The 72,089-nt window shown below is 39.5% G+C and overlaps 1 protein-coding gene across 1 annotated transcript; it reads left to right on the forward strand.

The window, feature by feature from the left end:
• The first annotated feature begins 14,484 nt into the window (after positions 1–14,484).
• Positions 14,485–52,942, forward strand: HPGD (15-hydroxyprostaglandin dehydrogenase). The gene is made up of 7 exons (XM_043487034.1): positions 14,485–16,177; positions 16,455–16,578; positions 19,124–19,230; positions 30,468–30,564; positions 45,036–45,112; positions 48,253–48,416; positions 51,219–52,942. The coding sequence occupies exons 1-7, from the start codon at positions 16,085–16,087 to the stop codon at positions 51,355–51,357; spliced, it is 801 nt and encodes a 266-aa protein (XP_043342969.1). The 5' UTR covers positions 14,485–16,084; the 3' UTR covers positions 51,358–52,942.
• The last annotated feature ends 19,147 nt before the right edge of the window (positions 52,943–72,089 follow it).

Here is a 72,089-nt window from a genome sequence, read left to right on the forward strand (position 1 = left end):
TAAAGTTGACCAATAAACATACAAAAAATACCCAACTACACTAGCAATCAAGTTTTTGCTCAAATTTAGCAAAGATTTAAAAGGGTGACAGCATTAGCTAATAGGAAAATGGTCACTTTTATACTAGTTGGTGGGAGTATACATTGATTGGTATCACAGTTTTGGAAATTTGGTATATCCTAACTCAGAACTTTTACGTTTTGGAATTTAACTTAAGGAAATAATTAGAAAGGGTTTTTTAAAGTAAAAATGCAAATAATTGAAATATCCAGCAAGATATTTCCTTCCATGGAGTAATATGTGTCAGTTAAAACAATGCTGTTAAATAAAGAAGATGGGTACATATATACAATGAAATATTACTCAGTCATTAAAAGAACGAGATAATGCATTTGCAGTAACATGAATGGACCTAGAGACTGGCATACTGGGTGAAGTAAGTCAGACAGAGAAGGAGAAATAGTGTATGGCATCCCTTGTATGCAAAATATAGAAAGAAATCATACAGGTGAACTTATTTACAAAACAGAAACAAACTCACAGATTTAGAAAATTAACTTGCAGTTGCCAGGGCTAAGGATGGGAGAAGGGTGATTAGGGAGTTTGGGATCGACAGGTACACACTGCTGTATTTAAAATGGATAACTAACAAGGTCCTACTGTATAGCACAGGGAAATCTGCTGAGTGTTATGTGGCAACCGGGATGAGAAGGGAGTCTGGGGGAGAATGGCTACATGTATATGTGTGGCTGAGTCCCTTTGCTGTCCACCTGAAACTATCACAAGTTGGTTAATTGGCTATACTCCAATATAAAATTAAAAGTTTAAAAAAATTATATAATGCTGTTAATAGGATAGCAAATGCATTTTAATTCATGTGCGAAGTCTAAAATATGACTTTTCTTTATGGATCACATCATTATGTAAATATAAGTAACACTGATTTATTTGTGTGTTTAAATGTTGACATTTTGTTCGTAAAGTCATACATGTGTTGGAAATAGTGTGTCCATGGCAGTATAATTCAAGCAATCAATATTCAGTTAATATATGCTTTGTAGAGCACATGAGTTTAGTACAACAGAAAGACATTTGAAATGTATAATGTTCACAAAAATATAATAAAAAAGAATTATAAATATATATGTACAGAAACATTTATAAAATGATTATTGTTAACAACAATAACAACAACAATAAAGATAATATAGTATTTGCAGAGGGGAGTAACAAGAAAGCATTGTCTGACATTATTCTATAACTTACCCATTATATCATTCAGCTTAACTTTTAAATATAATGCTTATTCTATACTTATGTAGGATAATGTTCTTGTTTATACCCAAAATGTTATGGGGTTACAGGAAAATGTGTTGACAACTTATTCTCAGGTGGTAGTAGGAAATAAGTTCCTTTATTATATTTTGGATATTTTTCCAAGTTTGAGATTTTTCCAAAATAAACACTAATTTAAAAATCTTACCAAGTGAATTCATTCATAAGTCACATGTGTAGCATTATGACTCACTAACACACCAGACAGACAACACCTCTGTACATAATTTTATTTATCATTGATTGATGTGTATTATTTAATTCCACATCTTGACGGGATATTTTCACTTTCAAAGCATAAATAAACTCAGTGCTTCATAGGGTCATATACTGTTTTACCAGATGTAGATATAGTCACATATTCATTATAAATAGATTTATCCTGTCTTTTAGTCTTCAAAGGCAAATTTGGAATTTGTTAGTTTATTACAGAGCAAAAATGGGTATTTTATTTACTGAAAACACTTTGCCGTTTACCTTATGCATTTTATTTGGAATGTAAATCACTAAAATGAAAGACAGTGAGGGAGAGATTAATAGCAAAATTATATGCTATGTTACTACCGGCAAATAAAATTACCATTTCTAATGTAGCTAACACAATTTTTGAAAATAAAGGAAATTTGAAAATTTTGCAAAATAACTTTAAAAAAGAAAGCTATTAAACCACACTTTTTCCTCATATGCCTTTCTCAAATCTAGAATTGTTTTGCCTACTGAACTGTTGGGTGGAAATTATATTGGGTTAGTTTGACATGAGGAATTCTTATGGAACCCAGGCTGGCTCCTAGTGCTAACCATCCCAACTCCCTGAGAGCTTAAAAAACATTGATTCATGTTAGAGCATAAAAGTGTGCTGGAGATGGATATCAAAGTCATCCCACTACAACTTTTGGAATGTTCCTATGCTAACTTCTCCCCGCAACTTGCTTCCCTGTCCTCATTTTGACTTGTCCTTTGAAAACATAGCCATTTGTGCATTTCTGGTCATCTGACACCCGGCACAGTCCCCTCCAAGAATCTTCTCAGCAGATCTTCAACCATAAAAGAAAATACTTAGACGTTGAAGAATGTCATTTGTTTGGATTAACAAGTAACTCATTTTAAAACTAGACTTTTCAATCTTCTAAAGTTCTTGTGATCTTCAGAACACATTTCTTTTGTTCTGTTTAGTGTAAATAATGCACTCAAAGATGGCTACAAATAAATAGCATCACTACAGTGTTATGGATATTCAAGTGTTCAAGATCGTTTGTTACGTCAGCCTCTCTGTAAGCTCCTCTCCGTGTATTTGTGTACATCTCTGCTGTGTGTGCTCAGCTGCTCCAGTCGTGTCCAGCTCTTTTCAACCCCATGGACTGTAGCCCACCAGGCTCCTCTGTCCAGAGCATTTCCCAGACAAGAATACTGGAGTGGGTTGCCATTTCTTTCTCCAGGGGATCTTCCCAACCCAGGAATCGAACCCACCTCTCTTGTGTCTCCTGTAGTGCAGGTGGATTCTTTACCACTGGCTGGAACTGGGAAGCCCATATTTGTGTTTGTGTATAATATATATATATACATGTATATATATACATGTGTATATATACATATGTATATGCATGTATAGCATTATGTATATACACACATATGTATATACATACATAATGCTATATATGTATATACATGTATATATACATATATATACACACATATATATTTATTTTTATGTATATGTACATATTTTTATTTTTATACATTTCACATACATTTATCTATACAGAAACATACACACATATGTGTTTTTTCACATATTTTAAAGAATATTTTATAACCCATCCACAGTTTAGAAATCTCAGTTCATGAGAGGCCTAGAGTGTTAGTCACTCACGTCTGGTCTGATTCTTTGCAACCCTATGGATTGTAACCTGCAAGGCTCCTCTGTCCATGGAATTCTCTAGGCAAGAATACCGGAGTCGGTATTCCCTTCTCCAGGAGATCTTTCCAACCCAGGGATCAAACCCAGGTCTCCTACACTGAAGGAAGATTCTTCATTGTCTGAGCTACCAGAGAAGCCTGGCCTTCACAAAACCCTTCTTCAAACCTTGGGCTTGCTTTTCTCTACCGATCTTCACACAACTCCTCCTCGTTTCCTCTCCACTCCTGGGGCACCTCCTCAGAGGTCTCCTTTCATGGCGGATCTCATGAAACCCTTGCACTTCTCCCACCCACATCACTGGAACTCAGTCCTGACTTACTGTTTTTGTACCACTTATTCCTACCTGCAATAATTATTTGCCTGTCTCCTTCAACGAGAAGGTGAGTTCCCTGAAGGTAGGACAACTACTGACAGCCTAGGGCTTAGTCCTGACACAAGCACACAGTAAATATCAAATAAATATCTGTTGAATCCAGTGCTGATGCCCCAAACATTAACTGGTACAGGACAGACACCGGGCAATCAGAACAGGGGTGAGAAGTGAACAACTGGGGGCGACCTCCTGGCCTCAACAGACTGAACATTGGCCTTCCTTAAATGAACGAGAGTCTCAGCTGACTGTCATCTGCCTTCTGTCCAGAAATGGAGTGCTGTGTTCCTCATTGGCTTCTCAGGAATGCCTCTCAGATTTGCACTTATAAGAGTGAGCGCTTGTGTTACACAGCAGAACGATATTACTGCAAACCTCACAAATATTTCCAGTAATATTTCTTTATATTGACATCTAGTCATGGGATCTTTCTCATACTTTCTCAGAATTTTCCATAATCTGGCTTTTGAAAGACTAATTCTTTTTTTTTTAAAGTTTGTTTATTTATTTGGCTGCCCTGAGTCTTAGTTGCATCACGTGGGATCTAGTTCCCTGACCAAGGATGGAACCTGGACACCCTACATTTGGAGTTCTGAGTCTGCCACTGGACCACCAGGGAAGTCTTAAGACTGATTCTAATTCTAGCATTTCTTTCTTTGTCCAATGTGAACACAAGAGACCCAACTTATTACAAAGTCTCTACACAAATCAATTCTTCCTTTTAGATTAGAATCCAACTTTGTTGCATTTCTTTTTTTTTGCTTCATCTCTCTTGAGATTGAGAAGGAGTAAAATCAAATACATTTCATATGCTTTGCTCTTTCAGTTGAAAAGAGACACAATCCACCACCCCATCATCCTGCCTTCCTGTCTTCCTTCTGGGCGAGTGTTGCCCACCTGCTCTACTCACGGCCCCCAGGGAACAAATTATTTAAAGACATGACTCATTTATTCATTTTTTCAAATCCTCACCACTAGGCAGCAGAGTCTGACTATAAATGGGAAGAGTAGCTTTAAGTGAAATTGAATTGAATATTCTTTTTCCTTCTTTCTTGGCTCAATAATTTCTTCTTTAGCTTCTTGGAATTTCAATTATGCACATGCTGTCTATTCCCCTGTCCTGTTCTCAGAGATCTAATACAAGGAAGCTTTTAGCCTGCCACATTCCAGTCTTGACTGTCATCTCACTAGTTCCCAGTAATAAGGGAGATCTAGTTTACCTCTTTCTGGTTCATTTAAATGTCATTTTATTCATTGCTCCAAATCACTCACATTTTCTTATTCATTTTCCTGTTGCTTTCATTTAAGAGTTACCAGGACCATTCATGTTGCTGCAAATGGCATTATTTCATTCTTTTTAATGGCTGAGTAATAGTCCAATGTATATATGTACCATATCTTCTTTATCCATTCATCTGTTGACGGACATTCAGGTTGCTTCCATGTCTTGGCTATTGTAAACAATGCTGCAGTGAGAAGTGAGGTGCATTTATCCTTTGGATCATGTGTTTCTTCAGATATATGCCCCAGGAGCGGGATTTCTAGATCATATGGTAGCTCTATTTTTAGTTTTTTAAGAAACCTTCATACAGTTCTTCATAGTGGTTGAACCAATTGACATTTCTACCAACAGCGTAGAAGGGTTCCTGTCTCTCCACACTCTCTCCATCATTTGTTATTTGTGGATTTTTTTTTTTTTTTTAATGATAGCTGTCTGGATGGAAGTTGGGGTTTGAGGGAGAATGGATCCATATATACGTATGGCTGGACTTCCCAGGTGGCACTAGTGGTCAAGAACCTGCCTGCCAATGCAGTAGACATAAGAGATGCGGGTTCAATCCCTGGGTTGGGAAGATACCCTAGAGGAGGGCATGGCAACCCACTCCAGTATTCTTGTCTGGAGAATCCCATGGACAGAGGAGCCTGGTGGTTATAGTCCACAGGGTCACAAAGAGTCTAACACGAATGAAGTAACTTAGCATGCGCACAGAGCACATATGTATGGCTGAGTCCCTTCGTCGCTCACCTGAAATTACCACGACATTGTTAATCAGCTATACCCCAATACAAAATAAAAAGCTTAAAGTTTGGAAAAAAATTTTTTAATAAAATTATCATTCTGTGGGGGAAAAAAGTTACCGGGAAACCCAGTCAAAGAATTTGGATTTCAATTTTATCTAATTATGTCCCCCTTCTGAAATTTTTTCCTTCCATCCATCTTTTCTCCCTCCTTTCCTCCCTTCCTTCCCTCTTTCCTTCCTTCCTTTCTTCCTTCTTCTTTCAGCTTCTGCCTCTGTCCTCTCTCTCTCACTTTCTAAGCCAGACTATGGACCCTAATTCCACAGGATACCCAGGTTACTTGCACAGTTACAGTTAAAACCCATAGAGCCTGTCAGCAGGAATTTTTCCATCATTAGCTTCCATTGTTATTTAGATAGCATACTATAAGGTCTCACCTTATTGGTTCCAAAGTTTGACAGCAATTAAGAAAACTAAATTCCAAAGCAGAGGGGAAGCAAGCTAGCATATTTTCCCAAAGGTTAAAGTCTTGAAAAGACAACCTCAGTGTCAGTTTTCAATTACAGAGCCTGGTTGTTTGAGTTATTTAGGTGTGTCCAGATATATTTTAAAACAAAATAAAACAAACTACAACATTTTAAGGGGTGTCTGGAAAAATACACTTGCCTAACTTCTCCAATTATTTATGGCCTTTTGTGAGTCAAAGAGCAAATGAGAAGGTAGAAGTCTTCTTTGGTCAGATAGAGCTCCAGAAATTCCACTGTGTTCCCAGATCAATGAGAAAATGTTCCTGAAATGTAACCAATAAATTATACAGCACATAACTAACCTTTATTTTTAGGTCATCTTGAGGAAGTCAGTTCATAAATATTAATGGCTCTGGATCAAAGACAATAACTTTATTATGTTTTTTTTTTCCCAAACTAAAAGTTAACCTAGTTGTCACTATTTGAAACAGATTTGCCTGATCATAGGCCTCTGGTATAGAGATGGCTAGTCCTGATTCCATATCCTAATATATATTATGTGTTAGTGGTATTAGATCCAAGATAACTGAGACATACACTCTGAATTTTGTAGTACTTGCAAATGCTGTATCTAGTCCTTCCTATTTTTTTCTTTCAAATGACTCTGTGTTGTTATCATGTGTCACTGATCTTCACCTATATTTCAAGAGCAGAGAGCACGTGGTCGGTGGGATGGACATATGTGAACCCCTTAAACCCCACTCTCCACGATGGCTTCTCCCATCTTCCACATTACAGAAGTCAAGGGACTCGGAAGGACCTGTCCTGAACCTGCACACGCAAAGCCTCCAAACCAAGGAAGAAGTCCGATTGACACCCCCCTGTCCTACTTCCATTCTTCATTCCCTATTTTCAAGGAATTCTAAGCCTGAATTGGAGTACAGGGCGAAGGGGAGGAAAGAGGCAGAGAGAGAGAGAAGGAGGAAGATGGGGGTGGTTAGGGAGGAGCTCTCCCATCTCCCCTAGCCCTAATCTTCAGGACCAGAAAACAGGATTCATTTTGCAAATACCCACAAACCCTACAGAGGGGCAAATTCTCCAGGCTTCCAAGTCATAGATCCTAGAAGTTTCTGAATTTGGTTTTCTGTTGCATATTCTAACTCTCAGAACCTAAAATAGTTTCACCGAGGAACATTTTTCAACCTTTGTTTATAAAGGCCATTAAATGCCCTGCCCCCAAATTTACAAAACATGGAAAATTATGCATTTTAAAAGTCCCTTGCAAGTCTAGGCACTGGATGTCTCTGAAAGTTGTCCTCTACCATTACTAAAAGGCTGACCATTGAAGAATTGACACTTTTGAACTGTGGTGTCAGAGAAAACTCTTGAGAGTCCCTTGGGCTGCAGGGAGATCAAACTAGTCAATCCTCAAGGAAGTCAGTCATGAATATTCATTGGAAGGACTGGTGCTCCAGTACTTTGGCCACCTGATTGGAAGAACTAACTCATTGGAAAAGACCCTGATGCTGGGAAGTACTGAAGGCAGGAGGAGAAGGGGACAACAGAGGACGAGATGGTTGTATGGCATCACAGACTCAATGGATGTGAGTTTGAGCAAGCTCCTGGAGATGGTGAAGGACAGGGAAGCCCGATATGCTGCAGTCCATGGGGTCACAAAGAGTCGGACATGACTGGGCGATTGAACAACACAAAAACCCATTACTAGGTGCTAAAGAGCAGGGCCTTTTTTGACAACCAAAAAGGAAAAAATCTCAGATCACCAATGGCACATGAGCAACATATACACTTCTGAACTCTTAAATCTTTCCTCCAAAGAAGACCTTGCTTGTGTATTTGAGCATAGTGAGGCATAGGCCAGTTTTATCAGAACCTTTCATAGTCTTCCTGTCTGGTAATTCCTCCTACTGGAGAACCACAAGAATAGGGAAGTGTTTTCTCCATGGTGCATGGGAGGGTCTAAAAATTACATAGAAAACCTTCAGTGTAGGAAACTTGCATCTCATTTTCCCCATCATACTATGACACTAGAAAAGACTAATCTGATTACCTTTCTGTGACTAGAATGGTTAAACTGTCAAATAAAAACATACAAACTACTAGGCATAAAATAAGCTACAAGGTATGTTGTACAATGCAGGGAGTATTCAGCCAATATTTTATAAATAATAAATGGAGAACAATCCTGAAAATTGTGAATCACTATATTGAACACATGTGGCTTACATAATATTGTACAGCAAATATGCTTCAGTAAAAATAAATAAGAAATTTTAAGAAAAGGGTCAGTCCTAAAGAATTTTCTAGCACATTACCTAAAAATTCAAAAAGAATAAATAACATTCCAAAGATAAAGCAGCTCAGCCATGTACCAAGAAAATTTCCTTCCCCAAGATTAAAAACCAAATGTATAAGCCCTAACATCCAGCATTATACATACACAACATATTTTTTTTTCACTTATCAAGAGTGCTACAAACTCAAAAAGCAGGAAACAATTTAATGGAAATGTGACTAGGTGGCTGTCCCAGGAGGTTTCACTGACACGCATCCTCCTGATTCTATCTTGCCAGGTGGATTCTTGTGGCCACTGTCATGAAGGAACCTTCCCTTCTCCTGCTGTCCCCACCAGAACTGTTCCTCCCAAACCCCTAGACTCTGTCAGTGTAAAACATGATAAATACAGTTGATATTCTTCCCTTGCCCTCATTCTTCAATTCATTCATTGCCTTCAACTTCAACTCATTCTCCAAATGGAATCAAGATAAACTTTAAAAAAAGTGCTTCATGAATCCTTTATTTGGACTATATTCCACCACATAAAATCATAAAGCAATGAAAACGTTTTTCAAATTGTTATTAATATATATTTATTATTGTTAGTAGACAGCATGGTAAAGAAGGAAATAGCAAGTACCTCAAATCTTACCACTAAAAAACTGTCACCATTAGAGCATTGATAGATTTTTCTAACAGTTCTGTTTTCACAAGCAATATACATAATTTTTAACCAAGATTTGGGTGTTGCTGTATTTTGAGTTTAGCATTCCATTCCATTAGGATTCCAGCTTAGTGCTATATCAGAAGTTTCTCTAATTTTTCAGCATTTGTTGTCTAATAATCTTTATTCATCATACCATTAACTGAAAAGTGGAGATGAATTTAGCTTTCAGCAGCTGAGGTATTGCTAGTACATCATTGTACATACCCTCCATCAAACATTTAACCAACATTAAAAATAATTTTCCTAAAGATAAACTTTTAAACACTTAAATCTGAGAGTAATCTCTGGTTTTTAAGGCCAGTCAGTGACTTGTTAATGTCCGAGAGTGAAATTTGATGTTCTTTTTATTGCTTACAAGGTTCCTGGGATCTGGTTCTTGGCTTTTTCTCCAGCCTTACCTTCTGCCATTACTTCAACCCCATCATCATCATCAAGTGAGGAATTTCTTTTTCTGCTCCCTCTACCCCCATCACAGATCACCACCAAGTGAGCATTTAGCAGCTGTGACCTCGACCATTTAACTCTCCTTCTCCCATTTCCCTTGCCTTCCAGATCTTAATGCCCGCAGGAAAATGTGATGCCTTGTCAATTACAAGTCACAAGACTAACTCAGCCTCAAATGCCATGTAGATTACAAGGTTCCTGAGTTTGGTAGAGTCAATAAATGGAATTCCATTTTCAAACTGGAAAACCTGTTATGGGATGAACTCTCTCCTCCCACCAACCATAAATCCATCTGTTGGAACCCTAAACCCCAGGACCTCAAAATGTGATTGTATTTAGAGATAGGGCTTTTTAAGGAGGGATTAAGTTAAAGTAAAGGCCATCATGATGAGGCCCTAATCTAATTATTATCCATATAAGAGCCAGAAATTGGGAGCCACAGGGTAACACCAGGAAAGCACACGCACAGAGAAAGACCATGTCAGGACACAGGGAGAAGGTGGCCTCTACAGGCCCAGGAGAGAGGCCCCGGGAGAAACCACTCCTGCTATCACCTTGATTGACCTTGGACTTCCAGCTTCCAGAGCTGTGAGAAATAAATATCTGTTGTTGAAGCCACAGAGTCTATGGTGTTTTATTATGGCAATCCGAGCAGACTAATAAAAATTTATAAAATTTATAAAACATAATAAAAATTATGTTTTATTATGGCAATCCAAGCAGACTAGTACACTATGAAAAGTTAGAAATATCTCACTTGCATTCTCAAGCTGAAAATCTATCCTTATCATCATTATTTTTCCATTTTCAACTGTCTTTACCTCTAAATCTAGAAATAAATATGAACGTTAAGGAAGAACCTAATAACAAGGATTCATTTATTGGTCAATGTATACAGGGCAGGCCCTGTAATGGGTGCTTCATGAATGCCAATTTATTCTCCACATAACAGCCTAGGACACTTAGGACCACAGAGGTTGAGTAACCAGCCCAAGACCATACCATCAGCACAAAGATAGAGATGACATTTGAAAGTGCATCTCTGTGAGAGCTGAGTTTGGTAGAAGGAGCAAAGGCTTAAACCCAGAAGTGTTGCTAAATTTCCAAGTCTGATCTTAAGTTAGATTATTTGTCTTTCATGAGCTCAGTTTCTTCATCTGTAAAATGAGCATAGTGTGATATTTACTTTGCAAGATTGGAAAAAGGATTAAATGAGATAATATGCAGAAGAATAAGAATTCAGTAGATATTCAGAAGTGGTCAGCCCCTCTATTGTAGCTTGTTTCAGAGGCAAAGCCAAGAAAAGAATGCCAATATCAGCAGAAATTGCCTTGTTTCAGCAGGGCCCTTCAGTTTCAATAAAGAAAAAGCCTATTTCTCTATTGATTTATATGTGATCATTTATAAATTAAATAGGCTTTTAAGTGACTGATCTGCCTCTGTCTAAGCTGGGGCCTGTGACTAGGTGCTTTTGGGATGTCTGTATTCACCTCTGGAAAACAGGACAAAGGAAAATCAAGTGGAGACTGGCCCATCTCGACAAGTCAGAGCTGAGCTAACAAAGCCTAGTGCCTGTGTGAAAATATAAAGTGGACAAGGAACTCTGATTTGAATTAAAATCTATTTGTGTTTCTTAAAGAAATCACTATTCAGACATGGTGAAAAGTACTGCTCGGCTACAATACTCTCAAAAAAATAAAAAGTTTAATTGGAAAAAAAAAAAAGAAGAAGCACCACTCAGGAGTCAGCCACACTTAGAGTCAAAGTCACCTCCTTCAATTTTCGAGATAAGTGACCTTGGCCAAATTCCCTAACCTCCCCAAACTGGTTTTCCTCATCTGTAAAATAACCATAATAATAACTGCCTCATGGTCTGGTTGTAAATAATAAATGCAATTATATATGTACAGTGCTTCATGAGAATAACATTTACATAACACTTGCTATGTGTCAGTCACAGGCTTAAGCACTTGACTTATATTTATTCAATTTGGTATAGTCTTCATAACAATTTTTTGACATAGGTACTATCATCAGCTTCATTTTACTGAGGAGGAAGCTGAGATTCAGAGAAGTTAAGTCACTTGCCCAAGATCACACAGGAGTAGCTGGTGGAGCTGGATTCCAGAGGCTATATATTTAGCCTTTATGGAATGCCTGCCTCTGAGTAAATACCTAATACTTCAGTTCAGTTCAGTTGTTCAGTCATGTCCAACTCTTTGTGACCCCATGGACTGCAGCACACCAGTCCTCCCTGTCTATCACCAGCTCCCAGAGTTTGCTCAAATTCATGTCCATTGAGTCGGTGATGCCATCCAACCATCTCAGCCTCTGTTGTCCCCTTCTCCTCCCACCTTCAATCTTTCCCAGAATCAGGGTCTTTTCAAATGAGTCAGTTCTTTGCATCAGGTGGCCGAAGTATCGGAGTTTCAGCTTCAGCATCAGTCCTTCCAATGAATATTCAGGACTAATTTCCCTTAGGATGGACTGGTTGGATCTCCTTGCAGTCCAAGGGACTCTCAAGAGTCTTCTCCAACACCACAGTTCAGAAGTGTCAATTCTTTGGCGCTCAGCTTTCTTTATGGTTCAACTCTTACATCCATACATGACTACTGGAAAAACCATAGCTTTGACTAGATGGACCTTTGTTGGCAAAGTAATGTCTCTATTTTTTAATATGCTCTCTAGGTTGGTCATAACCTAATACTTACAATTGCATTAAAGAAAAAATAATCCCTTTTAATTTGACTCTTAATTTTTGTTTTTTATTTTAAGAGAACGTTGTACAACAAACTAAAACATAACCTATCAATGAAATGCTTTCAAAAATCATATGAATATGATTTGTTTCAGATTTAACCTAGTTTTAGCTAAGAATTATGTTTTTAATTACATAAATTACATTGATGATAGAATCACAGTAAGTTAATGTAAATGAAATTAAATAATGTTAGGAGGACAGAAGATGAGAAATGTTTATCAAAAAGTCATAGAGGAATGGAGGATTTGTTTACTGAATAAAGTGTACCTGTTTTGATTTTCAAATATACTGTACATAATATCCTATAGAGAGTTTTAAGTGAAAATGTACCTTTCATATAAAATATAATAAGATCTCAAAACATTCTTCTCCAAAGATATAACACCCATGTATTTTTTTCCAATCTTATGTTTAAGTTGTGTAAAAAAGTAATCACAGTATACGGGAATTTTCACCATCTAATTCAAATTTTCTGTCTTCTTTCAAACACATATCTCACATTTATCTCACATATCATACTTGTTATTTTTCTTCATTCAATGGTAAAGAATCTACCTGCAGTGCAAGAGATCTGGATTTGATCCCTGAGTAAAATCCACTCCAGTATACTTGCATGGAGAATTCCATGGACAGAGGAACCTGGCAGGTTACAGTCCATTGGGTCCAAAGAGTCAGACATGACTAAGTGACTAACACTAAACTACTAACATTTACTAAGTACTCACTTTGGGTGACTCTGCCCTGAATGGTCAGGACACAGCTGTCCTTGAAGACACTCAGAGACAGGAAGGAAGGTAATTATAATAACGTGAGTGGTGTTTCCCCTGTAGTTCTTCAGCTCAGTAAGAAGATGAGTGAAGAAGGTAGAAGAGGACTATGCTCAGATGAGCAGACACTAGCGGTATGCCAAAGGCCTGAGCCTGGGCAGTGAGGTCAGTGTTAATGGGTGCAGCTTCCCAGGCTGTAAAGAGGAGCTACAAGAAAGATCAGGGGTGTGGAATGCCTACCATGCCATGCCAAGGATTGAGATATTTTAAGGGTTTTAAACATAAGAATGTCTAAACATAATCAGATTTGTGTTTTAGGATTTTTATTGGAAGGAATTGTTTTTTTATAATTGGAGGATAATTGCTTTACAATGTTGTGTTAGTTTCTTCTGCACAGCAACGTGAATCAGCTGTATGTACACACATGCCCCCTCCCTCTTGAACCTCCCTCCCACCCTACTCCCCATCCCACCTCTCTAGGTCACCACAGAGCGCTGAGTTGAGCTCCCTGTGCTATACGGCAGGTTCCCACTAGCTATCTGTTTTACACATGGTAGTGTATATACGTCAATGCTATCTGGAGGCAAAGAAATAATTCAGGAGTCTAACTGCTATTTGTGTCAGAAGAGAAAGTATAGAGGGTCTGAACAAAGACAGTCACCATGGAAACCAAGGGGAAGGAAAGGGGTGGGGGTTACCAATGTGCTCGAACTCCCAGTCTTTCCTTTCTACTAATAAAATTGTTTCTCACATTTTTTCTCCATCTCATATGAGCTAAAATTGTTATCAATTTATGCCAGGCCTAATTTCATTGTCCCTAAAGTCTGATAGGAGCTGCTACTTACCAATAAGGGCCCTGAAACACAGCATTGATGCAACTAGCTCAAGGTCACACAATCAGGCAGGAGCAGAGAGACAAGACCCAAACCAGCTTTGTCTGAATCTGCAACTGATGCACCCACCCAGCCATGCACCCACCCACCCCCTTACCGCTTCTATTCTCCTGTTTTTCACTCTCACTGGCTGGCTTTTAACCTGAATCCATCCCTATCCTTTCTTAAAAGAATAACTCATCTGCTTACTAGTCTCTCCAACTACCGTGCAATCTATTGCTTCCCATGTCATGTTGGTCTTAAACCTCTGCAATGTTCACCTTCTCATCCTTCTTTCCCTTAAATTTCAGCATTTGGTTTCTGTGCCATCTAAATATACTGACGCCAGGACTTCCCTGGGGGTCCAGTGGTTAAGACTTCGTGTTCCCACTGCAGGGTCATGGGTTTGATCCGTGGTTGGGGAACTAAGATCCCACAAGCCACAGGATGTGGCCAAAATATAAGTAAACATAAACATTGATTAAAAAAAAATTCATGATGAACAAAAATCAAATTTAAAAAGCAAATATACTGACACTGATTATTGTCTGGAAAATTTTAAAGTATTTCTTCATCCTTCTTTCCCTGTGCTTATCAGAGTACTTTGCCTTAGTAATGACTCCTTTATTCCCTGAAACTCTTTTTCCATATGCTTTTCCAACACGTCCCCATGTCACTCCAGCGGCTCCTTCTCTGGCTCTTATGTTAGTTCTTTCCTGATAAAGAAAAACATTTCCTTTCTTCTATGTTCTGTACGTGCTTCTAGAGGTTTGAGTTTTCCTTTGCTTCCTTTTAATTTTTTTTAAAAATCCTCTGCTATTCTCTTTCAATATAAAGACTTCTGTTTCAGTGATGTGCTGACAACTTATATTTCACACACCCTCCCCATACATGCCTGCATGCCAGTTACCTCATCTGCTGCCTCTTGGGAGCAACAAAGAAGTACACAAAGGATTCATCCCTGTTGTGTGAGCTTTTTGCCTGACCTCTGTCTCCCCAAGTACTTAGATTTCTTTGATCATGAAAATAAATGCCAGGCAGGTATTCAGTTTACAGAACTAGAACTGAAGCCTGCAGACGATAACAGGAAAGAGAGAAAGACAGAGTCAGTGGAATATCCCCAGCTGAATGCATCTTAGTGCACAGCTCAAGCTCAAATTCCTGGAGGACCAGGAACCTCTGTCCCATGCTTAACTGGAAGCCTCCAGAACTAGTATGACTCAACCAGCAAACATTCCATTGAACCTGCACCTCACCAGGCTGACAGAGAGGCTGGAAGCCCAGTGCAGTCAGTGATGACAGTTCTTGCTGGGCACTCTCAGGGTGACCCAGAATTGACGCTGATGTGAAACCGGAGTGTCAACAAGACTCCTAAAAGTTCCAGTCTTGAAAGACAGGATTCAGGAGTTTTCTGTTCAGAGCCCAATGCACTTTTCATTTCCAACCCCTTTACAGGTTTGTCCAAAGCACAATTCAGTAAAAACAAAACAAAAAACCCCCTAAAAACAGTGTTAGTCGCCTCTGCTCTCTCCATCCCCACTTCGATGTCCGTGAGATAAGAATTTAAAAACTTAGATTGAGACAAAAGTGCAGTCCCTAAAATTGTGCTTTACTGTTTTTGGTTTTTGCTTTGTTTCTTCTTTTTCGATTGTTTGGAGGGTGGGGGTGGGGGAGGAATCCAAGCTCTTCAACCTCTCCTCTGCCCCCCTTTTACGGGGGTGTTCTTCGGCGCACAGAAGGGATCTCTTTCTGGGGAATAACCTTTCTGCGTGCTCCTTAACCAGCCAGCGGGCGTCCAAATCATCATCTTCTCCCCAGCTAGCTTAGGTTACAAGTTCCGCAGAGGCAGAGCTGTTTATTTACCGCATGTCTCATGCCCTAGTGCAGGGGGAGGCTCCTAGGCTCGGCTACGAGTCAGGAAGGCAAAGATCGCCGGGCCGGAGCGCTCAGGCCAGGTGACACAGTCCTGGGTGCCGGCGCGGCTTGACAGCTTCATCCCCGCCCACTGGCAGGCGAGCGCGGCCCGGCCACACATGCGCGCGCGCAGGGTCCTTAAAAGCCGCGGCGGCGCCGAGACGCCGAGCTCGCCCACCGAGCGCAGGCGGCGACATGCACGTGAACGGCAAAGTGGCGCTGGTGACTGGCGCGGCCCAGGGCATCGGCCGAGCCTCCGCCGAGGCACTGCTGCTCAAGGGCGCCAAGGTAAGCGCGGCGGGGCGCACGGCCCACCCGAGACCCGCCCTCCAGCCGCGGCCGCCGGCAGTGAGCGACCAGGCTGCGCCCCCCGTGCTCTCTTTGCCGCCTCCAGAGCTGTCCAGGCTGGCTCACTCCAGCGGACTTCGAATGCGCCGGCAGAGAACCCGATCTGTAAACTGCCCGATCTCAGGTCCAAACGAGGAGGTTCCTGTTGTCTCTGCATTGTCGGTCTGTCTGCTTTATCAGGCGCGAAGGATCTCGATTCCTCTCCTTTTGTCCGCAGGTAGCGCTGGTCGATTGGAATCTCGAAGCAGGTGTCAAGTGTAAAGCTGCCCTGGATGAGCAGTTTGAACCTCAGAAGACTCTGTTTATTCAGTGCGATGTGGCCGATCAGGAACAACTGAGAGGTAAGCGAGGGGGAAATCAATCCATTCGCGCAGAGCGCGCCTTGAGCAAGTAGCAACCTGAAGGCAGCCTGCGCCAGAGAGCCAGCTTGGGGTGGCGGCAGGCAACCTCCTGCAAAGCAACTACCGCTGAGCTCCAAGAGATAGCCGACTGCTACGTTTCCTCTGACATCCCAGTAGACATAAATTCCTCTGACATCCCAATAAACATAAAACAACTAAGGAGGAAGAAAAGCCAAGCATGTTTGAGAAATCCTTTTCTTTTAGTCATTTGGCAGCACCTAATGTAATCAAAATTCCTTGGTGTATTCCAAGATAGTGCTGCTTCAGTAGTTATTAAATGATTGAACCTGCAAATGGAACTTAGAAAGATAAAATAGGCTAGGGGATAACTGCAAACTACTTCTCCCAGAAAGCTGGAAGACAGCAGAGTCCAATGGCAATCAAATGTGGCAATGTTTCTCCTTGGAACATGCTAGAATGCAAGGTCAAGGGTTGTCATCACAGCTGTGCTGGATGCTTTTGACCAGATGTTCTCCCTGATTTTTCCCCTATGAAATGCTTTAAAAACAGTAATAGTTGTATTGCAGAGTTAGAATTGCAGAAGAAAAGTTTCTGTCAGACTTTCCTCAGTGCTTTCCTGTTTCTGTCTACTCGCTTAAGATAGACAGATCTACTTGACCAATCTAGAGACAGTATTGGTGTAGACAAAAAACAGATTTGGTCATTTAGAAGTCCAACAGATCTGTGAAAAAAATACATGTATTTCGAGGAAAAACGAGAAAATAGAACATTTGTATTTCACAGTTTTTTATTGAAAGACTAAGTGAAAAAAATTGTTAGGCACATCTTTAATTAATGGATCAAAAAACTTTCATGAAAGTCACTTTAGTACTTTTCTTAACATGGATGAGTCTGTGTGTGTGTTGTTTTTTTTTTAATGTTGGAGTGTTCTGTGTTCTGTGAAAGAGTGAAAATGGAGTGGTATGTTAGAAGGAAACACATTGTTGTTCAGGGAAATTGTTTTAAAGGAAATTATGTAATTAAACTCTGAAAATTTTATAAAGACCCATAACATGGATTATAAGTGTGAGCAGAAGAGACCTGTAAACACAGTGCCAGAGGAATGTATTTCGCCAGAGGATAAAGTTTTGCTGATTGCACAGGGTATTTTTCTTCAGGGGTAAAGTCATGTCAAATCCCAACAGCCATGCTGATAGAATAGTGAACAGTAGAGGTCATCTGAAAGTTATTTCTGTCTGAATTATGTAGTTTTGCACATGACATTTAATCTTAATTGTTTTGCTTCCCAGTATTTAAAATTAGTACCTTGGCTGTAAACACGTTCCTTAAGGATAACTGATTGTGGAGGAGGAAACCAGACACATAATGAGTGACCAGGAGAAGTCATGATGGTCAATGAGAAAGCCACATGTTTTCTAGACATCAGTGTTTATTTGCATTTTAGGAAAACTTGGCATTGGCTCTTCCAGTTTCAAGGTTTAGTGTGGGCTACAACTTTTAAAACTATGTAGACATGTGGCCCAAGAGATGTCATTGAAATGGTAAAAATACAGAGGTGAAAAAGTTCTTGGAGATGACCTAAAGATGAAAAAAAAAGCAACAGGAAGAGTTTAGGCAAATTATAAAGGGTGCCGTGGCTTTTAAATGTCAGCAAAACCTAGACTATGAGTTGCTTGAGCCCAAAAGTGAGAAGCCATTAGTATTTGACAACCTAATTTCCTGTAAGATGGTTCTGGAGTTCTGAAGAGTGTGCGTGTACCTGCTAAGTCGCTTAAGTCATGTCCGACTCTTTGTGACCCTGTGGACCCGCCAGGCTCCTCTGTCCATGGGATTCTCCAGGCAAGAATGCTGAAGTGGGCTGCCATGCCCTCTTCCCCTGGGTGGGGAAGATGTGGGATCTTCCCCACATCTTCCCCACCCAGGGATCAAACCTGCATCTCTTGTGCCTCCTGTATTTGCAGGCAGGTTCTTTACCACTAGCACCACCTGGGAAGCCCACTAGGTACTAGATGCACTAAAACGATCATAATGGATCTGAATACACAAGTGTTTAATGTGACACTTTCTGAAGATAGTATGGCTTATTTTTAAAAGGATGTTTGTCATAGGCTAAACCACAGAACTTCAGTAACTTCTCAGGGACAGAGATGCTGGCTGCCCAAACTGACTTCCAAGAGCACTTAGCACAGGGTGCTCAGCTCTCTAAAATTTACTCCATTGAGATACTGCTTACAGAAAGTTAATGTGCATACAAATTGTCTACGGATCTTACTAAGTTTAAGATTCTGATTCTGTAGGTCTGTGGTACCACTGATTCTGAATTTTTGAGAGGTTCCCAGGTAATTCTGATTGATCCTTGCTGACTTACAAACCACACTGAGAAGCAAGGCAATAAGCCACAGTCTAGGAGTGTAATTTTCACCAGAAGACTGCATAAGTTAAAACATCGTTTCAGGGCATACAGTGTGGTAAATGTATCTGTGCAAAGTAAGAACAGATCTATAATGTCTTCTTTTTTTATTAGATACTTTTAGGAAAGTTGTAGATCACTTTGGAAAGCTGGACATCTTGGTCAATAATGCTGGAGTGAATAATGAGAAAAACTGGGAAAAAACTCTGCAGATTAATTTGGTAAGTTGTCTAAACCATGTTCATTCTTTACAATTACTTCATAAAAGAGTGTCTTAAAAGGAAAAAAGGGTTTTTTTCATGGAAACAATATAATGACCTACAATTTAGAAAAAGGGAATTTACAAAAAGCTAGGGGAAAAAGCACTTCCTTTCACAAATAGGAAGACATTTGAGACTTTCAATTATGAAAATAAATCTGTCTTAAAATATTAAAAGGAAATAGGAAAAAAAAACATCATTTATTGAGTAACTTAATAGTTGTCAAGCTATGATCTCCAGCCAAACTAGCCTGCCACCTGTTTTTGTATGACCTGCAAGCTACAAATGGGCTTTACATGTTCTAATAGTTGAAAAAATAGTAAAAAAAAAAAAAAAGAAAGAAATGTATGAATATATGAAATTCAAATTTCAGTGTCTGTAAAGCTTTATTGGCACACAGCCAAGGTTTATTTACATGTCTCTGGCTACTTTTATGCTATAGCAATAGAGCTGAATAATTGTGACAGTGGCCCTATGATTCACAATGCCTAAAATGTTTACTATTTGAATTTTTTCAGAAAAAAATCTTTCCAATTTCTGCCTTACATTATTTATTTAAAAACTAAATTTAATTCCAGCACTACAATAGAAAACAAGGCTAAAATGACCATTGGACTTTGTAATAATTAAGATTTTATTATTAATGTCAGTGTATGTGTGTGTACGCATGTGTGTGTCATGTCCACAATGTTTGATGATTATTTAATTCTTTCTTGAATTGTGAAAATGTAGAATTAGGAAATAAAATTTGTTTTATGCATTGTATTACAAGCTTACTGATTATCCCATTTTATAAACACATGACATAAACCATTGGGGTTTAGAAATACTCAAACTTTAGCTAAAGCCAGATGTCAGAGCTGGGCAGGGCATGGGGTCACCATGCCCTTGGTAATTTCTTTTATTTGGTAATCTTTTTTATTAGTCTTGCAAAGCAGGCATGTGTAAAGTGCAGAGGGGCCACGGTGTGTATATTAACACACAGGGAGTGCTGCCTACTTCACCATATTCAACTTCTTAGAAACAGGTACCATGTGATGTTTTTCTTTGTTCTTCTCTCAGTAATCAACACGATATTCTGAACATAGTGCTTAGTCAATAAATATTTGACTTGAATTGACATTCTCTGAGTAATGACTTAACTGTAATAACTTGATAGAATTGATGAGAATTACCCTAACTCGCAAAAAAAGGTAATCTGTGAGCACTACTTTTTTTAAGGTACAGAGTTGCACCCCAAGCTTGACAGATACCTAAAATCCTTTGACTCAGATCAAAAGGTACTATTTTAAAGTGCAAATACCCTCCTTCTAGTTCTATCTAAAATTTGTCTCAAGCGTTCCTGGGTATCATATTTCAAAATAACTTTCAAAGGTGTTTGTCAAGTGTCTCTCAAAATGTTTCTGATGTGTGTGTGTATGTTTAGAGACCTCACAACTGCTGTTTCTGAGTTGAGACAACTCTTTGATTTTCTTCTGCTTTACGCAAATAGTATAGTTAAGTAAAATGAAATATTTTCATTCTGTTAACCATAGTTACATCTCTTGGCTAAATCTTACTTTATCATGGTATATCAATGTCTAATACCATTGATTTTGCTTAGTTAACACCTAATTTAATTTTATGTTTGTGTCTCTGTTATGAATGATAAGATCTTATCATTTTCTGAAAATATTTCTATTTGATTTGGCTGTCAGTTATTCCTTTGCTTACTTTATCTCCTTCATTTGTCTGTTTCTGAATAGAATGTAGTCATATCTCAAATGACAATTCTCAATTTGCCTATCTCTTTCAGTCATCCTGTCAGTTTTAATTCTGCATAAATGGCTTGTGATCATAATTTATCAACCATTGACTTTTTTTTTCCATTTATTTTTATTGGTTGGAGGCTAATTACAATATGGTAGTGGGTTTTGCCATACATTGACATGAATCAGCCATGGATTTACATGTGTTCCCCATCCCGATCCCCCCTCCCGCCTCCCTTTCCATCCCATCCCTCTGGGTCTTCCCAGTGCACCAGCCCTGAGCACTTGTCTCATGCATCCAACCTGGGCTGGTGATCTGTTTCACCCTTGAGAGTATACTTGTTTCAATGCTGTTCTCTCAGAACATCCCACCCTTGCCTTCTCCCACAGAGTCCCAAAGTCTGTTCTGTACATCTGTGTCTCTTTTTCTGTTTTGCATATAGGGTTATCGTTACCATCTTTTTAAATTCCATATATATGCGTTAGTATACTGTATTGGTCTTTATCTTTCTGGCTTACTTCACTCTGTATAATGGGCTCCAGTTTCATCCATCTCATTAGAACTGATTCAAATGAATTCTTTTTAATGGCTGAGTAATATTCCATGGTGTATATGTACCACAGATTCCTTATCCATTTCGTCTGCTGATGGGCATCTAGGTTGCTTCCTTGTCCTGGCTATTATAAACAGTGCTGCGATGAACATTGGGGTGCACGTGTCTCTTTCAGATCTAGTTTCCTCGGTGTGTATGTCCAGGAGTGGGATTGCTGGGTCATTTAGCAGTTCTATTTCCAGTTTTTAAAGGAATCTCCACACTGTCCTCCATAGTGGCTGTACTAGTGTTGACTTTTTAAAGTTTTAACCCCATTGCAACCTGGGATTTTTTATTTGTTTTCTATTTCCAGATATAAAATTGACATCCATGTTTTCTTTTGATTCTCATTTACCTAGGCATACTTTTTTCTGTTTCTTTATTTTGAAAATGAAAATAACCTTTAATGTTAATTTTGTCTCTTGCTAACAGTATAATGTAAAATCTTATTTTTCAAATCACATCCTAGAACAAATGCTTTTTATATTTGTGAATTTAAGCCACTCATATTTATTTTTACTCTTCTGTTAGGATTTATTCCTTTTGCTTTAGTTCATACTTCATGTTCACTAAATTTTCTTTTTGTTTATGTTCTGTTTCCATTCTTATCTTAAATTCCATTGGATAGCCTTAATTTTCTTTGGCTGACAAGAAAATAGTACATTTTATGTGTACTCTTTGGTGGTTATCCCTGGCTGATTATGAACCATACTTCAGTATATCCTTTGGTTGCCAGGTTTAAAAGAAATTTTTTTTGAGCATGCAACCAATTGGAAACTTCAGGAATTTAAAGAAGATATATTTCTTATGAACTTATGCCACTCTCTGAAACCACATAAATTGACCAAATTTTTTAAATTGAGCTATACTAATAAAAAAAAGCACACAACAGTTCTTTCCCTTGTGTATCACTCTTATTTTTAGTTTCATCAGTAAAACTGCAGATATTTTATAGATAGAGGTCCCTAGGATGTAAATTTCCCATGTTCAGGTCATTCATAACGGGCACCTACTGTGTCTTTTCTCTGAGAAATCAGCTGTCAGAAAACATGTGTATGATTAGAGTTAATATAAAGAAACATGAAAATAGTGAAGAGATATCACAGGGGGAATAGGATTAGATTCTAATGATCTGTTTTCATCCAGCAGAGAGGGCATGTTTGCTTTATTATAATAAATACACAGGTGAATAAACATCTGCTCCAAGCTGGGAAGTTCTTGCATTATCTGCAAATGGAGAATTCTGGAGGACGGGAATTTTATTTGTCCCCTTTGGTTATAGCTCACTCTCCAGGATTCTTCCTCATTGAAACTCAGCTGGCCTTTACTTTTCTTTGAACTCTGCTGACAGAAGCCACTCCTTAGCTTAACTCCAGAGACTGATGGCATTTGTTTAATATTACAGAAAGAGAACAAGCTATAACCTTTGTCACCCATATATAACTTAAAAACAAGTTCCTTCACTCCTACCTACAATACTCTTTCCAAGAGTAGATTAGAGTCTGACTAATCATTGTCCTCCTAACTTGATTATCTCTGGTAGTAGAATGCAAATATTTGTGTGTGGTTTGTGTATAATATTTTTTTTCAATTCTGCTCTGGATGTAATTTGCTTCCTTGTATTATACAATTCCATTTGTGGTCTTTTCCATGTTTTTCCATGTTCTTGTCCATGTCAGAGAGTCATCAGTTAGTTAAAGAACCTCACCACATATCATTCCCTCTTCTGAAAACTTATACAATGTAACTTATCCTCATAGGGCTTATCAGTTTTTGAAATTTTAGTAGTAATATTTTGATACATGTACAACTTATGCTAATATGCTGTAAGTTCTTTCAAGGCAGACATTTTTGTTTTGCATGCTTAGTAGATGTTCAATTAAAAATGTACACCATGGAATATTACTCAGCCATTAAAAAGAATTCATTAGAATCAGTCCTAATGAGATGGATGAAACTGGAGCCCATTATACATAGTGAAGTAAGCCAGAAAGATAAAGACCAATACAGTATACTAACACATATATATGGAATTTAAAAAGATGGTAACGATAACCCTATATGCAAAACAGAAAAAGAGACGCAGATGTACAGAACAGACTTTGGGACTCTGTGGGAGAAGGCGAGGGTGGGATGTTCTGAGGGAACAGCATCGAAACATGTATATTATCTATAGTGAAACAGATCACCAGCCCAGGTTGGATGCATGAGACAAGTGCTCGGGCCTGGTGCACTGGGATGACCCGGAGGAATGGGCTGGGGAGGGAGGTGGGAGGGGGGATTGGGATGGGGAATACATGTAACTCCATGGCTGATTCATGTCAATGTATGACAAAACCCACTACAATATTGTAAAGTAATTAGCCTCCAACTAATGAAAATAAATGAAAAAATAAATAAATAAAAGTACAATAAAATAAAAAAAAGAAAAGTAAACTGCTATCCTATGATATTTTGCAGACATGGATATTCATTTCAGTTTTTCAGCACAATGTTTGGATGGTTTCCTATTACATCAGTGTTGCAAACAGTGTTGTCTATCCTTCCACTTTTATTCCTTACCAAATTTATCCCTTCTTTATTCTTTGGACAGTGGTTCTCACCATGTGTCCCACATAAGAGCTCCAGTAAACCTCTTCCCAACCTTTTTTTCCCATTAGACTTCTCTGTCCTTCCTTTTCAGTCTGAAATCAGCCACAGGAGCCTTATTTATAGCTGCTCAGACTCACAAGGAACATTCAGGAAAGAAAGAATTTTTGCATAGCTGTCAAAGGTTGATCTGGCCATTGAGCAGAGGTAGACTTCACTTTGAATACTGATAAAGTCATTTGGTAATGTATTTATTTCACTATTTGAAACTTTAATAAGCCTAAATAACTCATTTGTACTCGGGTGGGACTTATAACTTAATTTGGACATATGACTAACTTGTATTGACTCCATTAGTATATTCAAATAAAAATTAAACAAAATTGATGACTATCACTGGGGATTCTTTAAAAGGATTTGTTCTGTACCTGAATTTAAAATTCATGAACTTTTGGGACTTCCCTGATGGTCCAATAGGTAAGAATCCATGTTCTCAATGCAAGGGGCCTGGGTTGCATTACTAAGACCCAGCACATGCTATAACTAAGACCCAGCACAGCCAAAGAAATAAATAAAAGTAAAATAAATAATATTTTTTTAAATTTGTGAATTTTTATTTCATTTTTCTGATTTTGAATTTCCCAGATTGGGAAAGGATGAAAGTAGTCCTTTTACCTCTAAAGTTGGTTAAGCTTTAATAAAACATAATTTGTATGAAGTCACATTTTCTTCATTCCCACCATCTCATTTCTAAATGAGGTAGACTTTTCTGCTCTACTCTGCCTTTAATGAAGAGTTGAGGAAACAGATAGAAACACTTGTCAAGCATACTTCTTTTTCTTGGCTCCCAAGCATGCTGATTACAACTTATATTAATAACTACTTTCTATTATTGCAACTCTATCATATCTGAGGACCCTATAGACCTATTTTAGTTAGTTAGGCAAGGCTTCCTGAATTATAAGTAGCTTCTGCAAGGGGGAACACAGTCATATTTATCACCTAAATAAGTAGAAATTTTGAAAGATTGAACATGGAAGAAAAAAGGATGAAAATAGATTTCATAAAAAAAATGATCATTTTTATTAGTATCCCTCGAAAACTGACTGGAGGGAAAACAAGAACCTGAAAGGTAAAGTTTTATGATTATATGACGGAATTTTTTTTAATTGCTTTAGTTACTATGTAGCACAAGAACCATAAATAAACTGAAAGCAACTCCAGAGTGGAGGGAAATGAGATGAGGGAAATGAGATAAAGGAAATAACAGATTAGAAAATTTCAGTAGTAAACACACACACACACAAATATGATAGGAACATATATACGTGTGTGTGTGTGTGTGTGTGTGTGTGTGTGTGTTGCTCTGTTGTGTCTGACTCTTTGCGACTCCATGGTTCCTCTGTCCATGGAATTCTCCAGACAAGAGTACTGGAGTGGGTAGCCATTTTCTTCTCCAGGGATCTTCCCAACCCGGCAGTCAAACCCAGGTCTCCCACATTGCAGACAGATTCTTCTTTACTGTCTGAGCCCCCACAGAAGCCCATGCCCTCCTCCATGGGATCTCCCCAAGCTAGGGATTAAACCCACATCTCCTGGGTCTTCTGCATTGCAGGTGGTTTTTTTTTTTTCTGCTGAGCCCCCAGGGAAGCCTATCTATACATATATGTGTGTATAATAGAAGACATGATGCTTATTGAGAGGAGTTAAGTTCATTTATCCATTTATCTTTATTACTAGAGAATTATTTCCCGGATAGGGGAATTTATGAGAGTGATTTTTAAGTTACAGAATGCCTTAATTCATGAAAAAAAGTATTTTAAGATTTGGAATACTAAGCAATTGTAATTTCAGTATACATAAAAAAATTCTCTCTTCATAACTGAAAATATTGAGTAAGCATGTGTTCATTAGATTTTTTGGTCAATAGTCAAGTTTTTATTTATTCTCACTATGTAAAATTAAGGATTCCCTGGTGGCTCAGTTGGTAAAGAATCCACCTGCAATACTGGAGACCTGGGTTCGATCCCTGGGTTGGGAAGATCCTGTGGCGGGCATGGCAACCCACTCCAGTATTCTTGCCTGGAGAATTCCCATGGACAGAGGAACCTGGCAGGCTGCAGTCCACGGGCTTGCAAAGAGTCAGACATAACTGAACGACTAACCACACATAAAATTAGACATTGAATTTTCCTTAATATATGATCTGGGATGTGGAAGAGATTGTCATAGTAAAGGAAGAGAGGTGAAAATATATATGTTCAGCTAAAACATTAGTTTTTTTTTTTCTTGTAGATTTATTTGAAGAATACTTTCATTTGAAAAATTACTCAATTCTTAACCTGATAATAGATGGCATGATAATTATTTTTCCTCCTTCATCAAAAACCAGGAAATAAATCTGGCTTTTAAAAAAATTAGAAACATTCCCCAGTCTTCTATCTGGCTGCATCATGTAGATGTTGAAAACCCAAAACAGGTGTCAGCAAAGCTGTAAATACCTGAGAATAAAAGAGTAGTGCCAATACACATAAACAGAAATTCTGTTCAGACATGCTAGAGACCTGGGCAGAAACACACAGAATCTGACTTCAGTAATTCCAGCCATGTACATTTTTTAATCCTTCTTATATAAACCACTGAAGATTTTTTTTTCCTTTTAAAAGAGAATCATGTGCAAGTTTTATGCATTCTCCCTGAGTTTGCTTAATATCACACTGATGCATGGCTTGAGTGAATAGAATCCAGTTTACTTCTTTGTGCTAAAACTACTGTTAGGTATAGAGGCAACTCTGAATGCTTGTCAAGGAAACTCCAAAAGGAATTTTTAAAATAAAAAGAAGGTAACCATCAATATATGCCCTCAGGTTCAGACTCGTTATCTCCTTCTCTGTTATATTGTTTTCTTTGCAGTATTGTAAAGAATGAAAGTCATAGGAATTAAGGTTTCAAAAGGAAATTTTCTTCTAAAAGTCTGAGTTGAAGGGAGAGGCGTTCTTGAATCTAAAAGGGAATGTAAGGTTTCAAATACGTTGCATGTCATAAGTTGCTTTTGGTAGTGGTTAGTTCTTATTTATTTATTTTTGGTTGTGCTGGATTTTTGTTGCTGCACGCAGGCTTTCCCTAATTGTGGAGAGCAAGGGGCTGCTCTCTGGTTACAGTGCACGGCTTGTCTTGTCGTGGAGCACAGGCTCAGTCGTTGTGGCACATGGGCTTAGTTGCTCTGTGGCGTGTGGGATCTTCCAGGACCAGGGGCCAAACCGGTGTCTTCTGCATTACAAGGCAGATTCTTAACCACTGGACCACCATGGAAGCGCCAATTAATTCTCAAATGTTAGAATAAAACTGAAAAGGTGCCTATATGTGGGTGTCAGTAATAAAACAGAATAAGCTATCAAAAAGGTAGCTGCAGGAGTGATGAACAAAATTAAGTGATTTCATTACTGAAGACCATGTGTCCAGGGAACAATAATCTCCCGCTCAGTCTGGGTGAAACAGCTATGTGATCTCACAGGACGCTGAGTTCAGGGCTGCTGGATGTTGCAGCTCTGTGATATCATCAGGACAGTCCCTGTCATCTCTTCCATCTGCCATCCTTCATGGTGGTTCCCTCTTAAGGATGCTATCTCTATAACTTCATTCCAGCCATTGTTGTTGTTCAGTCACTCAGTCATGTTCAACTTTATGCCACCTCGTGGACTGCAGCACAGCAGGCTTCCCTGTCCATCACCATCTCCTGGAGTTTGCTCAAACTCATGTCCATTGAGTCAGTGATGCCATCCAATCACTTCATCCTCTGTCATCCCCTTCTCCTCCTGCCTACAATCTTTCCCAGCATCAGGGCCTTTTCCAATTAGTCGGTTCTTTGCATCAAGTGGCCAAAGTATTGGAGCTTCAGCTTCAACATCAGTCCTTCCGATGAATATTCAGAACTGATTTTCATTAGGACTAACTGGTTTGATCTCTTTTCAGTCCAAGGGATTCTCAAGAGTCTTCTCCAAACCACAGTTCAAAAGCATCAATTCTTCAGTACTCAGCCTTCTTTATATTCCAGCTCTCACATCCATACATGACTACTGGAAAAGGTCAGTTTTCATTCCAATCCCAAAGAAAGGCAATGCCAAAGAATGTTCAAACTACTGCACAATTGCACTCATTTCACATGCTAGCAAAGTAATGCTCAAAATTCTTCAAGCCAGATTCAATAGTACGTAAACCGTGAACTTCCAGATGTTCAAGCTGGATTTAGAAAAGGCAGAGGAACCAGAGATCAAATTGCCAACATCCGTTGGATCATAGAAAAAGCAAGAGAGTTCCAGAAAAACATCTGCTTCTGCTTTAGTGACTATGCCAAAGCCTTGTGTGGCACATTGACTGTATGGATCACAACAAACTGTGGAAAATTCTTAAACAGATGGGAATACCAGACCACCTGACCTGCTTTCTGAGAAATCTGTATGCAGGTCAAGAAGCAACAGTTAGAACCGAACTTGGAAAAACAGACTGGTTCCAAATCGAGAAAGGAGTATGTCAAGGCTGTATATTGTCATCCTACTTATTTAACTAATATTCAGAGTACATCATGAGAAATGCCAGGCTGGATGAAGCACAAGTTGAAATCAAGATTACCGGGAGAAATATCAGTAACCTCAGATATGCAGACGACACCACCCTTATGGCAGAAAGTGAAGAAGAATTAAAGAGCCTCTTGATGAAAGTGAAAGAGGAGAGTGAAAAAGTTGGCTTAAAACTCAACATTCAGAATACTAAAATCATGGCATCCAGTTCTTACTTCATGGCAAATAGATGGGGAAACAATGGAAACTGTGAGAGACTTTCTTTTTTGGGGCTCCAAAACCACTGCAGATGGTGACTGCAGCCATGAAATTAAAAGACGCTTGCTCCATGGAAGGAAAGCTATGACCATTCTAGATAGCATATTGAAAAACAGAGATGTTACGTTGCCAACAAAGCTTCATCTAGTCAAAGCTATGGTTTTTCCAGAAGTCATGTATGGATGTGAGAGTTGGACTGTAAAGAAAGCTGAGCACTGAAGAATTGATATTTTTGAATTGTGATGTTGGAGAAGACTCTTGAGATCCCTTGGACTGCAAGGAGATCCACCCAGTCCATCCTAAAGAAAATCAGTCCTGAATATTCATTGGAAGGACTGATGCTGAAGCTGAAACTCCAGTACTTTGGCCACCTGATGTGAAGAACTGACTCACTGGAAAGACCCTGATGCTGGGAAAGATTGAAGGTGGGAGGAGAAGGGGATGATAGAGGCTGAGATGGTTGGATGGCATCACCAACTGGATGGACATGAGTGTGAGCAAGCTCTGGGTGTTGGTGATGGACAAGGAAGCCTTCTGTGCTGCAGCACCCAATGCCACAAAGAGTCGGACACGACTGAGCAACTGAACTGAACCTTTGTTGGCAAAGTAATATCCCTGCTTTTCAAGGCAATGTCCCCTGCCATTCCCTGTGTACAAAGCAATGAAAAAGGAGTAATGCAATCATTTGGTTTTCTTAAGAGCACTGAAATTTTTCTCTGCAGCATCCTCTTTCATCACCCTCCCCAACCTGGACCCCACTTGCAGCTGACTCCTCTGGTCTTACTGGCTGGGAAATGGGTCACTTTCATCTCCTAAACCAGTCACAGGCAAGGGGAATGGGATTTCTGTGACTCAATTAGATTAACCACTGTCTGCACTAAAGCAAGGGAGATTGCCTTCCTTTGTATTACATGAGATACAATAGATACAGTAGATACAAATGCAAAAAAGAAGGAAATGAGAACTGTACAGGCAATCAAGGGTATCCACTATGATATATTCCAAGAGGCAAGAGAATGAAACACAGCAGATGGATGTAGAATACCTGGGCAAGAGAACTATGGGCTAAACAGGGTGAATAAATTTTGTATCCAGTATTTAGAAGAGAAAAATAATATATAGAATTCTTGAAGGTGCTGTGAATTAATGCAAGTTAATTAGACACTGTTGCAATATAACATTTATCATAAAATCTCAGAAACTGGGCAACTAAGTGAAGTTTTGCAGAAATGTGATGAGCTCTACAAGTTTAGGCAAACAAAAGAGTTAATGACTGGCTTTAAAACAAAAACACAGCCATTTTATAACCTTTCATTGATAACATTTGCAGGAGTCTCCATCAGTGTCTGAGAAAGCAATAGAAACATTGGGGTGTGATTATATCATAAAATATAATGCTTCTGTTGCTTTTCCTATTTCTGCCCCTGGACTAGGTTTCTGTGATCAGTGGAACCTACCTGGGCTTGGATTACATGAGCAAACAAAACGGAGGTGAAGGTGGCATCATTATTAATATGTCCTCTTTGGCAGGTAAGGACAATTATGATGTCAATAATTATTTCTTACTGGTCATTTGGGCCACAGAAGTATCTCTTCAAAGTGTATTTATTACCAGCTCAGGTTTGAAATGGCAACTTGGTTTACTTTTCTTTTTACTGGTTCTATGGGATTTTCTGTTTCATAATATCAAAAGTTTGAACTCAAAGTTTCTTTAGTGACTTTAAAGTTACCTACTGCAGTACTGTTTTGAAGAAACATGTCATTGTTGCTCAGTCATTAAGTCATATCTGACTCTTTCAAACCCATGGACTGTAGCACACCAGACTCCTCTGACCTCCACTGTCTTCCAGAGTTTGCTCAAATTCATGTCCATTGAGTCAATGATGCTATCTAACCATTTCATTCTCTGCTGCCTCCTTCTCCTTTTGCCTTCAATCTTTTCCAGCATCAAGATCTTTTCCAATGAGATGTCTCTTTGTATCAGGTGGCCAAAGTATTAGAGTTTCAGCTTCAGCAGCAATCCTTACAATGAAATTTCAGGGTTGATTTCCTTTAGGATCGACTGAATTGATCTCCTTGCAGTCCAAGGGACTCTCAAAAGTCTTCTCCAGCACAAAGTGGAGAAGACCTTTTTCTCCAGAAAAAGGTGAAAGCATGGGCAATACTTAAAAGACATATTTGATCCTAGAAAGGGCTGATGTTTAGATTCTCAGAGACTGGAATCCTAATTGAACAGCATCAATTCTTTGGCACTCGGCCTTCTTTATGGTACAATTCTTACATCCATCGTGACTACTGACAAAGCCATAGCTTTGACTATACATATATATTTTCCTAGTGTTGCTATTTGTCAAGGTTATTGTGAGATTCCTAAACAGTAAAGTTTGTAAAAACAGCTTTGATGGACTAAAAAGGACTAAAATGAAGTTAAGGTATCTCTACTCATGTGTGATGGTAGTAAGGGTGTATAACTTTAAAATACAGCATATATAGTTAGTTGGGAAACACTGTAGGGGAAACCAAACTTTATCTCTTTCTCAGTGTCTCTAGCCCAGCACGAGAATTAAATTGACATAAGATAGATCAACAGAGGAGCAAAGCATACAGGTTTTCACATGTCCACGAGAGCCCCCATGGGAAAATGAAGATCCAAAGAAACAGTGAGACCTCAGTGTTTGTAAACCAGGTTGAGCAAAGTGAGGCATTTGTGGGAAAGTAACTAAAATATATGAGGAGACTCAAGAAAGATAGGAGTTATTTTAACAAGATCTGTAAAGATGTCTCTTCTGCTTGACACCAGTCTCTGATGATAGTTTCCTTCCTCCTGGGACTGGGACAGCATCTTTTAAGTTCTGTGTCCTGTTTTCAGGAAGAAAAGAGAGATTAAAGTGCTCCCTTGCACCTGCTTTTTTACAAGTGCCTTTAGCTCAAAAGTCACCCTTATGCCCAGGTGATATATTTTGATATGCCATACTCCACCTCCCTCCAGTGCTAAACTTCTTTCATAAATAGACCCAAATGGGTAGTGGCTTAAATATAGAATAAACTTGTTCCTCACTCTTGGGTCAACCTAGGGCAAGATGCTCACTGCAGGAAACCTTTTCTGTATGCAAGCTTTTGGGAAACCAGGCTGGCCGAAGCTGGGAATCTGGAAAATGCAGGCTAGTTGTGTGCCTAAGGGTGGACATCAGCAGAGAGCTGATCATTCTTTCCACAATGTGCAATTCAAATTGTGTTTTATTCAGGGCAGTGTGATCAGCTGATATCATTTTACTTGGTATAAGCCATAAACCTTTAGGGTTTCCCAGGTGGCACAGTGGTAAAGAACCCACTGCCAATGCAGGAAACACTAGAGATGCAGGTTCAATCCCTGGGTCAGGGAGATACCCTGGAGTAGGAAATGGCAACCTGCTCCAATATTATTGCCTGGAGAATTGCATGGACAGAGGAGCCTGGTAGGCTACAGTCCACGGGATTCCAAAGAGTCAAGTACAACTAAGCACAGTTCAGCGGCAGCTATAATCCTTTTGGCAGGAACTTTTGGAGCAAAAGACTTCACTTTGAAAATTCTAGGAAAATCATCATGAATGGTTCTTGAATAGTTCAAGTGGAATCATGAAATTGTAGCAACCTGAGCAATATTGACAGCAAGTCTAAATTATCTGTGTCCAAAAACAATGAGACTTTCGTCAGTCATCAGGCTGGTTTCAGTTACTGTGGTAATGGCAGATCAGTGTGCCCACTTCCTGTTCTCAGCTCCAGCATCAGCATTGGAGGTATCTGTGATCACATACGTGTCTGAGGCTCGGTGTTTTTCTCATTCCATTGGGAATCATTGTCAGATAGTGCTTAAACCACTGTGAACTTCACCCAAGTAGAAATGTAGACATCTCCTTCTTTAGAGGTTCTCAAAAATAAACTAGCATCTCGTTTTCTGGGTTGCTTCAAGACAAAAATGACATCTCTGGAGTTATTAAAGATGTAGTTATATAAACTTTTCAGGATAATCTGGTTAGTTTTCCTAATGTGACATCTACTTACAAATTATAATATTTCAAATCCAAGAAAAAGGTGAAAGCATGGGCAATACTTAAAAGACATATTTGATCCTAGAGAAGGCTGAAGTTTAGATTCTCAGAGGCTGGAATCCTAAAGGGAAATTGTCAAGGCTAAATCTATACACCTTTGAAATAAAATCCTAGGAAAAATATATAAATGATTGGAGAATTAAGAAAAATGTTTAATAAAGTTTATTAAAATATAAACATGGAAAAGAACCTATAGTGGCAATCAAAATGTAATTCCATGTATTCCCTCTAAAAGTTAAGAGGTCTAGTAACACTTGGAGAACCATGAATGCCATATAGTGGGAGACCCTTGACCTTGTATCATTGGAGGCACTGATCTCAGTCTCAAGAAGACTAGAAGCCCTCAGTGTTGAATCAATATAGGATTCTCTGGGAGAGATTCTGTAGCAGGAGAGGCTCAATTTCCCCCAAGAGCATGAATAGAGAAATGCAATGTAGTACTGCCTCTTATCCAATGAAATTATTTAAACATGTAACAACAATTAACTTTAACTGAGCACTCACCATTTACAGGATACTCTTTTAAATACTATGGGTACCTTGTGCTGTGCTTAGTCGCTCAGTCATGTCTGACTCTTTGTGACTCCATGGATGGTAGCCCACCAGGCTCCTCTGTCCATGGGGATTCTCCAGGCAAGCATACTGGAGTGGGTTGCCATGCCTTTCTCCAGGGGATTTTCCCAACCAGGGATCCAACCCAGGTCTCCCACATTGCAGGTGGATTCTCTACCAACTAAGCCACCAGGGAAGTCCTTATCTCACTTAACTCTCTCAAAGCCCTTCGCAGTATTTCTATAATCTCCATCTTGAAGATAAGGGAGCCTAGGCTGGAGAGCACAATAAGTATCTTGCACAACCTTACACTCAAGTAAGCTGGGGAGTTGGAATTCTCATACCAGCAGCCTGAGAGGAGATCCCCTATGCCTTAACCGCGAGATTTTCTCTCTCTTCTGTCTATGAGTTTGTTAAATCTTTGTCTGTTTCCATGTCTATCTTAGCCTAACTATAAAGAAGGAGAAACTGAAGTCCTGTAACTTGATTAAGCCAGTGTGATGTCCCAGTATCTTCAGGACTCCTGGGCACTATTTTAATCTCAGGACTACTTACTCAACCTTCAGTGAAAGCTTAAGCTTTTGCCCTGTTTGACACACACAGAGTAAAGCCCTGGAACCATGTGGGGAGATTACCAATGTCACAAGTCAAAACATGCCATACAGAAGAGCAACTTAGATGTCCACTCACATTAGATGTCCACTCGCCTTTCTTGGCTGAGAGCTTGGTTTGTCACACCTCCCCTCCTGAGTGTGAATTCTCTTCTTAATTATCCCAGAGTTAATATTGGGAACCATGTGTGAATCTTTTGCTAGTCGTGTAGACAAAGCAATGAATGGATAGAAATTCAATGAGGAGACCATTCTGGCTTTGAGTTACTTTTCTGACACTCTTACAATCTAGTGAAAATCAGAACAATCCAAAATGATTCTCCCTCTGATATTCCTTTCAATAAGCAGGGTAACTCCACTGATGATGGTTCATTAGTTCATCTCTATCCATTACACTTGACTGGGTACCTTCATAATGCCCATCCTCCATACCTGCAACATCTAACACCATTTCCTTGTCACCTCTGGCCCATCTTGGCAGCCTCTGCTAGCCCTCCTCTGACCTTTGGCTTTGATATTGAGGTTCCCTCATCTCCGAAAGAATATTAAAATGTACTGTTTTGTGTTTATCCAGTCACTAAGAGCCTCTGGTCTTCCCTTAATGAAATGAAATAAAAGGTCTTTCCTTTATCAGTTTGATAAAAATACAAGATTTTGTAATAGTATAGCAGAAAATAAATTGTGGGTGTCTCACATCTTCACACTTTCCTCAGAAATAATATCAAAAATTTTGTACCCTTGAAGTCAGAGCATGTTGGCAAATGTCAGATAACCAAAAACATCTTTGAGAATTACCAGAGTCAAAGTTTTGTTTGTTTTTATTTCTCAGCTTATATGAGATATAACTGACAAATGAAATCATAGGAAAAGTAGTTCTAGTGCTTGCTTCCTGTGTTTTCCAGATATTCCTTCCCTATAGACCTTTCCTCTTTTCCCCTACTGCTCTCTCTGTTGAAGTGAATAGTGGGTACTATTTAGTTCAGCCAGAGTCCATCCCTTGATCTCGTGACCAGATCCAGTGGAATCATTTAATATCATAGTAAAACCTCGAGTTGACACACTGGTTTGGGCAGAGAAGTTAATGAGTAATGACCACTGACGCAGACAGAGTATCAGATGCAATTAATAAGTTTAACAAACAGAGGAGTAGTTACAGTAGAGAGTGATTCTTTGCTGTGTTGAGGGAAGGGTGTCTCCAGTCTGGAGCCAGGGAAGTTGTTCCAATCTCTGTTAACCACACAGACTCTTTGGTATGAGCTTTTGTCTATAAATGTAATATATAAACCTGCACTCACTTTGCCACATTCATCCTTAATTATTAAGCTAGAAAAAGTTGAACAGCAGAGAAGAGCAAAATCTGGTTTAATGCAGATAATCAAACAGCTCTGCTCCCTTAAGACATCCCATGCATGTGTGCGTGAATGTTCAGTTGTGTCTGTCTTTGTGACCCTGTGGACTGTAGCCTGCCAGGCTCCTCTGTCCATGGGATTCTCCAGGCAAGAATACTGGAGTGGATCCTCCTCCAGAGGACCTTCCCAACCCAGGGATCAAATTCATGCTTCCTGCATTGGGAGGTGGGTCTTTACTAATGAGCCATCTGGGAAGCCCCAGACATCCAATAGGAGTCAAGTATGCTTCTTTATACTTAGTTCTTTTTTATACTTTTCCCACTATACTTCTCAAATAGTGGGAAAAGAGGAGAAGTCATCATAGGAAAAGGAGTCTGCCCACCAAACCTGCTCCCAGGTGCTTAGCTGCTGCGGTCTTGGTATTTGCTGCAGGTGATCTATGTGCTTCAGAAATAAGTCACTCAGTGGCATTTTGTGAGTGACACTATGAAGGTCATATCACTGAATTGAAAACATTAAGGGTCCTGTGAAAATATTTGAATATCTTAGAATTTTTTGTAGCTAAATACCATCCCAGTGACATACTCATTTGAGCTATGTCATATCTAGAACAATATAATTTGTTGTGTTACAGTAAAAATGCTAAGGTTACCACTTTAAATAACACATTCAAGGTAACCAAACATGTTGAACATCTACAGAAAGGAATTGGGGTATGAAAGCAAACTTTCTACCCCAGGAGCTATATGTCAGTGTCTCTTGTAAGTATGCAGCACTAAATATTGGGTTGGCCAAAAAAGTTCATTTGGATTTTTCTGTTACATCTTATGGAAAAACCCAAATAAACTTTTTTGGCCAACCCATTAACATGGCATAGACGAAACAGAAACATAGTAAGTGGTGAAAGTCTTTAAGACTCACGTGGCCTGAAGAGAAGCATTTGGACTGGAATGTCACAACAGACCAGAAATTTCAGGTAATCACATGGTACAAGCCTCTGCAACTCTTCTTGCTTTAAAGAAGGGGGACTAACATATTTAGCAAATGCCAAGTTCCAGGCATTGTGATAAACCATTGGTTGTATGATGTCACATTTAACTTTCACAGTTCCATACAATAGAAGTCCATTTAATTATCTCCAATTTATAGTTGAACAACTCATGTTGAACAAGTTGCATAACTTGGGAAAAGTGGTGAGAATTAGTAAAGAAAGCAATGGAAATGAGTTTGAGCAAACTCAGGGAGATAGTGAAAGACAGAGAAGCTTGGCGTGTTGCAGTCCATGGGATCGCAGAATCGGACACAGAGACTGAACAACAACAATTTTAGTGTATCTTGTACAATGGATGACTCTGCATTATCTGGATTTTCACTGGTCCAAAGAACCACCTCCCTCCTTCAGTACCAAAGAAAGTCTTCATGGTACCATTTTGCTGTCTTTTGACTTAACATTATTAAGAAGACACACACTAGAATGAATCAATAGGAAAGATCAAATATTTATATATTGGCCTTTGAGAAATGGATAAAAAATTTAGCATTTCCTAGCCATGTTGGGGGTGGGGAAGACTGTTAAGGAAATGGATAGTCTTTCAGAATTCAATATGAGAGACATTACCCTTGTTTAGAGGTAAATTCTGACTCTGGGGTGGGTCCTGCAATTATGATGCCAGTCCTTGGCCCCCACTTTGAGGAGCAGGCCCCTAAAGTTTGCACAGGGACATTCTTTGAGTGGCTAAAAAAGCTCATCTTGGTTTCCTCTAAACCCAGCATAGGCAATAACTGAACTTTTAGGAAGGGGTATTTTGATGGGACATTAGGGGCAACTTTCTGAGAATTAACAATCCCTGGAAAGTGCTACTTAAGTTACCTTTTGGAAAGATTTTTATTACAGAAGATGTAGTCGTTTTGTGAAAATTTATGCCACTTTTTACGTCATGGCACATTTCAAAGCATAATTTGTTAACGGCAGGCATGAGACTGAGGGGGAAAAAGCGGCATCAGATAAGGTCAGATAAGATCTTTCTGCTGTGTGAAAGATCATATAATGAGGACATCCACCAGGTACTTCAGTTAGCTTTCTGCATAAACATAGATAAATGCATTCTCACTCGTTCTCTTTTCCCCTTCTATTAAAGAAGTAGTGGTCAAACGCAGAGAGGTGGGTAGACAATGTGAGAGGGGTAGAAAATGTGAAGAGTTCCAATTCCTGCTTTTGGGCACAGCTGCTGAGCCCAAAGTTTATCATGCAAAGAAATCAGTATGTTTAGACTCTCAATTTACTTTCCTAAGTCGCATTTCTTTAACACTTCTGTATAGTTTATTTTACACTATACATTATTATACACTATACATTATTTTACACTATACATTATTTTAAGTGGTTTCTATCCACTTAAAAGCAAGTATGTTCAAGGATTCAGTACGATTGCCATCTGAGCATATTTCAGTTTTTTGCACCAAAACTTTTTGAGCTTTTTACTCTCAGTGAAATGTAGATATTGAAGCTATCTTTTGTAAATATGGGTAGAAAGAATGTTAAAGGTAGAAGAACTAATGTGGAAACTGAAATGATATTTTAGCTTTCTGAATGACTTTATTCTGTAATTGCATGTTTAATTTTCAAGTATTTAAACATTTTTTGATAGTTATTCCATCAGTTGGTGTCATTTGGTGTTATTATCCTGAGTGGTTGTAGAAAATATTTCTCTGTTTCATGGGTAGAATGTCTCCCTCTGTTGATATTATTTTTCTTAATCTCAGTTATGACAGACATAAACCTGCTACTAATTAAATGTGTTCTATTTTGGAGAGAGCCATTTTGCAATTCTTTAAGTAAACTTGCACAGTGCTGGGCCTAGAATAAATAAGCATCAAAAAGTTTCTTCCTAACTTTTTTATAATTTAAGGCATCTATTTTAAAGCACAATTGAGGATTCCTCACAACGTCCAGAAATGACTGTTCTCTCCTGGTCACAATCCTTGTTTTGTTATTCTTAAATCCTTTAACATGAAGACAAAAGAATTTCTCTGTGCATATGGGAATTAATTTGCAAGATTTAAAAATATCTAAATTCATTCCAGCAACTGCGCCTGCAGTCATTATACTGGCAGAACTCCCTGTGAAGTCAGATGGGGTCATCCGGCTGGTTGAATATCAAAGTTCTACCCTCCCCCCTGCATGAGGGGCCCTCCGGTTTCGTTTACATATTTCAACAGAGCATATTTTAAATACTACTTCATTATCCTTTGTATTTAAAGTTACTGAATACATAGTTCTTAAATGAAGGCACTCTGTAAAGACTTTTGAATTAGGACTAGCAATAGTCCACAGTTGGCCAAGGGTCAGAAACCAAATCGAGTTAGGATGCTGTACAAGATTTGTGGCATTTTAGTGTAAAAGATACATTTTCATAAAAAAGGTGCACTGTGGATAAACAGGTAAACTAATTAATAAAACAAGACTTTGAGATGGCTCATCTTAAGAAAAATGTTTAATTTGCATTTATAGAAAAATAACAGCAAATGGTAGGTAGAGCTTATTACGTGGTATGCACAGTTTTAAGTATTTTGTGTAAATGAGCTCATTTAGGACTCACAATAGCTACTATTACTCCTCAAGTTCACACAAGGAAAACACCACGGTATCCAGAAGTAACCCCTCTAAAGGTAGAGCTCACTGTGGTAGATTCAGGATTTGAGATCAGCTAGTCTGCCATGGCACCCCACTCCAGTTCTCTTGCCTGGAAAATCTCATGGACAGAGGAGCCTGGTGGGCTGCAGTCCATGTGGTCACGAAGAGTCGGAGACAACTGAGAGACTTCACTTTCACTTTTCACTTTCCTTCATTAGAGAAGGAAATGGCAACCCACTCCAGTGTTCTTGCCTGAAGAATCCCAGGGACAGCGGAGCCTGGTGGGCTGCCGTGTATGGGGTCACACAGAGTTGGACATGACTGAAGAGACTTAGCAGCAGCAGCAGTCTGGCACCCCAGATCCAAACTCCTGTAATTCCTCTCAACAAATTCAATTAAAAGGACATTTTTAAATGGTTAAATAATATACGAGATGACATTCTGGTCAAATAGTGATCCTCCCCTTGGTTTTATACATTTTTAACTAACAATTTAAAACATGTTTTCATTCTATTTGGCACCTAATTGGTACCAAACACATATTTCTAAAATGAATTCACTCCTATAAAAGCTTTTGAATTAGCACACACTGTATTTTAAGGGAAGAAAACTAATGGGATGTCTCGAGACAGAGGAAGAGATCCTGGCTGGAAATGTGGAATTTAAATTTGAAAATCATGTGTGTTTATGTGAGAGAGAGAATGAAAGAGACATTGAGAGAATGTATTTCATCCACAAGAATGGATAAAGTCACGGAGGGCAAGAGTGTGCATAGAAAGAGAGGGGACTTCCTTGGTGGCTCAGTGAGTGGTAAAGCATCTCCCTGCCAATGCAGGGCACACAGGTTTTACTTCTGGTCTGGGAAGAATCCCACATGCCTTGGAACAACTAAGTTGTGCCCCACAACTTTTGAGCCATGCTCTAGGGCCCAGGAGCTGCAACCATAGAGCTCACGCACCTAGATCCAATGTTCTGCAAGAAGAGAAGATACTGCAGTGAGAAGCCTGTACACTAGATGTAGCCCCCACTCTCTGAGTCTAGAGAAAGCCCACACAGCAAGGAAGACCCAGGACAGGTTTTACTTCTGGTCTGGGAAGAATCCCACATGCCTTGGAACAACTAAGTTGTGCCCCACAACTTTTGAGCCATGCTCTAGGGCCCAGGAGCTGCAACCATAGAGCTCACGCACCTAGATCCAATGTTCTGCAAGAAGAGAAGATACTGCAGTGAGAAGCCTGTACACTAGATGTAGCCCCCACTCTCTGAGTCTAGAGAAAGCCCACACAGCAAGGAAGACCCAGGACAGGTTTTACTTCTGGTCTGGGAAGAATCCCACATGCCTTGGAACAACTAAGTTGTGCCCCACAACTTTTGAGCCATGCTCTAGAGCCCAGGAGCTGCAACCATAGAGCTCACGCACCTAGATCCAATGTTCTGCAAGAAGAGAAGATACTGCAGTGAGAAGCCTGTACACTAGATGTAGCCCCCACTCTCTGAGTCTAGAGAAAGCCCACACAGCAAGGAAGACCCAGGACAGGTTTTACTTCTGGTCTGGGAAGAATCCCACATGCCTTGGAACAACTAAGTTGTGCCCCACAACTTTTGAGCCATGCTCTAGGGCCCAGGAGCTGCAACCATAGAGCTCACGCACCTAGATCCAATGTTCTGCAAGAAGAGAAGATACTGCAGTGAGAAGCCTGTACACTAGATGTAGCCCCCACTCTCTGAGTCTAGAGAAAGCCCACACAGCAAGGAAGACCCAGGACAGCCAAAAATAAATAAACAAATAAATAAAATTATTTAAAAAGGCAGAGAGGGCCAAGGTCAGTTCTTGGGTCCTCCAGCCTATTCCTGGGTCTGGTTGAGGAGGAGGAGGAGCTGCTAGCAAGCGTGAGGTGGAAGGACACCAGAGACAGGAGGAAAGTGTTTCAAGGAGAACTTAATTCACTGCGTTGGTTGCTGCTGAGGAAAGTGTCCAGCAAGACGAAGGTTTAGCCTTAGCAGACGTAGGTCACTGGCAACCTCCACAAGATCTGTTTGACTGGACTGGTCAGATGAAAGCCTGATTAGGGTAAGCTATGGAGCTATGCAGAGGTAGCTGGAGAAAGAGGTGAAACCAAGAGGGCTACTATTTTTACTTTTTTAAGTTTGATTTGTTGTTGTTGTTGTTCATCATGGATTTTTTGGCACCAGTTTTTTCTTTTTATTTACTTTTGGGTGACAGCTACAATTTTAGATGAGAGATTTTGAGCTTGTTAGTATCTCAAAGAAAAGTGATTCTCTTTTGATTCTACACTTGATAAAAGTAACCAATGTAGGCTTCTTAAAGTATTTCCATTTTTAATTTCTATGACACGATGCTTAAACTTGTTTTCTTCCTACCTCCACTGGTTCATGCTCCTCTACCACCGAGGGCTTCCATGTATGGTTGTGCAGGTTATAACCTACAGGAACTCTGTGGGGCACAATCTCTACAAACTACCATGTGAGTGGTGATCCCAGAGTCATATTGGACACACCCTGAACAATTCTCTGTGCTGACCCTTATTTCTAGCCTCAGAACAGATTTTTATCTGGAGCGTGTGGAAACCATATATAAGTATATGTTAGTACTGTGAGTCTAAGGTCAGTTATAGAGTATGGCTAACCAATACTGAAGTTGACTGCAACTGCAACAGAAATAATGTTTATACTTGGGTCGTGAGACCCAAGAGGAAATGTTGGATTTCTGAAACATTTCAACCTCAGTTAAAGTCATTGTCAAAAAAAAAAAAAAAAAACACTTTTCTCTCTCCCTTTAGCCCTCCTTTCCAAAGCAGCAAACTGAGGGAGAGAGAGCAAATGTCTACATTGAAAGTTAGTTGGAAAGTTGGGGGCAAAACCCTGCAGGATTTTTAGCTGTTCAAAATGTAAGAAGCAATAGTTAAATTCTGCATGTAGTAGGGAGATAAACAAAACTATTTAACTAAATTAACTACAACTTGCCTAAATAAAATAATTGAAAAATAGAATTTTCTTTCTTTTATCATCCTCCAAACTGAATATATGTATCAAAAGAGCAAGGTATATGCAATTGATAGGTATATCCTTACAGTGTAATACTATTCAGAAAAAGAAAGAACGAGAAGTGAACTATTGATAGACATTACAACATGGGATGAATCCCATAAGAATTATCCTGAAAGAATCCAGGTAGAAAAGTTTATGTTGTATGCTTATATTTATATAAACTTCTAAAAGAGGCAAACTAGTCTATAGTGACACAGAACAGATCAGAGGTGGCTTAGAGGGGAGGGGAAGGCAGAAGGAAGGAATGACAGAGCACGCACAAGGAAACTTTTGGGGGATGTTTGTGTCCGTATCTTGATTGTGGTCATGGTTTCGTGGGTGTCAACGTACGTCAAAACTTATCAAACCACACACTTTAAATATGTGCAGTTTATTTTATGCCAGTTATACCACCAAGCTGTAAAAATATCTTAAAAGGATGTTTGGTTTTAGAATGTCTGAAAAGGATTTATGCAGCCTTTGATCTAATACCAGAAAGTGAAAGCAGAGTAAGAGGAAACATTTTGCAGGATCACAGTGAAAATATCACTGGAATGCTAGGAGCGCCACTTTGCACAAGACCAAGCGCCACTTTAAATGCAGACAAATTCTGATTGCATCTCCAATATACCTTTAAATGAAAATGCGTTTTGCAGCTTGCTTCTTAGAAGCAACACAGCAGTATTAGATCTCCTTCACTGCTGTGACACTTTGAACCAGTTTGGGTTCAGAAGTTCAGTGCTCTCACATATATAACAGAAATTCATCCCACCTTCATCTTTGACAACATCTGTGATCAGCGTCCTTCTGAGTTTTGTGGCTGTCAACTAGCTCATCTCTGATTCAGGTTCACTCTGCATTTTCTGCTGTCTGTGAACACCACCTGCAACCACTGCCTTGACCTCATAAACATTGAAGGAGATGGTAGAACAGTAACTAACTTACAAGAACAAGAAGCAGCAGTGTCTGACTGTACCTGTTTATTTGCTTTATCTTGATCTCTTAATACACCTGTATACCTAATTCATCTGTGAAAGAATCATGAATTCTTGTTGACTGACACTGAAGACCTTAATTAACTTGCACATGTTACTGAACAAAAACAAAACGAAAAGGAGAAGCACATGTTCCATGCTTTGAGATCACTGGGTGGATGCCCTCTGTGTGATCTCCCATCCAAGGGATTTAAACTGCTCTTGAGCAAACATACTTCATAAATTGAGACCTGGCAGGCACCCAGGAAGTGGTTAAGGTTTGCTGAACTTTGGCGTAACCGGCTCATGATCAGTAGTGTTCTGGGACTAGTTAGCTGGGTGGAGGTGAGCACATCTCAGCAGAATCATTTAGTAGTATTAGCATGATATTTGATAGTAATAACATTATAGTAATCAGGGATTGCTGCTTCCTGATTTGGAGCAGGCACAAATTTTAAAAATGATAGAGCACATTGACTTAGGAAGTTAAAAGCCAAGATGGAAAAACGGCTGTAATTAAAAGTTTCACTGTTGATTGAGATAGAGAATTGACAATTAGGAGAAATAAAAGTGAACTTATTTACAAAACAGAAACAGACTCACAGACATAGAGCATGAACTTTAGGTTGCTGGGGGGAAGGATGGGAGAAGGGATAGTTAGGGAGTTTGTGATGGACATGTACATATTTGAAATGGATAACCAACAAGGACCTACTGTCTCCCCCCAAAACCCCTCTCATCCAGGGGAGTTTGGGGAAGAACAGATACATGTAGATGTATGGCTGAGACCCTTCACTGTTCTGAAACTATCACAATATTGTTAATTGGCTATACTCCCATAAAACAAAAAAAACTTTTTTCAAAAAAGATAAGCTTGGTAGTACAAATATCTACAGTAAAGTTTGTTTTTCTTGTTTCGTTTCTTTGGCTGGGAGGTGCTATTGGGCTGGGAGGTAGGAGAGAAAAGATACTATATATGCTACAATACTGCCTTTTCCTGGACTGTGAATTTAATCATATATTTGAGCAGCTACTATTGCATGTCTATGGAAAATTAAGCCAATTGTAAAATTGCTTGAATTCTGTTGTTGAGTATGTAATTATGAAAGGAAATAAATTAGGATCAAGCATTTTTGTTTCTGGTTTTCTTTTCTTAAGTCATGGAACGAGAAGATCTAGGCATCTGCTACAGATCAGAATCAAAAGAAGTTAAATTTTAATTTTCTTCAACACTTAGAGGCATTTTTCAGGGCAGTTCAGGGCAGAGAAATGCTGACCAACTTAAAATGAAGACAAATAATACCCTCCAAATCCTGCTTAAGCTATTTAAATTCCTTCAGCCTTAAAAAATGTAGAATATACACTTTTTAAAATCCAGGCTTAAAAACTGAAAATTAGATAGTAACTTACTGGTTTTCAAGATGATTCTTTTGGTGTTTTAGATAAGGTCAACTTTTCTTGACTTTGTCAAGGAAGCAGATAAACTTTTATATCACCCTTGCCTGTATCCCTAGGCTGTAACTTACCAACTGTAAATTCAGAACAATAGAGCAGAGGTCATGCTAGAAATATACGATGCTAGGACTAGTGAGTTTTGCAAAGTTGTCCAGTGATGACCTTAGAGTTTTTTCTAAGATCAATCTTAAAATGGAACAGGCACAGATTATTTATTTTCACAGCAATTGTTGGGGTTTGTCTGCTTTTTTAAAATAAAATTGTTTTTGGTTTTTATTTGTCTGTTTCAGGGCTCATGCCTGTTGCACAGCAGCCTGTTTATTGTGCTTCAAAACATGGCATAGTTGGATTCACACGCTCGGCAGCGGTGAGAACACAGCCACAATATCTCTCTTTCTCTTTCTGTGCAAATGTGACAGATGAGCTCTATAAAGTAGAGAGGGACAGAGTTAAAATTCAGTACATTTAGGGACTTCCTTGGTGGTCCAGTTTTTGAGATTCCTCGCTTCCAATGCAGGGGACATGGGTTCAATCTTTGGTCAAGGAACTGAGATCACACATGCTGCATGGTATGACCAAAAAAAAAAAAAAAAAAAAAAAAGGCAGAAAAAGTAAACAGTGCAGCTAGAGTGCATTGTATGTTTACATTTTTATGAAAAAAAAAAAAAAAGCCAAAATTTGCTTTAAAATTTTTAGATACATTTCGATTAAAGATAGAAAAATAAATTATACTTCAGAGTTGTTGTTCAGCCACTAAGCCGTGTCTGACTCTTTGTGATCCCATGGACTGCAGCATGCCAGACTTCCTTGGCCTTACACTATTTCCCAGAGTTTGCGCAAATTAATGTCCATTGAGTTGGTGATGCTAGCTAACCACCTCATCCTTATTTACTATTAAAAATAGTTTCCAGGTAACATAAAGGACCAACTATAGAGTAGATTATTTTAACATGAAGTAGATTCTAAACACAGGTTACTGAAAAAATCCTTAAGGATTAAAAAAACAAAAAGGCTTTATTTTTGAAATTGACTCCAAATTAAAAAATGATTAACTATAGACTTCCTTAAATGCTCCATGCACTACTTATCCTGAAGATATGGTAAAAATGAGTCAGAGCCTGGAGGATGGAGGAAGGGGTGAGGCTAGCTTTTACCTGGCAGCATTGTCAAGGATTCTGTCTCCATAGAGATCTAGGGTAAATGTGTGCCGAGCTTAAAAAAATAATTTAGCTGTAACTGACCACATGCGTTGATAGTATGATGTACCTTTTTATAATAACTGGAAAAAAAAGTACAGCTTAAGTGGAGCCTAATAAACAGGGAAAAGTAGAATGATGTTTGACCGGAGGTGTAAGCAAGAACCAGACCAAAGGCGACTTATGGGTCAAGGTCAAGAACTTGGACTTTATTGTAAGTATAGCTGTCATTGGGTCTTTTCTGCACAGGAGTGACAAAATTATATTTCCATGTGAAGAGGACCATTCTTGCTACTATTTAGAGAATGTATGGGAATTCCCTGGTGATCCTGTGGTTATGACTCTGCACTCTCACTGCCAGGGGCGAGGGTTCAGTCCCCGGTCAGGGAACTAAGATCCCACAAGCTGTGTGGTGCTGCCAAAAAACAAAACAAAGAAAATGTAAGAGAGAGGACAAAAGTAGAAGACAAAAGAGCAGTTGGGAGACCTCTGCAGTGGTTACTCTGGTTGAGACGGAGAGAGGGGCCTGATGACGAGGAAATCATTAATAGCAAGAAATGATAGGCATAGAGAAAGCAGACGGTGAATGGTAAATGTTCAGTCAAAAAGGAAGATAAGCAGCTGTCACACTCTTAATCGAAACTGATTGGAAATTTTAATTTAACTTGCAAAGTCTTAATCTTTAAATCAACTTTTAATGAACACATGACATTATTACAAAACAAAGTGCATTCATGCGTGCACGCTAAATTACTTCACTGGTGTCAGACTCTGCCACTGTAGCCCGCCAGGCTCCTCTGTCCATGGGATTCTCCAGACAGGAATACTGGAGTGGGTTGCTATGCCTTCCGACAGGGGATCGTCCCGACACAGGGATTAAACCCATGTCTCCCACAGCTCCTGCATTGCAGGTGGATCCTTCACTGCTGAGCCACCAGGGAAGCAAAGTAAATCAAAGCAAAGACCAGAAACGTTGTGTTTACAGTTACAAGACTGGAACTTGTACAGTTGATGCTCATTATTTGTTAGTTATGTTCTGTAAAATCACTTGCAAACACTGTATTAGAGGATACTGAACTATTGCTTCTAAGGGAAATTTGGGGTTAAGTTCCTGCATGCCTCTGGTCACACTGCCCTGTTCAACCAATCCACACACAGCATAGTTTTAAGTATATTTCTATTTAAAGACACCTTATTTAATATGTACTCTGTGTAATACATATTGTATTATTAATAGATGGCCAATAGCTTTTATACCTCATGCCTGAAGGAAGCTCCTCTAATGTAAGTATTTTCTCCCATAAGGCAAATTGCAGCCTTCTTGCACTTAGAAATACTAGACAGCACTCCAGCACTATGCCTTGAGGGCATTTCAAATAATAATATCACCGACAAAAAGCACAAAGATGAGAAAAACCTGGGCAAGTACCCTGAAAAGTATGCTTGTTTACGGTAGAGGAGCTGAAACAAGAAAGCAGAGCATAATTTTGTTTGACCTTAGTCCACATCAGGCAACTCAAATTTCTGATTACTCTGTGTTTGTCCACAGATAACCTTGAAGCACTATGAGTATTGATTTGAGGTCTTATGAGTAAATTTTAGCAAGGAAGAAAAAGGAATCTACAAACAACTGACTTACATTTTGTTTTACAAATAGTTCAAATAAAATCGATAGGTTGAAAATTAAGCCAAAAGATGTTAGTCTGAAAATACTTAAAATTGCCTTCCAGATAGTGCCAATTACTAAATGTCTTTAGAATAATCAAAGTCCTAAAATTTTCCACTAAAAGTATTTTTAAGTAAGTAAGAATACTTTAATACAACCCGTTTCAAAAAAAACATATCAATTCTAAAGCCTTAGCTTATTTTTTATTTTATTTTAAACTATGTGTGTGTGTGGTGGGGTACAGCTGATTAGCAACATGGTGGTAGTTTCGGGTGGACAGTGAATGGGCTCCGTCACACATACACATCTTCCCACCTAAGCCTTAGCTTCTTACCTTCAGCTTCCTGCAGTGTTGACTAGGTAAGAATACTTGAGATAATCAAGTACTTTCAGAAGTGCTCAATACTGAATTTTTTAGAAAGTAATCAAGTGAGATTTTTGGGAATTAGTTTACCACTTTAGTTATGTATTCTTTTACTTTCTGCCATCAGTCAGCCTTACCATAGCTATCTTTATAGAGCTAGAAGGATAGCTGTTAGTGGTTTTCACATCAGAGTCTTTTAAGTAGCTTTAATTATCAGTTTACCATACTTGATACATTTACAAAACTCCTGAAACCTGCAACCTTCTACTTCCAATTGACAGATGGCTGCTAATCTCATGAACAGTGGTGTGAGACTGAACGCAATTTGCCCAGGCTTTGTTGATACACCCATCCTCAAATCCATTGAAAAAGAAGAAAACATGGGGAAATATATAGAATACATGGGTCCTATCAAGGATATGATGAAATACTATGGAATTTTGGAGTAAGTAAAGCTATACCTATCTTCCTTTAATATGACAAAGCAAAGGGCCATCTAGATATAAACAATCAAAAGGGAAAAAAATTAGCTTTTACATCTGAGAAACTCATGCTAGCTTCAAAGTTTTGGTTTGGCAAAATCTCTGCAAAAAAACTTTTTTCTGGGTTTCTGAATAGCCTCTATTTATATATCATGAATTTTGTTTTTAGATGTAGAGAATGAATTATTAATACCTTTAGCCATAAAAAAGTACTTTTTTAAAGGGTGATGTTTAATTGTCTTTGGAAGAAGTGCCTAAATTCCAGTTCCGTTCAGTTCAGTCGCTCAGTCATGTCTGACTCTTTGCGACCCCATGAATCGCGGCACGCCAGGCCTCCCTGTCCATCACCAACTCCCGGAGTTTACTCAAACTCATGCCCATCGAGTGGGTGATGCCATCCAGCCATCTCATCCTCTGTCGTCCCCTTCTCCTCCTGCCCCCAATCCCTCCCAGCATCAGGGTCTTTTCCAATGAGTCAACTCTTCGCATGAGGTGACCAAAGTATTGGAGTTTCAGCTTCAGCATCAGTCCTTCCAATGAACACCCGGGACTGATCTCCTTCAGGATGGACTGGTTGGGTCTCCTTGCAGTCCAAGGGACTCTCAAGAGTCTTCTCCAACACCACAGTTCAAAATCATCAATTTTTCGGCACTCAGCTTTCTTCACAGTCCAACTCTCACATCCATACATGACCACTGGAAAAACCATAGCCTTGACTAGACGGACCTTAGTTGGCAAAGTAATGTCTCTGCTTTTTAATATGCTATCTAGGTTGGTCATAACTTTCCTTCCAAGGAGTAAGCATCTTTTAATTTCATGGCTGCAGTCACCATCTGCAGTGATTTTGGAGCCCAAAAAATAAAGTCTGACACTGTTTCCACTGTCTCCCCATCTGTTTCCCATGAGGTGACGGGACCGATGCCATTCATCTTTTCTGAATGTTGAGCTTTAATCCAACTTTTTTACTCTCCTCTTTCACTTTCATCAAGAGGCTCTTTAGTTCCTCTTCACTTTATGCCATAAGGGTGGTGTCATCTGCATATCTGAGGTTATTGATATTTCTCCTGGCAATCTTGATTCCAGCTTGTGCTTCTTCCAGCCCAGCGTTTCTCATGATGTACTCTGCATATAAGTTAAATAAGCAGGGTGACAATATACAGTCTTGACGCACTCTTTTCCTATTTGGAACCAGCCTGTTGTTCCATGTCCATTTCTAACTGTTGCTTCCTGACCTGCATACAGGTTTCTTAAGCCTAAATTCCAAGCAATATTTAAATATACCCTTCGTGACATTTCATGTGGCCCCCTATCTTCAACCACTTTACTAACCATGTCTGAGTTAGAGCAGTCGACATTTCACAGGATGGAGTCATCGGTATCAAATCCTGACTCCACCACCAACCACAAACTTATCCGTCAACCTCTGGGTACCTCAATTTTCTCAAATGTATAATGGGAGTGATAGTATAACAAGCTTACAGGACTTTGGAAAGTCTACAAACAAGTTGATAAATGGAAGGTACTTAAAACAGTAGCAGATAAATAATAGATATTCAATAAATGTTGGCTACAATTCTTTATCCTTCTAAAATTCTTTCTCCTTCTACAATTCGGCCTCCTGAGGAAATCTGTACACAGGTCATAACCTCAGGTATGCAATGACACTAACCTTATGGCAGAAAGGGAAGAAGAACTAAAGAGCCTCTTGATGAAAGTGAAAGAGGAGAGTGAAAAAGTTGGCTTAAAACTCAACTTTCAGAACACTAAGATCATGGCATCCAGTCTCATCACTTCATGGTAAATTGATGGAGAAACAACGGAAACAGTGAAAGACTTTATTTTTTGGGGCTCCAAAATCACTGCAGATGGTGATTGCAGCCATGAAATTAAAAGATACTTGTGCCTTGGAAGAAGAACTACGACCAACCTAGACAGCATATTAAAAAGCAGAGACATTACTTTGCCAACAAAGGTCCATCTAGTCAAAGTTATGGTTTTTCCAGTAGTCATATATGGATGTGAGACTTGGACTATAAAGAAAGCTGAGCGCTGAAGAATTGATGTTTTTGAACTGTGGTGTTGGAGAAGACTCTTGAGAGTCCCTTGGACTGCAAGGAGATCCAACCAGTCTATCCTAAAGGAAATCAGTCCTGAATATTCATTGGAAGGACTGATGCTGAAGCTGAAACTCCAATACTTGGGCCACTTGATGTGAAGAACTGACTCATTGGAAAAGACCCTGATGCTGGGAAAGATTGAAGGCAGGAGGAGAAGGGGACGACAGAGGATGGGATGGTTGGATGGCATCACTGACTTGATGGACATGAGTTTGTGCAGGCTCTGGGAGTTGGTGATGAACAGGGAAGCCTGGCATACTGCAGTCCATGGGACGGCAAGAGTCAGACGCGACTGAGTGACTAAACTGACAATTCTTTAAATTTCTACTCTAAGAACATTTCTGATAGGTCTAAACTCTGCTGATAGGCTAAAGGTGGGAAAATAATCATTTACTCAATGTAGATAATGAGGATAAATTTATGAATCCTTCCTATCAAAATAACAGAAGGTTAGGTGTGGACATCTACAGCAAATTTATAATTCAGTGAATATCTCATTGAATTAAAAACTCAGGTAGCAGTGCTGCGTAACATACATTTCCCTATTATTTGTTAAAGGTAATAGATACTTCAAAAATAACTCAAAGTGATGTGACAATTATGCCTTATTCTTTAATTTTAAAATATTGATTTTCCCTTTATATTTAGCCCTTCAATGATTGCCAATGGATTAATAACACTCATCGAGGATGATGCTTTGAATGGTGCTATTATGAAGATCACAACTTCTAAGGGAATTCATTTTCAAGATTATGACACAACCCCATTTCACACGAAAATGCAGTGAACATCTTATATGTCAGCTTTAACTGAAAATAAGCACAAATGACATACTCCATCTTCTATTGAATATAGCTTTTTAAGTGAAATGTTACTGTTTTAAGCCTTCCTTTCACGCATGTGATGTTCATTTTCTCTAAATGATTAGTTAAGTATACAGACTTTTAAAAATGAGGAACTATCAAAAATATGACATGGACCAAAGCTAGGTTTTGATCTTTATAGTCTAAACAAGGGATATTCCAGGAATATTCTGCCTTTCAGAAGATATATTTAAATCTGTGATTCATAAATGTTAATTTCTTCAGAACTTCATTTTAAAAGAGATACTTGAATTGTTATTTAACTCAAAGCAGATGTAAAAAGCTCATTTTGTCTCTATGTTCACAGTTTAAAAGAAGGAAGCTACCTACAATGGCAAATATTTAGTAACAATAACTTTTACTTATGCACCATCTTTCAGCTGACTATTTCAGCTCTTTGAGAACATGGCATATTTAGGGCCCAGTAGGTAAGGAGTAAATGACTGTATGAATATATCCCAAATGAAAAATCTAATGTATGGAAAAATGACAAAAATTAGCTGACTGAGGTGTTGATCTACAGTTCACCCTTCCATCTGGTGAAAACATCTTTTCCTCTGTGCTTGCTTTAAAAATTTTGACTCCAAAATTCTCAGGAATGAAACTTTAAAAGCTATAGCAAATAAGCATAGTTCAAATGTTGTATTTAAGACACACTTGTTAAGAAAGAAATACAAATGTAATTTTTTTTCAGATTCCTTCTTTATTTGTGCCAATTTCAAAAATGCCTGCTTTTCAGTTCTATGTATAGATGTAGAGAAGAAACCAATTTTGTGACAGCCTCAACTGAAGATGTTTTTGTGTTTTCAAAGCCATAATAACAAGAGGTAAAAAAAAAAAAAAAAGTAAAAAAAAAAAAAAACAAGAGGTAAAAATAACTGTGTATTTTGTCATTTTCCCTGTCAGGTACTTTAAGACAGGATCATTAAATGCACCTGCTTTGGATAATGCTATTTGCAAGCAATAATTAATGCTAATAATAATGACAGGCAAGATTTCCAAATCAGTCATTTCCTTGTAGAAATATTGAAAAGTACCTCATTCTGCCTGCTAGCTCCTAAGCTCCCAGGTGGGAGCAAAATCCATCCATGTGAGATTAGTATGGATTTCTTAGAGATATTGGTGAATTGTCAGATATGACTCTGTTTTAATTCTGCCATAGAGATCTATTACCTTCACTTTTGAGGAGTGGATTGAATATGAGGAACTGTTGTCTAGATGTCCAAATATTTGGAAAACACCAAGAAGTGAACATCATTGAAAATCTAAGAAAAGTTAAGTTGTATAATTAGGCACAAGGGTGTTCATAACTTGTGCCGGTAACAAACCAGTTAGTGATGTAGGTATGAGGAATATCATTTATCTTACTCTGTCTTCCACTGTAATGCTCAAAGCTATAGCTTAAGCTTTTAATTTATGGAGAAGTCTTTGTACTGTGGCCTTCACTATACATTGTACTTTGAATTATTGTTTTTAAATCAATAAACTATGCAGACATTTAAACCCAAATACTGAGTAGAACTGAAAAAAATGTGTTCTATTTTTTAAGATTATTTTTACATTAAAAAGTTTCTTCTATAAACAACTTTAAATAAATCATAATGTTATATGGTGCTGTATATACTGGTTAAGAAAAATAAACATTAAATTTGCAGGGAAGAGAGTGGTGAAACCTTAAATGGAATTTTTCAGTGAAAACCGTTTTTTTGAACAAATTTTTCTTATTATGTGAAGTAGGGGTCCCAAGGTAGCAAAACTAAAAATGTATGGGTACTGAAAAAAGATTAAGAGATTGGATAATGACACTGAAATGTGTAACACACTTAGTTGTCCCATATGAACATAATTTTATATACTTGTAGTAACATTTAAAATAGAAGTGATTATGTGATAATTTCTAATTTTGCCCTGTGTATAAATTTAGGACACTGAAGAGGTCTGACAGTGTACATATTTAATAAAAATTTAAGTCATTTCACAAATTAAGTATCATTTGTAAATAGCTTTTTCTTGCATGTAGTTTGCAGGGTCAGCCTCTGGTGATACAGAACTGAGCAGTGTAGTGGAAAGGGATGGATTTGAGAATAAATGGGCAAATGACAGGCATGACATACATTTGATATTTTCCCTGATAGTGTCCCTGCTATAGACTTGAGCTTGTCACTTAGCACCAACTAAAGGTTGTTTTTAAGAGCCATGAATAAAGTGAAAGTGAAAGTGTTAGTCGCTCAGTCGTGTCTGACTCTTTGCGACCCTATGTACTGTAGCCCACCAGGATCCTCTGTCCATGGAATTCTCCAGGAAAGAATACTGGAGTGGTTTGCCATGCCCTCCTCCAGGGGATGTTCCGAACCCAGGGATAGAACCTGGGCCTCCTGCATTTCAGGCAGATTCTTTATCATCTGAGCCACCAGGGAAGCCCAAAGATATCACTAACTCCATAATACTATAATGATGTGATGTTCTGGGGTCTAGCTCCACAATAGCTAGTGACCCGGGGGTCATCTTGCATGATGTATGGACTTACTACTAATTCCTATCACTAATCCATAAAAACATTTGTTTTCTTTATCTTATACTCAAAAAGTACCATCTCTCCATCACTGTATAGATGCTGTGAAGGATGTGCTATGCTGTGCTTAATTGTTCAGTCATGTCAGACTCTTTGTGACCCCATGGACTGCAGCCTGCCAGGCTCCTTTGTCTGTGGGGATTCTTCAGGAGAGAATATTGGAGTGGGTTGCCATGCCGTCCTCCCAGGGACCTTCCCAACACAGGAATTGACCCCAGGTCTCCTGCATTGCAGGTGGATTCTTTACCATCTGAGCCACGAGGGAAGCCCCAAGAATACAATGATATTAAAACACATTGCCTGCCTTATTAAATCCTATCACATTTTTTGTGTGTTTAACCTCTTGGGCTTAAATTAAAAGGATAAACTGGTAAATCCCTAGATTTAGTTTGACCTGAAGTAATTGCGTGCTAGTCAGGCACCATTTTCTAAAATCTAATTAAATGTATAAATTTAAATTTTTATTTAAATTTAAATGTATGTAAATTTAAATTTTTATTTCTTTGTCCTTAAATTCATGTGTGTGTGATATATACAGAGAAACATATAAATATATATTTGCTCCTATAGCCACAAAATAATTTTTAGAACTATGTGTCCATTGTAATTATCTAGTATGAGTAGCGGAGGATTCAGATAAACCTTGAAACTCATGATTTAACATAATAGAATTGTTTTCCTTTGGTCACACAAGAGTCCAATGCTGGTATTCAGTAAGCATGTTTCCATGAGGTGGTTTAGACTGCTTCTGCCTTGTAGCCCCATCGTGTAGGACTCTGGAGTCATTCAAATCCAGCCAGTTGACTAGAGAAGAAAAAATGAAGAAGGTATACCTGCTTCTTAAACATTTCAGCCTGGAAATAACAGTCATTATTTTTACTCATAGCTCATTGATGAGAGCTAGTCTAAAAGCCCTACGTGAAAGCAAAAGTTGCTGGGAAATGCCGACACACACATGCCTCCCAGAAACAACTCTACACCATAGAAAGGAAGCATGAATTTTTAAGAGACAAATATATCTTTTGTCTTTGCCACATCTGCTATGTCTGTAAATCCCTCACATTGAATACATTCACTCCTACTCCAGAGAAACATCCTAAAATTCTGTGCAGTTACTGTACCCAACTCAAATCCAGATCTCCAGTAGCTGTACTGATCTCTCCATTAAGATTCTGTGGCTTCTCATGATCCTGGGACAATTTATCTGACCTGTGCACACACTCTATAGTCATGAGCAGAGAGAAAATCTACAGTCAACTCTCTCATTTAGAAAAGGGAAGAATGGGATCACTGGTCAATAGCCACAGTACAACCCTGCAAGCAGGCACTATGAAATCTCTGCCCCAAAGTGGGGAACTTCCTTGACTTCACTTCAGTCTTCAATTTGAGAATAACAATTTTTTTTAAAAAAATTTAATTTTGTATTTGGGCAGAGCTGATTAACAATCCTATGGTAAGATCCTGTGATAGGATCGAAGGGACTCAGCTGTACATATGCATTTATCCATTCTTCTCCAAACTCCCCTCCCACCCAGGCTGCCACATAACATTGAGCAGAGTTCCATGTGCTGTATAGTAGGTCCTTGTTGGTTACCCATTTTAAATATAGCAGTGTGTACACGACCATCTCAAACTCCCTAACTATCCATTCCCCCCATCCTCCCCTTACCCCAAAACCACAAGTCAATTCGTAATTAAATGATTTTATCATTGTGCTGGAAAAGGGGGAGGGGGAGGTGGACTCTGGCTTTGCCCTAAGGGGAGTTCTTTTTACTGTATTATCCTCCATGGTTTGTTTGTTTTTTGGCTTCTTGGTTTTTCTTTTTTTGGTACCAAATCTTCTAGGAAGTGGTATAGTTTTCACACATGCTATCCTGTCAATGCAAGTTTCAAAACCTGAGGGGTTTTTTTCAGTCTTAAACAGTTAAAGGTTGAAAACTCTGGCTTGTGATTTCTTTAGCTGAGCAATTTGAAAAAAATGTGTAGGCTTCTGATTATTTGCTTCCAGTTGATTTCAGTTGCATGAAAAATGCCCAAATATCTTGAATAATCATAATTAATTATCATAATTCTCCAGCCTGATAAATTTTTTTCCTCCCCATTCCTTCTCTTCTTTCAATGTAAGTGCAGCTACATTGAGGTAAGCCAGCTTGGAGGGAACTCAACACTTATACTTTGTGGCAGAACTCTGCATTAATGGATCTTTAATGCAGAAAACATTTCTGAATTGGACCTTTTCATTTTTGGAGACTAAAACTAGTTGAGTTTTCAACCCAAAAGGTTCCAAATTTCTGGATTCTCTCTTCTCCTTTTATTTTCGTTTTTACCACAAACTAGCCTGAACCAGCCTGAACTTACCTCCTAGTTCTCTTCCTTGCTAAGTGTAACCAGAAACCACCAAAAGATACCACTAGCAACCTCTTTGACTAGAAAGGAGAAAGGGAAGACAAAATACTTGTCAGATGCTTTATCTTTGCTTAACAGGGTTTTCCAGTTTTGTAGTCTAAGTATCCACCTACTAGTGGCTTCCCAGGTAGTCCAGTGGTAATGAACCCACTTGCCAGTGCACCAGACACAGGTGACACGGGTTCAATCCCTGGGACAGAGGAGCCTGGCAGGCTACCACCCATGGGGTCGCAGAGACCTGGACACCGCTGAGCACAAGTGAGCAGCCAGCACCATCTGCTTGCTAAGTCAGTGACACATGTTTTAGGTTTGTTTGCTTATTGTTGTTGTGTTTGGCAGCTCTACTTCTGCTACCGAGTGAATTAGCTAAGGTAGTGTTCAGAACTATAAGGGATAAATCCCCAAACTGCAGGGGCTTGATAAGATAGAGTTCCTTTCAGACAGAAGGATTTAATACAGCTGTGGAGTGGGCAGCCTTCCAAGGGGCTGAGTCAAGGATTCAGCTTCCTCCCATCCTCCGCATCCAGCATCTTTGGGAGCCTCAGAGTCTACTCATGGAGTAGCCAGATGCACCTGCTTCTTATCCACTCCAACCCACAAACCATTTGAAGAGTTGCTCAGACACCCCCCTCCAGATACAAGAGGTGGGGGTGCAGTGCTGAGAAGTGCAACCCTGGCCAGAGAACCCACTTTCCAGCAAAACACTACTCCCTGGAAAGGAGGTATAAATCTTTGGTAAAGAGCTAGCCATCTCTGCCATACTGCTCTGAGATTTAAGTTAAATATATGATGTATGGCTTCCAGGTTGGTGAACACATGCAGATGTGAAGAGAGAAGGCGAGAGGTCACGACAGCTGGGGACCATTTTCTCTTTCCTTGTCCTATGCATTGCACCATCTGGCTGTTCCTGAGTTATATCTTTTTATAATAAACCAATTCTCTTAAGTGAATAAATATACAAGTTTAAATCACTCCAAAGAATGTACTTTTACATATTTTAAATATTGGCATTTAAAAATATCCAGTGGGAAAAATCAGCACCATGACCACTTTATACATATCATCTGCTCTAAAATTCAAGAATAAATATTTTTGGAAAAGTCAGAATTTTTATTTTTTTTTTATTGTTTAGCTCATACTAATATCTTCTATAGCATTTTATCCTAAAGAATGCTTTCCTGGGAATTATTATATGATCATCACTCTTTGCAACAAGTATAAATATACACACACAAGTTAAAAATTAATTTTTAATTTGTATATAAGACTCTAGATGGTAAAAAATTTCCTTTGGATTTGGTAACATTAAAATTATTAATAACAAGTATACTTGTTAAACTTTTATAAGTAATAATTATTCTTAAAAGCATGATGCACCATTATTAATATATATAATCTTTTAAAAATATTAAAAATCCAAGTCCACTTTCAAAAACTACAATACAGTAGAAAGGTATATGGAAATTGAGATTTTCCCCCAAATTATTCATGTATTCAAGAATAGACATAAATAGTACTTGTTGATAAAATAAGTATCAATATCAAATCTATTCCAATTATAACTTTAGGATTTAAGAAACTTTGTAAATAAATAGCTTGGAGTTTGTTGTCTTCTTTGAAGTCTCTCTGAATTTTATTCCAAAAGCATGCAATAATCTGTCCTCAAAAAAAGTGTTGTTTCTGAAATCTATTAAGTGACAACTCAGTGATTTCCTCCTTCAATTTTTTTTGAAAGTAAAGAAAGGTCAGTTTTCCTGCCAAAGGGTTTGTAATCCTTCACTTGGAGTCTGTGAGTTTCCCAATTGCTGAGAAGTGTAACAGAATGGCTATCCAAAATGTGTTGAATATCTTGTGTGTGCCATCCTAGGTTGCTGATATATATAAAGACTAACTACCCCTTTACCTGTCAGCACCTGATTTGGTCCAATCAATAGGAGGCTCTCAAAACAGGATGGAAGGCCAAAGAAAGTGAGGTCAGGCTACTTTTCCTTGGCTTCACTTCTGAGGTATTGGTATCAGACTCTGTCAGAGAGTCCTTCCCCACCACCACTGCCCCCCCCCCCGCCCCAGCTCCACACAATGCATCTATCCTGATGACCATTCTCTCCTTTTCTTCTCCAGTTCCAAGGGTGGTAACAATCTACTGCAGTTCCCACCCCTTGCGGTTTCCCTGAACACCACAGATAATTTAATAAATAATTGTTTTACTAAACTTGCTTCAAATTGCCCAGTTTGTATGGAATATTACTCAGCCATTAAAAAGAATTCATTTGAATCAGTTCTAATGAGATGGATGAAACTGGAGCCCATTATACAGAGTGAAATAAGCCAGAAAGATAAAGACCGATACAGTATACTAACACATATATATGGAATTTAAAAAGATGGTAACGATAACCCTATATGCAAAACAGAAAAAGAGACACAGATGTACAGAATAGACTTTTAGACTCTGGGAGAAGGCGAGGGTGGGATGTTCTCAGAGAACAGCATTGAAACAAGTATACTATCAGGGGTGAAACAGATCACCAGCCCAGGTTGGATGCATGAGACAAGTGCTCAGGGCTGGTGCACTGGGAAGACCCAGAGGGATGGGATGGAGAGGGAGGCGGGAGGGGGGATCGGGATGGGGAACACATGTAAATCCATGGCTGATTCATGTCAATGTATGACAAAAACCACTACAATATTATAAAGTAATTAGCTTCCAATTAATAAAAATAAATGGGGGAAAAAAACCCCACAAATTTCCCAGTTTGAGAGAATGCCATTTCTTTCCTGCCAGAACTATTACTAATAAACTGAAACTTATCAAAAGACTGTTAGCCATAGCTGTTACTCTTTTACTCAATAGCACTCTGTCAATGAAGTTTAAATTATGTGAGACGGGGGTAAAACACTTCACACTATTAAAAATAAAATGAAAATTCTCGAATAACAACTTTAGGAATAAAAATAGGTTCTTTAGAAAATGAAAAGCTAGTACAAGGATATTATTAACAAATTACAATAGTAAATCAGAATATTTACTTTAAATGGGAAAACACCTAGAAATATACAACTTATTCAAATGGACACAAGAAGAGAAAGAAAATTGGATTAATCAGATAACTACTAAAGAGATTGCAAACTAGCCAATTTATTTAATCTATAACTAAATACTTCTCATAAAAAAAGTCTTTACCCAGATGGCTTCACTGGTTAATTCTCTCAAATATTTAAGGATGAAACAATTTCAACATTCCATTGACTCTTCCAGAGGTCAATTCCAACTTATAACCTTGATTTCAAAATATTGATCTTAAAAATGAAACAGCTGATTATTTTACCAGCAAAAATGGGTTTATTCAGGAATATCAGAGAAACAGCAATTTGGGAAAAACAAGCTATAGCAAAAGCTGTTGGCAAGTCCAATACAATGAAAAGGAAAGTTGAAAAAGGGCAAGTTGAAAGGGATTGTTTTGAACAAAAATCTATTGGAGAAAAGTGAGTGTTTAGGCTGATGACTGTTCCTCACTGACTGAGTTGCAGGGGTTGTCACCTATTGGAGACACACATCTTTCCCTGTTGGGGCCTGTGATTGAAGGTTCTTTCCTGTCGGTGACTCTTCTGTTGGGATGTGTGATTAACGAGTCTTCCTGTAATTGACATCAAGTGGTACTGCCTGAGAGATCCGCCTTCTGGCTTCCTGACTCTGTCTTAGTGAGGTTTTTCTTTATCTTTTAATTTAATTTTTTTAAATTGGAGGTTTTGTTATTGTTGTTTTATTTTTTTATTGGTCATACCACATAACATGTGGGATCTTAGTTCCCCAACCAGGGATTGAACCCTTGCCCCCTGCATTCCTGCATTGGAAGCATGGAGTCTTATCCACTGGACCACCAAGGAAGTCCCTGAGGTTTTCCTTTATTAATTTTCACCAAAACCTGCCAAAGATATTATCTTAAAAAGCATAGGCCAATAACACTTTTTCTGTAATAAACATAAACACAAAAATTCTCAATGAGTTAGCAAAAAAATTCTTTCATATCAAAACAATAGCAGAAATCAACAAGTTGGTTAGTATAGTAATTAAATTTGGTCTAATATTTAAATTAAATCAGTGAAATTATCATATTAAAATTGTAATGAAAATATGTGAAAGCACAAATGTTAAGGAGTACATAGAGTTAAGGTATTTATATTTTCTAAAATTTGCTGAAACCACTAATTAATATTAGATATCAATAAATCAAGCATTCCTAGGGTAAAATATGATAAATCATATATAACTGGTAAGCTAACTGAGAAGAAATTTTAATAATAATTATTTGATAAGTCCAAACAAAAGAAGAAAAAAACAGTACATATAATGGTGAACCCAAAAAACAGTATTAGGTGTTTGAGTGTGCAAATCCTAATATGTCATCCTACACTTCTCTTTACAACCTCCATTGGTTTCCCTCTGAGGTTAAGACAAAATTCTTACTAGAGTTATTGTCAGGAAGATAGAATAGACAAAGTTTTCTCCAGGGAACAGAACTGTAAATAAGTGGAAGTCCAAGTGTGTGTGTGTGTTAGTTGCTCAGTCGTGCCAACTCTTTGCGACCCCATGGACTGTAGTCCGCCAGACTCCTTTGTCCATGGGATTCTCCAGGCAAGACTTCTGGAGTGGGTTGACATTTCCTTCTCCAGGAAGTCTGAGGGATGCGATTTAAGGTACCATCAGAATTTAGGATACTGGAAAAAGTCAGTTTTTATTCCAATTCAAACAAAGGCAATGCCAAAGAATGTTCGAACTACCATACAATTGTGCTCATTTCACATGCTAGCAAGGTTATGCTCAAAATCCTTCAAGCTAGGCTTCAGCAGTATATGAACCGAGAACTTCCAGAGGTACCAGCTGGACTTAGAAAAGGCAGAGGAACCAGAAATCAAATTGCCAATACTCATTGGATCATAGAGAAAGCAAGGGAATTCCAGGAAAACACCTACTTCTGCTTCAATGACTATACTAAAGCCTTTGACTGTGTGGATCACAACAAATTGAAAAATTCTTTAAAAGATGGAAATACCAGACCACCTCACCTCTCTCCTGAAAAACCTGTATATGATTCAAGAAGTAACAGTTAGAACCAGACATGGAACAACTGATTGGTTCAAAATCGGGAAAGATTGAAGGCAAAAGGAGAAGGGGATGGTAGAAGATAAGATGGTTAGACAGCATCACTGAGTCAATGAAGATGAATTTGAGCAAACTCTGAGCCATAGCAAAGGACAGAGGAGCCTGCCTTCCTGACGTCTTTGGGGTCATAAAGAATCAGACACGACTTAGTGACTGAACAACAACAACAAATTGAATGCATTTGCCCTGGAAGCAGGCAGCTCATTGCTCAGTGAGATGATTGAAGCTGATGCCCACTAGCCACCCATTAAGAATCTTGTGCACAGCATTTCTACCTAAGTGAGAAATTGGACCAAAAGAGCTTTATATCTCTTTTAAACTTTATTTCTATTCTGTGAACTATATAATGGTCTTTGCAGTAAAGTCTATACAAAGTAAATATGATCCATGGTAATACTTTTCTTAATCACAAAAGATTGTTATGAGATTCCTGCACTAGTTTGCTTCCTTTCTAACTTTTTTTAAATGTCTGGTTTCCCCTAACTATTTCACATATGGAGGCTTTCCAAAACTCTGTGGCCCTACACACAGGCTGCTTCTGCACCTTCTACCCTCATCATTTATAGCCAAGCATCTACTTTCAGCCTCTGGCAGGATGTTCTTAAGTGAACATCATTATGGCCACTTAACTGGATAAATCCAAAGAGTATTTTATTCAGATTTTGTGGCAAAAGGCTCACAAAATATTAGTTGATGAATGGCCTGCTCCATTCTTCCTGCCCATGGGAATGGGAGGGTTCTTTGGGAAGAAGGATGTTTTGAGTATTGGGTTTCTTAAGGAAATTTTGTCATCCTTATCTGATGGCTGCTCAAGTATTATGGCAAAAATGATCTTTTATGGTTGCTTCCTCTTTCTGTATCTTATCAATGAGGGAATGTTGTAAGTTTGCAGGACCAGCACAAACAGACACCTAGGGTTTTATAGAGATGAATAAGCTGCTTTATGTGAAATTGAGTCAGAAAGTTGGATCTTTCTAGTCTATGATCTTTTGTTTCTCTCATCCCTCTGATTCACTTCCACTGCCCCAAATCAAGTTCTCATAATATCTTACATGTGCTAATTTACTTTTATTTTTCTCTTTAACTGCTCTCAAATCTCCAGAGTCTTTCCTAGTCTATCAATCCTAAACACAGAGTTGGTGTAACATAACACATTCTCCATTTGGGTCACTCCCCAGCTCAGACTCTTCTGCCTCCTATTTCCAGAGGCACAAAATCCAGATCTCCAGCTGAACATTCCAGACTTTTCTCAATCAAACCACTACTCATCAGTCCTGCCTTATCTGGGCTCATCCTTATCAAATTGTTCAGTTCAGTTCAGTCACTCAGTTGTGTCCGACTCTTTGCGACCCCATGAATCACAGCACGTCAGGCCTCCCTGTCCATCACCAACTCCCGGAGTTTACTCATATTCATGTCCATCGAGTCGGTGATGCCATCCAGCCATCTCATCCTCTGTCATCCCCTTCTCTTCCTGCCTCCAATCTCTCCCAGCATCAGGTCCAATGAGTCAACTCTTTGCATGAGGTGACCAAAGTATTGGAGTTTCAGCTTCAGCCTCAGTCCTTCCAATGAACACCCAGGCCTGATCTCCTTCAGGATGGACTGGTTGGGTCTCCTTGCAGTCCAAGGGACTCTCAAGAGTCTTCTCCAACACCACAGTTCAAAAGCATCAATTTTTCGGCGCTCAGCTTTCTTCACAGTCCAACTCTCACATCCATACATGACCACTGGAAAAACCATAGCCTTGACCAGATGGACCTTAGTTGGCAAAGTAATGTCTCTGCTGTTTAATATGCTCTCTAGGTTGGTCATAACTTTCCTTCCAAGGAGTAAGTGTCTTTTAATTTCATGGCTGCAATCACCATCTGCAGTGATTTTAGGCTCCCTCAAATCCACCCCGACCCCACCCTGGCTTTTGCTTCTTCTCTTTCCTTTTTGTACTCATCTGTAAATCTCTCTCATATTGAAGAGAGTAAAAGAATATGCCAGGGGGATGCTTCAGATAGAATTCCTTCAAGTGAAATAATTTTAAAATTGGGAAAAGAGGGAGGGGATAATGGAAGTTTTAAGGTAATGATACTGGGAACATTTTTGGATAAATTTCAGAAAAATATGGTTTCCATATTTAGCCTAGTATAAAAACATAAGGAATAGATTTCTGAATCTAATTTCTGCCTACAGATGTTTGCCATCATTGTGAATTCATATTCAACTGAACAATGAATAAGATTTTCTTATAATCACAGCAGTAAATACCTTTCTGTGGTTCCCAATACCTCACTGGTTAAATGCTTATCACATAAAGTGCTTATTGTTAATACTTGCTGGTTTACTGAACTCTTTAGTGATGGGGGCTTATCAGTCATAATCCAATATGCTCCATCCAACATAGGACTTGATCCCTGACTGTTCCTTCTTCTTGTGTTCTAAAACGTCTAAAACAAGTCAGGCACCAGTGTTGCGGGGTTGCTCTGCCACTCAGCATCATTTCACACACAGACAACAGAGCCCTGTGTGATCTCTGCTTTCCATTATCTTTTTCATCTTATTATAAGTTGTGGTGAGTGACTAACAACAATTACTAAATTCCAAACAGTCTTATTTTTTTTCGTCATTGCTGTAAAATATTTAAAACTTAAAAAAATAAACTAAGAATAGTAACACCGTTTGTCAAGCTCTTCATGCACAGACACGCAAACACACGGCTTGATTGGGTAGAAAGCCAGAATGAAGAGAAATGGCAGACTGCCAATAAAACTTTCTTTTTCAAAAGTAATTTTTATTGGAGCATAGCTGATTTACAATATTGTGTTAGTTTCAGGTGTACAGCAAAATGAATCAGTTTGCATATATTCACTCTTTTTAAGATTCTTTTCTAATATAGGTCCTTAGATTCTTGAGAAGAGTTTCCTGTGCTATAGAGTAGGTCTTCATTAGTTATCTATTTTGCACGTGTTAGTGTATATATGTTCATCCCAATCTCTCAGTTTATCACTCCCACCCCTTGGGAACCATAAGTTTGTTCTCTACATCTATAACTAGTTCGAAAATTTTCTCTTTTAAAAGTTACTTATTTGTAGAGGTTTCTAAGGCAAATGCTAGTATCTTTGTTTCATTGACCTTCTCTTGGTTCCTCAAGCATTTTATAGAAGAGAAGAGGCTGAGTCAGCCCCAGAAGAATTCTTAAAGCTTCCCTAAGTCCATCCCTATTGATGTTCTCCCATTTTGTTGTTGTTTTAAGTCACTAAGTAGTGTCTGACTCTTTGTGACCCCATGAACTGTAGCCCTCTAGGCTCTTCTGTCCATGGGATTTTCCAGGCAAGAATACTGGAGTGGGTTACCATTTCCTTCTCCAGGAGATCTCCCCAATCCAGGAATCCAACCTTCATCTTATGCATTGGAAGGCAGATTCGTTACCACTGAGCCACCAGGGAAGCCCTTTCTCCCCTTCTACAACAAAACCGAATGTCAATAAAGTGGAAAACTAATCCTTCTTTAACTTCCTCCTGTTTAACTTATAGTCAGTCAACCCTGTTGTGTTTCAGCTTGTGACCAATCTTACTTTAAAGATGTGTCGACCTGCATGTTAAACATTAAAGCAGTAAAGGACTTTTCTATTCTTCCCTGTCCTTCAATCTCAAGAAAGAGACAAACTTGCTTTACTTTAATATAATGCTCTGTTAAAGAGAAATTGGTAAGAAAAACTAAATAATTTTCTCAAGGTTCTGAAATATGATATCTACTGAGTGAATTTTTAAATTTAAATTACATTTAATATTGTAAATGCCAAGAATATGAGTAGATCTACTTTCAGCTACATATATTTATTGGATAACCTCCTTGTTTCAAGCACAGCCCTAAAAACCAAGCCAGCAAGGATGAATAAATTATGTGTTTGCCTTCAAGGAGCTCACAATCATGTTTGGAAAACAAGTATGCAGAAGAAAAAATTACAATTCAAGATTCTTTATAAAGGTTGTAAGAGATTTATGTACCAGATAGATAAGGAAGTTATAATGGAAACTCTGTTTAAAGGAGAGACTTTGTAAAAAAGGAGACTCCTGAGCCCAACTTTAACAGATTTTCAAGAATTTGGCAGAAGATGTTCCAAGGAGAGGGAAAGTGCATAGTTGGTTCAACAAACTATAAGCAGTTCCTTATGAGTTCAGGATGAAATGTAGTGTTGAAAGATGCTGTGAAGCATCCTGTGTTTCATTCTAAGGGATCTGCAATTTATTTTGGCAGTAGGGGACCTTTCACGGATGTTGAGTCAGTCCTAATGGGGTGGATGAATCTAGAGCCTATTATACAAAGTGAAATAAGTCAGAAAGAGAAAGACAAATATTGTATATTAACACATGTGCATGGAATCTAGAAAGATGGTACTGATGGTTCTATTTGCAGGCCAGCAATGGAGACACAAACAGAGAACAGGTTTGGGGACACAGTGCCAGAAGGACAGATTGGGACAAACAGAGACAGTATCACTGAAACATAACATTCAGTCAGTTCAGCTGCTCAGTCGTGTCTGACTCCTTGAAACCCCATAACTGCAGGAGGCTAGGCTTCCCTGTCCATCACCAACTCCTGAAATATGCTCAAACTCATGTCCATCCAATTGGTAATGTCATCCAACCATCATATCCTCTGTTGTCCCTTTCTTCTCCTGCCTTCAATATTTCTGAGCATCAGGGTCTTTTCCAATGAGTCAGTTCTTCACATCAGGTGGCCAAAGTATTGGAGCTTCAGCTTCAACATCAGTCCTTCCGAAGAATATTCAGGATTGATTTCCTTTAGATAGACTGGTTTGATCTCCTTGCAGTCCAAGGAACTTTCAAGAGTTTCTCCAACACTGCAGTTTGAAAGCATCAATTCTTCAGTGCTCAGCTTTCTTTATGGTCCAACTCTCACATTCATACATGACTACTAGAAAAACCATAGCATTGACTCCTTTTCTTCCAAGGAGCAAGTGTCTTTTCATTTCATGGCTGCAGTCACCATCTGCAGTTGGAACCCAAGAAAATAAAGTCTGTCACTGTTTCCATTGTTTCCCTGTCTATTTGCCATAAAGTAATGGGACCGGATGCTATGATCTTCGTTTTTTGAATGTTGAGTTTTAAGTCAGTTTTTTCACTCTCCTCTTTCACTTTCATCAAGAGGCTCTTCAGCTCCTCTTTGCTTTCTGCCATTAGGGTGGTGTCATCTGCATATCTGAGGTTATTGATATTTCTCCTTGCAGTCTTGATTTCAGCTTGTGCTTCATCCAGCCTGGCATTTCACGTGATATACTCTGCACATAAATAAGCAGGGTGACAATATACAGCCTTGACATAATCCTTTCCTGATTTGGAATCAGTCCATTGTTCCATGTCCGGTTCTAAGTGTTGCTTCTTGACTCACATACAGGTTTCTCAGGAAGCAGGTATGGTGGTCTGGTATTTCCATCTCTTGAAGAATTTTCCAGTTTGTTGTAATCCACACAGTCAAAGGCTTTAGCTTAGTGGAGCAGAAGTAGATGTTTTTCTGGAACTCTCTTGCTTTTCCTATGATCCAATAGATGCTGGCAATTTGATCTCTGGTTCTGCTGCCTTTTCGAAATCCAGCTTGAACATCTGGAAGTTCTCAGTTCACGTACTGTTGAAGCCTGGCTTGGAGAATTTTGAGCATTACTTTGCTAGCATGTGATAGGTGTGTAATGGTACAGTAGTTTGAAAATTCTTTGGCATTGCCTTTTTTGGGGATTGGAATGAAAGCTGCCCTTTTCCAGTCCTATGGCCACTTCTGAGTTTTCCAAATTTGTTGGCATATTGAGTGCAGAACATCATCATCTTTTAGGATTTGAAATAGCTCAACTGGAATTCCATCACCTCCACTAGCTTTGTTGGTAGTGATGCTTCCTAAGGCCCACCTGACTTTGCACTCCAGGATGTCTGACAAGTGGCAACTTGTTGTGTGACACAGGGAGCTCAACCCAGTGCTCTGTGACAACCAAGGAGGTGGGGTGGCGTGGGAGACGGGAGAGGGCTTCAGAAGGGAGGGGAAGTACGTACACTTGTGGCCGATTAATGTTGATATATGGCATAAAGCAATGCAATATTGTAAAGCAACTATTCTTCAACAAAATAATATTTAAAAAGAAATAGTACAGGTGTTTTTGCATTTGAGAAGATGATATTGAGATGACCTCAGAATGGAATAGATGAAGGAGTCTTTTGGGCCTAGAAAAGAGAACAACAGTCTCAAAGGCCCCTTGCTGAATCATCTAACTTCGGAGAAAACAAAGCATAACTTTAGTTCCATCCTGATGCTCCAGGCCAGCTGCATCTATCTGGGACTTATCACCCCCTGTCCGGAAACCTACCACCCCCTACACCCACCCAGAAGACTTATCACCCCTGCCCAACTACAAGTGTCATCTCCACAAAAGAATACTCAAAATATCCCACTTGATTGACGCTTCCCTTATCGCTTCCACAAACCTCCCTATAAGTATGAAGCCTCCCTGATCCCTTTCGGCGCTCAGCCTGGTCATTAGGCCGACTGTCGCCCCTCCTTGCCTGAATAAAGGTAACCTACTTCTGTTGAGGTCGTCTTTCCTTTTCTGCCTCGCCGGAACCATGCCTTACATTTTTGGTGCTGAAACCCGGGAGGGGGCGAGGCACTCGTCTCACTCTCTCTCACTCTCCCTCCCTCTCACTTGTTTTCCCCTTTTCCCCGGAGTCTGGGAGCGCAAACATCCTCCGAGCTCACTTCTCTGCCAGGGCTCTTAAGTTCCCCTCGGGGACGCCTAGTGCCTTCGTGAGCGGTGCAAGTCTTGTGCTAAGACTTTATTGATGATTTGCGTACCCCCAGGCCTCGGCTTTACCCCCTTTTCTCTCTCTCTCTGACGACCTCCAGAATAGGGACCTCTTGCCATTCGACCGCTCTACATGCAACACTCCACTCCAGCCGGCCCCTAGATTAAGGTAAGATCCGATCCGGACAGAGTTCTAGAGGCGCCCTAGAATTCAGTCCTCTCCGGGTCCCGGGATCCCCGGCCCAGGGCCACTCTGTGGGCGACGGTGGGGGACGCTCCACCTCGACACAGAGCTCTCTTCTCATAACTCCTATTGCGACTGTGGGTGACGACTCGAGTTCCCAATAGGAGCCTCTGCTTGCCTTTCAATTATGGGGTCTGGCCACTCTGTCCCAAAAGATTCCCCTCTGGCCTGTGTTCTCAAAAATCTCAAACCACTCTCACTCACTGAACTCAAAGCTAACCGCTTAAAGCAACTCTGTACACAGATTTGGCCTCAATATCAATTAGACAATCAAGACCGCTGGCCTGAGGTCGGCACATTTGACTTTAACATTCTCCAAAATCTCACTGACTTCCTTAAACAGAATGGCAAGTGGTCGGAGATCCCCTATGCCCAAGCCTTTTGGGCCCTTCGGAGCAGGCCCTTCCTATGCCAGGCCTGCTCCACCCACGAGGTCCTTCTATGCACCTTGCCTCCCAAGCAAAAGGGCTCTTCTTCCTCAACTAACCACAGACCACAACCTTCTGCACCCCCAGAGTTCGACCCCGCGGACGAGCCCCCTCCCTACCCGCCACCCCGCCGCCCCTCTCCTTCCCCTTCATCCAACTCACCTACTGACTCTGAAACCTCTCCTGACTCTCCCTCAACCCTGCTACCCCATCTCCCCGACTCCCCCTCCCCGCTTCCTTCCCCCCCTGCCACATGGTCACGTACCCAGCACATGTTTCCCCTAAGAGAGGTCGCAGGACCAGAGGGCCCCACCCGAGTCCATGTGCCATTTTCATTGTCAGATATGAGCCAGATAAAAAAAAAGTTAGGATCATTTTCTGAAAATCCTACCAGATACAAAAAAGAATTCCTGAGACTCTCCCAGGCCTATAACCTCACATAGAGTGACGTATATTATATCCTAAATGCCACTCTCACCCCAGATGAAAAAGACCGTATCTGGCAAGCGGCAAAAGCCCATGCTGATCATTTACATAACCAAGACCGGGACAGCCCAGTTGCTGATGAAGCTGTGCCTCAGTTAGATCCCCACTGGACTTACCAGCCCGGTGACCCAGGTATCAGGAGACTCAATCATATGATCACCTGCATTCTAGAAGGAATGCAGAAAAATACTCATATCCATGTCAATTATGATAGAGTCAGGGAAGTCACCCAAGGGGCAGACGAAAATCCAGCCTTATTCTTGGCACGCCTCACAGAGGCAGTCCAAAAGTATACCAACCTAGATATCACTACCCCTGCTGGGTTACTGTACCTTCATGTTCAGTTCATCAGCCAATCTGCCCCTGACATCAGACACAAGCTTCGCCAACTAGAAAAGGGCCCTGAGACCCCCCAGAGTGACCTTCTAGAAGTAGCCTTCAAGGTGTTCAATAATAGAGAGGAGGAGGCTAAGAGAGAAAAAGAACGTGAGAGAAAAGCTAAATATGCCCTTTTGGCAGCAGCAATTAAAGAAAGAAATCAGCCTGGCCCAAATCATCCCAGAACGGGTCTTAAGACTCCCCCTGGACCCTGCTTCCGATGCAACCAGTCAGGACACTGGGCAAAGGCATGCCCAAACCCGCAGCCCCTGACAAAAGCATGCCCAACCTGTGGCCAATGGGGACACTGGAAGATGGACTGTCCCCGGGAGTGCTCTGGCACCCCTGGGGAGCTCCCCACCTCCCAGACCTGGAGAGTAAAATGTCCACAGGGACACCCTGGCACATCTGAGGAGATCCCCACTTCTCCCCGGAACCCCAGCCCAGCTCTACAAGAATTGTTCCAATGATGGGGCCCGGGTTCCAGCCCCCCAGCCCGTGTCTTGAACACGAGCTCGGAACTTAGGGTAGACGGGGTAGTGGCTGGAAAAAAGACCTCTTTTATAATAGACACTGGAGCCACTTTCTCTCTCTTAACTTCCTACTCTGGCCCAACTCAAGACTCAAAAATCACAATCAAGGGAGTCTCTGGAGTTCCCCTAAGGCCAAAAATCAGCCCTCCATTACTCTGTCAATTTGAAAAATCAACCCTTATACACTCATTCCTTATAATGCCTCAGTGCCCAATGGCACTTCTAGGGAGAGATTTGTTATCCAAATTGGGGGTCTTTATTACCATACCCCCCCTCGATACAGTCTCTATATTCTGCATGCAAATGGCACCTGGACAGTCCCTATCCCTCACCCCTGACCTTCCCTTAGATCTACCTGCCTTAGACCCCCAAGTCTGGGACACTGATCACCCCTCAATAGCCAAACATCATCCCCCAGTCCACATTACCCTAAAAGACCCCTCGACTATAATCACCCAACAACAGTATTCTCTCACCCCAGAGGCCCACAAGGGACTTAAGCCTATCATAGACCGTCTTCTTTAAGCCTCTATCCTAATTCTTACCCATTCACCACACAACACCCCTATTCTGGCAGTAAGAAAGGGACCAAACTCTTAGAGACTGGTCCAGGACCTGAGAAAAATCAATGAGGCTATTATGCCGACATTCCCAGTAGTCCCTAACCCTTACACCCTTCTGTCTACCATACCCCCGACTGCAACCCACTTCACAGTATTAGATCTCAAAGACGCTTTTTTCACCATCCCCCTCCACCCCCTCTCCCAACCTCTTTTCGCCTTCACCTGGCAAGACCCCGAGACTCACGTTTCCCAACAGCTAACATGGACAGTTCTCCCCCAGGGGTTTAGAGACAGTCCCCACTTTTTTGGACAGGCTTTACAAAAGGACCTACAGACTCTCAACCTAGCCCCGAGTCATCTCCTCCAATACGTAGATGACCTCCTCCTTTGTAGCTCAACCCGAAAACTCTGCCTCCAACATACTGCCAAACTCCTTGGGGCCCTGGGATCCTGGGGTTATCGGGTATCCCAATCTAAGGCCCAAATAGTCCAGACAAAAGTCACCTACCTGGGACTTTCCATATCCCATCAACAAAGAACTATTCCCCCAGATAGAATCCAGGCCTTAATTAACTGTCCACTTCCAAAAACAAAAAGGGAACTCCTGTCTATCCTCGGCCTCCTAAATTTTTTCCGTATCTGGATCCCCAACTTCTCCCTCATTGCAAAGCCGCTCTATGAGACAACTAAAAGATGTCTAGATGAGCCCCTCTTTAATCGTTCCTCGCTGGCCAATCCTCTTCACCAACTCACCCAGAGCCTCCTCCGAGTGCCAACTCTCCACCTGCCAGATCACACCAGACCATTCTTTCTCTTTGCACATTCCAACCAAGGACAGGCCCTGGGGCTTCTATGTCAGCGGGCTGGAGGCAGCTGGGCTCCCACAGCCTATCTGTCAAAACAGCTGGACATGGTGACCAAGGGGTGGCCTCCCTGCATACAGGCCATGGCTGCTATCGCAGCCCTCGTACCCGAAGCAAATAAACTCTCTAGACATGCCCCTTTAACAGTCTGTTCTCCACACACCTTCTGAGACTTGCTGTCACATCGGGCTTTCCTCTCCCTTCCCCCTTCCAGGGTACA

This window comes from Cervus canadensis, chromosome 14 (assembly GCF_019320065.1).
Source record: "Cervus canadensis isolate Bull #8, Minnesota chromosome 14, ASM1932006v1, whole genome shotgun sequence".
Taxonomy (NCBI): domain Eukaryota; kingdom Metazoa; phylum Chordata; class Mammalia; order Artiodactyla; family Cervidae; genus Cervus; species Cervus canadensis.

Excerpts from the sequence above, each read along its gene's own strand:
- HPGD (XM_043487034.1), top strand. The coding sequence starts at position 16,085 with ATGCACGTGAACGGCAAAGTGGCGCTGGTGACTGGCGCGGCCCAGGGC. Across the intron at positions 16,178-16,454 it reads TGCTGCTCAAGGGCGCCAAG|GTAGCGCTGGTCGATTGGAA; the intron begins GTAAGCGCGGCG and ends TTTTGTCCGCAG. Across the intron at positions 30,565-45,035 it reads TAATATGTCCTCTTTGGCAG|GGCTCATGCCTGTTGCACAG; the intron begins GTAAGGACAATT and ends TGTCTGTTTCAG.